At 34.6% G+C, this 72,089-nt stretch overlaps 4 protein-coding genes across 5 annotated transcripts; all 4 read left to right on the top strand.

Moving 5' to 3' along the window:
• The first annotated feature begins 19,127 nt into the window (after positions 1 to 19,127).
• On the top strand, positions 19,128 to 24,874 carry SPY (Tetratricopeptide repeat (TPR)-like superfamily protein). 2 transcript variants are annotated; one of them, XM_078967695.1, is made up of 17 exons: positions 19,128 to 19,400; positions 19,721 to 20,147; positions 20,228 to 20,389; positions 20,486 to 20,661; positions 20,758 to 20,833; positions 20,912 to 21,040; positions 21,139 to 21,258; positions 21,387 to 21,455; positions 21,539 to 21,715; positions 21,783 to 21,847; positions 21,924 to 22,122; positions 22,198 to 22,392; positions 22,526 to 22,620; positions 23,031 to 23,166; positions 23,258 to 23,475; positions 23,561 to 23,688; positions 24,172 to 24,874. In XM_078967695.1, the coding sequence occupies exons 2-17, from the start codon at positions 19,740 to 19,742 to the stop codon at positions 24,537 to 24,539; spliced, it is 2,721 nt and encodes a 906-aa protein (XP_078823821.1). In that variant the 5' UTR covers positions 19,128 to 19,400; positions 19,721 to 19,739; the 3' UTR covers positions 24,540 to 24,874. The 2 variants fall into 2 exon arrangements, with proteins under 2 accessions (XP_078823821.1, XP_078823820.1); XM_078967694.1 differs by having other exon boundaries at positions 19,668 to 20,147.
• Positions 24,875 to 30,375: 5,501 nt separating this feature from the next.
• G1 (transmembrane protein G1P-related 1) lies at positions 30,376 to 31,595 on the top strand. Its single transcript, XM_078971100.1, has one exon. It carries the CDS (start codon positions 30,513 to 30,515, stop codon positions 31,317 to 31,319), a length of 807 nt encoding a protein of 268 aa, XP_078827226.1. The 5' UTR covers positions 30,376 to 30,512; the 3' UTR covers positions 31,320 to 31,595.
• A 6,926-nt stretch (positions 31,596 to 38,521) lies between these two features.
• LOC145012337 (transcription termination factor MTERF15, mitochondrial-like) lies at positions 38,522 to 40,120 on the top strand. The gene has a single exon (XM_078971130.1). It carries the CDS (start codon positions 38,560 to 38,562, stop codon positions 39,685 to 39,687), a length of 1,128 nt encoding a protein of 375 aa, XP_078827256.1. The 5' UTR covers positions 38,522 to 38,559; the 3' UTR covers positions 39,688 to 40,120.
• A 26,189-nt stretch (positions 40,121 to 66,309) lies between these two features.
• Positions 66,310 to 67,757, top strand: LOC145007987 (transcription termination factor MTERF15, mitochondrial-like). The gene has a single exon (XM_078966600.1). The coding sequence runs from the start codon at positions 66,479 to 66,481 to the stop codon at positions 67,598 to 67,600; it is 1,122 nt and encodes a 373-aa protein (XP_078822726.1). The 5' UTR covers positions 66,310 to 66,478; the 3' UTR covers positions 67,601 to 67,757.
• The last annotated feature ends 4,332 nt before the right edge of the window (positions 67,758 to 72,089 follow it).

Below are 72,089 nucleotides of genomic sequence, written 5' to 3'. Positions count from 1 at the left end.
GTTTCCCTGATAGGAACCACCCAACCCATCCTAAAAATTGACTGGTGTTATTATTGCTCTCCTGTCGGCTCGTTATTAACAAAGAAGCAAAAGGGATCAATAGGAGCTCACCAGAGAAGTCGATTCCCCCATCCTCACGACCATATAACCCTCACAAGCCATTGTCGTTGGCTTCCTGCTTCCGATCTTCCTCTTTTCTTAGATCTATCTTTGAACCGCTCTTTCTTCCTGTGGATTATGACCATCGACAGCATGAGAGAAACCTTGGAGGCTCGCCGGGATTTGGCCTATTCTCCCCTGGTGCTCCGTTTGCCTCTTCCATATCCTGATCAATTATGGATGGATACATGGTCCCCTATGATCATGAAAAGATGAAAATGCCCTTTATTTAACAGACAAACTTAATGGAGTTAGTAATAAGGACCATCTGTCAAAAGTTTTGTAAGCACAAGGACCATCTATGAGGTTTTTAAACCATGGGGACTAGACTTCGGATTTTGGGAAACCATGGGGGGCCGTTTATGATGTTTTTTTCTTTAATTAATTTACTTTCATAATTTCAGAGCAACTCGACGAGCTGGATGCCCCAACTCACCAAGTAGAGGAGTTATTGGTCACGTGATTTTTAGAGTCTACTTGACGAGTTGGAGGACCTCAACTCGACAAGCAGGTGCTGAGTGAGAAAACCTTAATTTTCAGGGTTTGTGTCCTATTTAAAGGACCTTAAGCGTTCATATCCACCTCCCTTGTCACCTTAGAGCTCTATGAGAAACCTTAAACAAGCTTCATTCGTTGTGGGAGAGAGAGAGAGAGAGAGAAAAAAAAGAGGTTAAATTTGGTTATTCTTCTACAATATCACTCGATCTTTTTCACCTCCCAACTCCTACTTTTTTAACATATTTAGTGTTTTGGTCTAACATGACATGCCATGTTTACAATGCTTACGCCCTAATCCCTAAACAGTAAACCCGACACAAACACAACATGAAAATAAACAAGTTGATATGACATGACACAATAATTAATCAAGTTAGGCGATGGGTCAAGCTACCCAATATGTTTAAGTTTTAAATCGACACAAAATACGATATGACACGACACATGTCACCCCTAATGTATAAACAACAATTATTTTTATCCAAGAATACACATGATGTAACACTTGAATTTGGGAATGTTCCTTTTTATCCCCTTTGTGATTAATTATTTCATTTTGGTCCTAGGAGTAGTATGCGGGGTGTACCATTGGGTACACTTAGCGTACTAGCTGAGAAGCCAATACGCGGGGCGTACCACATGGTATGGTTAGAGTACTGAGAGGATTGATCAAGGATACAAGTGATGGGTTTTGGTCATAAGACATCTTATGTGCTCATACAAACCCTAATGCTTGGATCTACGTTTCTCTATTGTACATGCTTTGAATCCAAAACTATAAACCCTAATTCTAGCATATGGAAATCGATATTAACATATAATTAGGTTTAAGATATTACCTTGATTGTTATGTAGCAATAACAATCCTAATTCCTCCTTGAATTGACTTTGGAATGCTTAGAGTCACAAGTGTCACTCCTCTAATGGCTTACAAACACCAAGAGCAAATGGAGAAGGTATAAAGAGAGAGGAGAGAGGTTAGAATTCGTCCTTAGGACTCCTTGGGAAGGGATACCCGAATTCATGAGCCAAGGGGTGTTTATATAGGTGTAGAGATAGGGTTTCAGTCATTATCCTTATCTAGTTGCTTATCCACAAAGCAACCCATAAGATAATCCTTGAATCCTTATCATAGTTGAATTCTAAGGCCTTATCACCTCAAATTCTTTCACCATATATTTAAGATAATCCTTACCTTATTTTGTAACTATCACATAATTACAAATCACCCCCTCTAGTTTAATTAATTACACTTGATCACAAAATTAATTCCTAATTAATTATTAACCAATATTAATTAACCAAATATGATTTCTCCTTTAATGTATTATTCTTACAACATATTAATAAATCATAATATCCTCTCTCTCTTTATTTATTTCTCAAATCAAGTTGCTTTGGTGAAGGCAACCCAAAAGGACCATGCACCATCGGGTCAAGTACATACCAAAATAGTTATGGACTTAGACACTAATCCAACAACAAGGCCTCGTACGCTGAGCGTATAAGGATTACACTGGGCGTACGATGGTTTAATGAAACCCTAATTTTAGGGTGTTTCACCTTATATAAGGTCCTTAAGTCCCCAGGGTTGGTCTCTTTATCAACCTCCATTACCCTAAAACCCTAATCTTAAACCCTAATAGCCTACTTGAGTGTTCTTGAGCCTTGGTCTTGATTTTTAGTGGTTTATGCTCCTTGAAGTGAAAGAAGAAGAAGTGGGCAAACTCATTCTTTGAAATGAAGCTTAGAGATCTATATTTATCTCCATCTATTGGTAAATTTTGAGGTATAAAGTCCCATTGATCTTTGTATGCTTAGGTCTCTTCATGTTATGGTTATATGCTTATTGTCCCTTTTTGGTTGGTCTTGATGGGTTAATGCCGTTTTAGAAGCTAATCTTGTAGATATGGACACTTGGAGAGTCCCTTAAGCTTAAAGATGCAAACTTTGTGGTGTTTAAGGTGTCATGCATGCATCAAGTCATTTATCAAGTCCTTTTGAGCTTAAGAGCTTCATCAAGCCGTGCATGTACATAAAGTTGGCAACTTTATGTGATTAACCACCTTAAGGAAGTCAGATCTAAGTGTTGGAGTAAGGACCTAATCAATTAAGAGATAAATTATAAAGTTGGCTAAATTTGGTGAGTACGTGGGGCGTACAAGCATGTATGTTGTGCGTACAAGCCCTTTTAGTAGTACGCTAAGAGTACAAGCTGAGTACGCCCCGTGTACTCAGTAGGTTGGGCTTCAATGTGATGGGCTTTTCAATATTAAAGGGTTTTGAGCATTCTAACACTCCTAAGGTGTACATGCAACCCTAGAAACCTTGGATATATGTTTTACTAAGATACATGCAAATTTGGTTTTTCCAAGGTTCTTAACCTAACTAGCATGGCATGGGGAACATGAATCATGAAACCTAGCAGGAAACATACTTTTTCTTGTTTCTTGTATTCATTGAGAACTTTGTGAGCCTAGCACCCCAAATGTGACACCTCAAGTGTTTCACACAACACCACGACTCTTGGAATAACTTTGATAGAAGTGCATTATCACTCAAAATCGGCTAACCCTCTTGTTCTACACATAGTGCCGATTTTGGTAGCCCATGGGATCCTTTATAGTGGTGTCACTAGTAGGGTTACAACATGTAAACCCTAATTGACATGACTTTTCATATTCCATGATCCATGGGTTTATAACCTCCATGGACTATCCATGGAGCACTTTATGGGTTTTAGCCCAATAAAATAAACCATGGATCATTAGCCCACTGTATAAGAATGGATGATTTACAGAATCAACCTCATATATTTAATTAGTCTCCTTTTGATAGCCAAATTAATTATTGATCAATACTAATTAAATATTATTATTAATATATTATAACTTATAATATATTAATAAACCTTAAGTGTCATTCCTCTCATTTTTTCTATCCAAGTGTCATGATGCCATGCAACCCAAATGGACCATGCCAATCGAGTCAAATACATTCCAGAAATAGTTATGAACCTAGACACCTAATCCAACATGTATTAGGCTATGTTAGACTTGATGGGTTTTGGTCATAAGACATCCTATGTGCTCATACAAACCCTAATGCTTGGATCTAGGTTTCTCTATTGTACATGCTTTGAATCCAATACTATAAACCCTAATTCTAACATGCAAGTAATCATATTAACATGTAATTAGGTTTAAGATCATACCTTGATTGTTATGTAGCAATAACAATCCCAATTCCACCTTGGATTGACTTTGGAATGCTTAGAGTCACAAGTGTCACTCCTCTAATGGCTCACAAACACCATAAGCAAATGGAGAAGGTATAAAGAAAGAGGTAAGAGGTTAGAATTCGTATCTAGGACCTCTTGGGAAGGGATACCCGAATTCATGACCCTAGGGGTGTTTATATAGGTGTAGAGATAGGGTTTCAGTCATTATCCTTATCTAGTTTATTATCCATTAAGCAACCAATAAGATAATCCTCGAATCCTTATCATACTCGAATTCTAAGGCTTTCCAACCTTAAATTCGTCCACCATATAAATAGGATAATCCTTACCTTATTTTGTAACTATCACATAATTACAAATCAGCCCCTCTAGTTTAATTAATTACATTTGATCACAAAACTAATTCTTAATTAATTATTGACCAATATTAATTAAACAAATATGATTTCTCCTTTAATATATTATTCTTATAACATATTAATAAATCATATTATCCTTTCTCTCTTTATTCATTTCTCCAATCAAGTTGATTTGGTGAAGGCAACCCAAAAGGACCATACACCATCGGGTCAAGTACATACCAAAATAGTTATGGACTTAGACACTAATCCAACAGTCTCCCACTTGGATAAGTCTAACAACTATTCTGCGTATTACTTCAGATCTTGATCTGCAATCGTAGCTTTCCAAAGCCGCTGTCAACTCTGATCATATCAGATACGCGTGTCCTTAGATAAGGGATCATATATTCCTCCATTCTAGATATCGTATGAGATATGATTTCAAATCATTCTCTTTGTACTATATCTCGATTTACAATTTATGACGACAGACTAATTGAACAAATCAAATTAGCCCTAGTCCGGCCGAGCATTTACGTATGTCATCACTAAACCGTCGAGGGGCCCAAAGATATCGCTTTTATCCTACTTTGGATAAAAGGAACGGATAAACTTTGATACAATGCTCGCTTGCACTCACTCACCAAATTACACACAACAATATGTTTTATAACACCAAGTTACTAGTGCGTTTACATATTATCAATGTGCAACCGATTCGCAAGATACAACTCACACATCTCGGTTTCAAGAATATAAGATGTTATCGTCTCACCAATCACTCGTAATACAATTCATGGAGTGATCGAAGTGAGCGTGGGTTTAATCCAATGCTCAAATCATATTCATAAGCACTCATGAACGTTGCAACAAACATTTGCTTATGTCTAATACTCTTTTAGACAATCCACACACCAATTCACGACAGTCTTCATTCATATCTACTTCCAACATATGAACGACTGTGGCCCGTTTGAATAATTCGATTATTCTTAATAAACTCAATTATTCTGGAAGTCAAAACATGCAAGGTGAAACACAAGAATAATACCAATCCCATATGGCCTCAAACCTTTGAGTATAAATAAAACGCCTTTTATTTATCACCATATTGATTACTCATTATTTGTCGTTTCGGGTAATCAACTTCTTACTTGAATTCCAACACTTGTCCCATGCTCCTAGCATGCACACAATGTTTACCTATGGTTCTTACTTTTGTGAAATAGACAAATTGAACACATTTCCAATCATTCTCGTTTTACAACTCCAAATCCTTTTTCATAAGTGTAAGAATATCAAATTCTTGCTACTTATAGAATATGCTAGATTCTAACACTTTATGCAACGATCCTTTCGTAATGTCACTGCACCAAAGTCACAAAGACTATTGCCAATGATATTACAAAGTCCTCTATCGGAGATTGTTACAAGACAATTCCTTAGATACGATGTCTCTCATTCAAAGTACATTCCTTTGAACATCCTTTTGCATAAAGGTTTCTAAACTAGTCATAGGTTTTCAATATCTACTTCCCAATATGGACACGCTTCCATATTTTCCATATGACAACTCATTCTTAATAGAATCTTATCTATTCGTAATTAGGTCGATACGGTCCATCCAATATGGAAACATTTCCATAATTTCTAATACTATACTTCCAACTACTCACAAGCGACCAATCATCGTCGAACTTTGGATTGTCCTTTGATAGTTGTTTAATTATTTTAGTCAAAACCAATTCTAGTCCCTTTTCCCTCTAAATGCGTTGGACATTTGGAAAATTTTAGAATGGTCAAACATTAAAGCATTTGCAATCGATCCTATACCCGAAGCGTATGGGACACGACGCACAATGTTTTATTTTCTATGTTCTCAAAATTCGAATTGTGAAGAGGAATGTCGTAATCATAATCGAAACTTTAAGAACACACTATGTACCTTTGACTAAATTTATCAACATTTCACAACCTAATCCTTTAGATTTGAAATGAAGCATAATATTCTCTCCCTTAATTATAGCAAAACAACCTTTCAACTCTTACAACTTTGCAAAGTATGACTCTTGTTTTCTATAATTAATATTGCCAACTATGCAATACTTGCCTTAATAATCATACAATCATAACATTTATGCTCCCACTATCATGATGATTATTATAAAACATAACACTTATGCTCCCACTAGCTTCGACATGTATTCATAAACATCTTAACTTTCAGAAAAACAATACTTATTGAATTTCTTAAGTTCATGTTTCTAATACTTAGTGCTTTGATAATCTTTTACCAAGACTTCTTGAACTTATACACTTTTGCCTTAGATAGTTCATATGTGTGTCTTAACAATTAAGACTAATTGCCAAACCTCACAATTCAAATTATGGAAAGGGATGCCGTAACCATGATCGAATTCGAGAATGCAATTTTACAATCACTATCTTTTAAAATGTTTCTTAGCGAAAGCATTTTCTCACAATCATTTTCATGAAGGAGGAAATCTTATGACACTTAGATTTAAACGGTGTATGAGTTCCTATCCATGTGAATTTGTTAAAACCAAAGTTTACGACAAATTCAAACTCATATGGATCGAACTTTCTTAATCTTGATTTCTTGCCTTATGGTAGCACAGCTGCCCACCACGTCTTCCAAGTAGTTAAGCAGCTCACCTTTTTCCTATCAATGTACTTTCCATTGATCAAGGTCCTTGCCTTTTATGCATTCAAATGAGAACTCATAGGACTCATATGCATAATTAACTCGATTGGATTGGCACATAAACAAAATAATGTCTTCACGATAGGTTGTAAACCTCAACTCGTGTGCTAGTGATGATCGATAAGGCTTATTTGATTTGTTCTTGAAACTTTTCAAGACTATTAAGACTCCCACTGACTCCTTGACATATACGATTCTCTTATCAAAACATTTCTTGACAAACAAATATTCAAGAGTTAGTGTAGCTTATATCAAAACAAAACACTTCATAATTTTGGTCTTAGTTGGTCTTTGTCTTATCCAATACATCACAACTTTCCACAATTGATGAATGTTATAAACCTTCTTAATACTATTCACTCAATGTCACAATCTTGACTTTAAGACTTGTTTTGAAACGAATTATGATTGACTTCTTGATTTGACCATTTCTTCAATCTTTGATTCCTCTTCTTGGACATACAATTGTACCAAGACTCACTTAGAGGATCAATTAAGATATGGTTCTTAATCATTAAGACCTATCATAAAGCACAAAAGCTACTCTCCCTTCTTCTTAGAATGGAGAAACTCTTATCTTTCTGCCTACTTGATTCTTCTTATTCGTTTTGCTATTGATCTAAACCCTTTAATCAATTCAAATTACACTTAATATTGTAAGTGTAATCATATTTACTAAGCCTTTGGTAAACCATGACGAATATCTTTGTTACTCTTATGGTGAACTTGATCAACACACAACTTTGTGTACTCGATCTCCTAGTCCTTCACTTGACACTTTATCAATGAATTAGTCTAATTTCCAAATACGAAATTTCTCATTCATCGTGCATCCACGTTGCATGATTCCAAGTTTCTATCCAATTGAAACTTGGGCGATGAGAAACTCTCCCTATTTGGTAAATTCTTGACATTTCCATAAATAACATAACTAAGAATCATATCCATTCATTGTAGAAATATTCAAACATCAATTTTCATAACGATTTCATTGCAAGGAAATAAACAAATAAATAAGTAAGTCAAAATTTATTTTATTTATAAAAGCAGCGGAAAAACATTTGTCCTTGCAAAATCCATTGAAAACTATGTAAGAAATGAAAATTTTCTAACAACTCTATCATAACTATCTAAGCTCAAATTCAATCTTCAAGTCCATGAGATCGAGATCCATCTCTTGTGATTAGATTCATCGTGCTCTCTTATCAAGCTTCCTTTCTTTTCACCGATCCTTCAAAACATTCAAATGCAATCTTATCACATCATGTATTAAGAATCAATGAATAGGAACTTAATGGAGTTAGATAGTGGATTCTTACCTAAAGCGTAGTCATACTTTTGACTCTCCCATCTCTTAGATCTCTTAGGTAGATAGGGCAACTTCGTCTCTAATGCCCCTTCTTTTGGCAATAAAAGCAAATTGACTCCTTTGGAACAACACATGGAACTACTTCAGACATCGCCTTTCTCTTATGATCAAACTTTTCGATCATTGCATGTCTTTCATTGCCATTGTCTATATCCATAGAGGTCTTGAAGGCAGATTCACCAATTAACTTTGCTTTTCTATTGCGCCAAACCATTGTTGATTCAGCAGCAATAAGCATGTAGGTGAGATCTATAAGTGTCACGTCGTGGTTCATCATATAGTACTCTCTTACGAACTCACTATACGAGTTAGGAAGTGACTGAAGAACCCAATCAACAGCCATCGCTTCACCGACAACGGATCCCATCATTCTTAATCTATCAATGTGTGACTACATCCCTAAGACGTGTGCACACACCGACTTGCCCTCTTTATGTTCACTTGCCAAAAGGGCTTGAGTGATATTGAACCTTTCAATTTTACAATCTTGTGGGTTAGGGAGAATAATTGGAGGAGGAGGAGGAGGTGAAGCATGATTTCTTGTTCCTCGATCGAATCGTGGAATATCATCTTCATGTGGAATGCTTGTTCCACGGGACTTGAGAAGACCATAGTTGTCGAACTTTAAATCGGGAGAAAAACGAATTCAAGTTAGTTGATTGATTGAGTCCTTGGTAAATCACCCAAATGAAATTCCAAGGCTAGGACCCAACACAATATCCTACAACTCGGGAGAGGGATGCCGTAACCCAAATTGCAGAACATTTGAAGGTAAGTGAATGACGATTCACTAGTTTCCACCATGAAAAACGAAAAAGAAATTTAAGTTTTAAATCTATGAAAACTCCTAGATCCTTTGAGATTCATTGAACATTTCAATGACATGTTTAAATCTCGATATGCCCCTCTAGTTTGTGACTGGGATGCCGAGGATCACAAAGCGGGTGTGAATAACCATGCAAACTACATGGTGCCCTCACATGTTACAATCACCTATTCGATGTGCCGGTAAACCACACACGCTCCACCGAACTATGACAAACATTGAGTCACCCTTTGCTACCTTTGCTTAGAACCATTTAGTGTGCCGGTAAACCACACACGCTCCACTAACATCTTCGCAAGGGCACAAAGTGTAATTTCATGGAATTGCATTAATTCACTTTTGCCTAAGTAACTAAGATTGGGAATTAGAAAAACATTTAGTTACTTTGTATTTCATTATACTTATAATGGAAGATTTCGTCCTATCCTACCCGTTCGGCTAACGACCCTCCACTAGTCAAGAGTGCGGTGGGTAAGAGTGGATACCCATTCAATTGCCATTTTATAGGCAATTTCCTTAAACACCCCTTATAGACCAGCTTCGTGAATGAGGCCTACTAACGGTAAGACTGACTTTTACTCATACATATATATAATGTTAGACTTTTAATGTTATATATAGTATAGGGTGTATTTTATACTTTTAAAATACTATGTGGTTAACTTTAACAATTACACTTTTAATTCAATTAAAAAGTTAACCTAAACCTTTATGGATTTATTAAATCTCTTTTAATTATACTCCTTAATTAATTAATAAAACCATGAGGGTGTGATTTGAACTTTTCAAAACATTACTAGGGTTTTAGAATTTAACATTTCTAATTAAAACTTTAATCAACTTTTAAATTCCAAAACTTGAGGGCAAGTTTTGAAACCTTTTTCAAAACATTAGGGTTTTAACTATTTAAATTTCAAAACTTCAAAACTTTTGGGTTCAAATTTAAACTATAAAACCTAAAGGGGAAAATATGAAACCTTTCATAACAACAAGGATCAAATAACAAATAATTTTAAATTAACATTTAATCACATAATTATCCATATTTGATTTATTTAATGATTTCTTGCAAAACAATTTATCAATTTACTCAAAATAATTAATCAGTTATCTTATAAGGAAACAATTATCTTGTTAATTGATAATTATCTTTAATTAGATCAAGAATATAGTCGTATATATCATAAAATCGGATTTATATTGATCTAACATGATAAGGTAACTATCCAAATGCAAAAACAACAAGAAATCCCGAGATAAGCATTATCTGACGCTCGAACTCGCCGAGTACCACACTGTACTCGCCGAGTTGAGGTCTACTCGCCGAGTACACTGTGGTACTCGCCGAGTTCCTCAGCCATAAAGCCAAAAAAACGATTTTCCAGTTATACAATGCATCAATACAATTGAAACCAAGCTAGGCTCTGATACCACTGATGGGTTTTGGTCATAAGACATCCTATGTGCTCATACAAACCCTAATGTTTGGATCTAGGTTTCTCTATTGTACATGCTTTGAATCCAAGACTATAAACCCTAATTCTAACATGCAAGTAATCATATTAACATGTAATTAGGTTTAAGATCATACCTTGATTGTTTTGTAGCAATAACAATCCCAATTCCACCTTGGATTGACTTTGGAATGCTTAGAGTCACAAGTGTCACTCCTCTAATGGCTCACAAACACCATAAGCAAATGGAGAAGGTATAAAGAAAGAGGTAAGAGGTTAGAATTCGTATCTAGGACCTCTTGGGAAGGGATACCCGAATTCATGACCCTAGGGGTGTTTATATAGGTGTAGAGATAGGGTTTCAGTCATTATCCTTATCTAGTTGATTATCAATTAAGCAACCAATAAGATAATCCTTGAATCCTTATCATACTCGAATTCTAAGGCTTTCCAACCTTAAATTCGTCCACCATATAAATAAGATAATCCTTACCTTATTTTGTAACTATCACATAATTACAAATCAGCCCCTCTAGTTTAATTAATTACATTTGATCACAAAACTAATTCTTAATTAATTATTGACCAATATTAATTAAACAAATATGATTTTTCCTTTAATATAATATTCTTATAACATATTAATAAATCATATTATCCTTTCTCTCTTTATTCATTTCTCCAATCAAGTTGCTTTGGTGAAGGCAACCCAAAAGGACCATGCACCATTGGGTCAAGTACATACCAAAATAGTTATGGACTTAGACACTAATCCAACAACACTTTGGTTGCCTTGGGCCTTGTTGGGCCATCAAAATCCAAGTGTTTTGGATTAGGAATATTTTTGGACCTTGGATTAAGGCCCATGAAAGGGTTTGGGTATAATTTAGAAAATTAGTCCATATTTAGGCCTTGGGTGTTTATTTGGAATTTGGGCCTTTAGATTGTTGGTTTGGGCCTAGGCTTTGGTCCATGTTGTGTAAAGGGTAAAAAGGTCTTTTACCCTAGTTTGGACACTTAGTGTGGGTCAGATCTGATTATTGATGGATGATTATTTTGGTGATTGATGGCACGGGGACTTTAGCAGGCCATCAACCAAATATTCTTTCTGTGAGATTCGAAAGTACGACGTGAGTTTCCTCACTATGTTTAGCGGGTCGAAGGCATCAATGCCGCCCCATGGTTGTTAAGGTAGGGTGGTAGATGTATGAGTGATTCTTGCATGTGTATGCGCTTGTATGTAACACCCGGTTTTGACAAGTGTCCGACTGTGTCTTCGGAGGCCAAGAGTATAAGTGTACTCTGATGATTCGGTCTTTTATGGGTCTTGGGTTTTACTCGAAATGTTTTAAGTCTTAGGGTGTGGCTAGGAGCGTAGGGCTTATTGCCACCTTTTCGTGGATATAAAGTTTATCAGAAACAGACTTAGAATGAAGAAGTTATAGTACTTTGAGGGTATTAGCATTTTTGGTCCTTAATAGAGAAAAGTGACAAGGAAGGTGGCCAACACAATAGTATGCCCGATGTGACATCCCCATTTTCACAGACAGAAAAGACCGATTTTGTTTATACTTTATGAAAACCAGAGTACCTCTTTTAATAAAAATGTTGCAGAATTTGTTCCCAGTAAAACATGATCTCCAAGGTTTAGGCACCAAGTCTGCATGGTCGCCAAGGTTTAGAGTACACTGGGTGAACACATCGTTCCCAACACCTACAAGTTGCGACCCTGCCAGTTTTCCACTGAACTGTCTAGAATAGTCCGTGGTTGTCATCCATACTTTGCTGAATGACGGGGACATCATTTGGGAAAAAGGCTTCTCACATTGTCCACCTCTCACCCTCACCTCGTGGTTTATAACACCTCTCAACTCATCATCCAAATCATATTCCATCTATTACATCTACCCATGTTTTACCCCAACATTATCGTAGATATAAAATACATATACAGTCCAAATCATTTAAAACGTATATAAAATTGTTCATCCAGCATAGACAACAAGTATTCAGATAATATGTACACATAACATGTAATTTATATAAAATACTTCATATATATGTGTAAGATGCAAGTAACTATGCACTCACCTGATAAGGTGATGACTCGGTACTCGAACAACACTTCGTTACTGTTAAAACAATTTCCCTCGGACAAAACCTAGTATCATTACCACTAGAGTTTAGTATAACGTTAACCGCGACTAATTAATAGTCTATATATTATTACTATTATATAAGCATTAAGAAACAATCTTATATAACTCATAATAATAGCCCAAATAGTCATTATAAGTTCCTAATAACGTTACTATATTAAAACATAAGCTATACTAAAGATAGGGTAGACATAACTCACTTACATCGGGTTTTTCTCAAAACCGGGCTCCACTGGAGAAGCGTTCCTGAGCCGAAAGGATCTTCTTCTTGGAGCCGTCGGGCGCTCCGGGGCTTCCGCCTCATGCTAGGGAGGTTCCCTATGTTTTTTCGGGGGGTTTCGGGGCTAGAGAAAAGTTCTAGAGAGAGGGGGAAGTGAGGGGAGGTGTGAGGAATGAATGAAGGCCTCACCACTTATTTATAGGGGCTAGATGAAGGTTCACGTTGTGAATTTTTAGGGGGTGTTTGGCTTAGCTTTTCACAGCCAAAAGGCCTTTTTGAAAAAGAAAAAAAAAGCAAAAGATGTTTGGCAAACTAGTTTTAGAAGCTACTTTTGATGTTTTTACATAAGGAAAATGAACTTTTTGGAAAAGTCAAGAAATCCTACTTTTTGTAACTTTTCCAAAAAGAAATTTTGAGGTTTGAAAAGCTAAGCCAAACACCCCCTTAATATTCACGTCGTGAGCCAGGCTGGCTACAGCTAGGCGCAGCCTGGTGCTGACACGTGGCATCGCACACAGGGTGAAAATCAACCGATTTTCAAAAATTCATAAATTTCGTATACGAACTCCGTTTTCGACGTTATTTTTATCCACGCGTAGGTAAAAACAAGATCTACAACTTTTATTTAGACTTCATCGGCTAGTTCTCGACCGATCTCAAATTTAACAGTATGAGGAGTTTAGACTGCTAAATGACCGCGAAGAATTCGTAACTCCTTCATACGGAATCCGTTTTCGTCTATCTTGTTACCATTGAGTTCCTATTAATGAGATATTCAAATCTCATTTTGGTCGCGTAAGCCAAAAACCACTCGAACTAAAATTCGAGTTTCAGGCTGTGCACTACTAAGCCAAATCTTAGAAAAATCATAACTTCCTCATAAGAAGTCAGATTTGGGTGTTCTTTTTTTGTATGTTCTCGATTTAACATATACTACAACATTGGTTTAGATCAATAAGGCTAAAAAGTCTTCTATCTTAAATTCACTATTTACGCTTCCCGGTGTCGTGTTGGTTCCGTCACGAAACTTCGACGGGTCATAACTTCTTCGTTATAACTCGGATTTCGACGCTCTTTATATGTATGGAAACCTTGTGACATATTCTACAACTTGGTTAATATTATTTATTCTAAATAATCTTTTGTTAAAAAGTCTTTTTCAACCTCTATTATCTCTAAATTGACTAGCTCGGATCTACGGGCGTTACACCCGACATAAGCGGGGGTATGCCCAGTGTAGAGGGGATGAGGAGTTGCGAGTTTTGGAGAAGTATGCCCAGCGTACGAGACATACACCCAGTGTACGAGACGTACACCCAGAGTCCTTACACCCTAATCTTTAGGGTGTGCCACTATATAAAGAACATTATACCCTCAAGGGCCAGCTTCCTTCTCACCCTTAGACAGTTTTGACGAAACCCTAATCCTATTTGAGTGTTCTTGGAGCTTAGAAGGCTTTGTGAAAGCATTTTGGTGTTTTGGATCCACTCTTCAAGGAAGCAAAGGTCAAGGTAAGGTGTTGGTGCAAAAGAGAAACTTCAAATCTGGGATTGTTGCTTCCCCGCATATCTTTTCAAGGTATAAAGTCATGAGCTCGATGATTAATCTCTTAAATCTCTCTTGGGATGAGTTTATGGACTCTTTTGGTCCCAAGAATGTACCTTTATGACTCAACTCGTTTTTTAGGTCCAAGGTTGCCACCATTAGTGCCATATGAGTCCCATAAGCACTAAAGTTTCAATCTTTAGGGCTCATTTGAGACCATGTATGAGATCTAGCCACATCCATGGGAGTTTATTGCTATATTCCAAGTTTGGGTTCATTTGGTGGGTTGCAAGCCACCAAGTAACTGACTTTATGGATTAAGACGTTAAAAAGAACTTGGATATATAATTATAGCTTCTGGAATAGAGTATTAATCACTTAATGGGAAAGTGACTTAACAGGGGTATTACGTTGAGCGTACATGCAGGTACGCCCAACGTACTCACCATTTAGCCTGTATGCTTAGCGTAGATAAGAGTACGCCCATCATACTTATCAAATATGGGCTTGGAGTGTTTTGGGCCTAGGGTTGGGCTAAGCAGTGGACTTTGGGCCTTTGGGCCTTAGTGGACCATCAGAAGTAGATGTTTTGGGCCAGGAATATGTTTGGGCTTAATGTAAGGCCCATTAGAGGGGTTGGGCCCAATTTGGCAAATTGGGATATTTGTGGGCCACTAGTGGGCTTAGAATGCCTACCTAGTGTGGGCTTTTGTTTTGGGTTTAGGCCTAAGTTTGGATCATACTGGGACAGGAGTAGAGTGATCATTCTACTCCATGAATGGATTAATGATTATGGCATGGGAGCCAATTGCTAATTGGGTATATTGTTTGGTAGTGACAGCTCGGGAAGCTGGTGGGGCAGCAACTAAGGAATTCATGCGGGAAATTTCTGCAACGTGAGGTGAGTCTTCGCACCATATCAATGGGTCTAAGTCACCAAGGATAACCCATTTTATGATAGTTAGTATACTTGTTTTGTAGAGGTGTGTGGCATATTTATGCAGTGATACGTGGTAGAGATAACTTTTACAACTAATGGTAGAGATAGCCTTTGTGGCTAACGGTAGAGATAGCCTTTGGGGCTAACGATAGAGATAACCTTTGTGGCTAATGGTAGAGATAGCCTTCGTGGCCAATGGTAAAGATAACTTTGTAGCTGATTGATATGTGATATGTGGTAGAGGTAGCTTTTATAGGTAATTGATCTGTATTATGTGGTAGAGGTAGCTTTTAGAACTAATTGATATACGATATGTGGTAGAGATACCTTGCATAGCTAATATGATATATGATATGTGTTATGTGGGTTGCGTGTGGGGTATGCTCTGGGTGACTCACTAAGCTTTGTGTTTACGGTTTACAGTTTTGGTTTTAGGTATCATCGTTTTGGAAAATAAGAGCTCGGATTGATCGCAATGCACGCATCTATGATTTCCGCAATGAATGATTATGGGGATGAACTATGATAAATGTTTTACTTAACGATGATTTGGAATGTTAGAAATAAACGATATTAATGTTTTAGTTATGTTAAAAATAAAATTTTTATCATTGATTTTTGGGTCGTTACATTGTCTGATTTTTGGGCGGAGCCCGATGGTTATTCTGTATGCTAGTATTTGGCTATGCGTATATGATTTGTATATAGGTGGGGCCTGATGATTGTACGATATGCTATTATCTCTTGTGATTTCACATGTGTTTGTATGTTATATGATTATATATTTATATGTTTAGTGGGCGGGGCCCGTTATTCAGTGGACGGGGTCCATTATATGAGTTTTCAGGATATTAATAGTTGAGCCAAAATCCACAAGTCAAAGGTCAATAGTCAAAGTCAACTATTAATGTTGATTTCAGCTGACCGCCCACATCATGGCCTTCCTTGGCCACATTGTGCCCCACGTACTACCAAATAGTCGGGGAAATTTTTAGCTGCCACGTCATGGTGACCTATGTCCATGCCGTGGTAGCTGAGATTCCAAACAACTCAATGCATTAAGCTGTTATTGTTAATTGCAAGAGCTCCAAAGCTCATATCTGGCCTAAAATGTTAGTTAAATCAAACTTTATCCATTAGGGCCATCCAAAAGGTCCAAAACCTAATCCTCTAAGTCCCAAATGGCTTAATAATGCAAATACTTAACCAATAAACACTTATTCGATAAAGTCCCTAGTCCATCCTTTCCATAAGTGATTCTAACACCAAAACTAACCTAAAAGTTGGTGCTTTATAAACATGCATGTCAATATGAAAGTTCACAAACAACTAACGACTTAATTTGAAAAAACCAATGGCCATATTTTGGAGGCACTAATGAATTTCAAAAGTACAACTACCCTCATGGATTTTATATTACACAACCAAGGTACAATTTAATTTTAATTTGAAGTATTATTTAGCACGTAATAAGTGAACATTATGATTTTTTATTGATCATTCTGAATATGCAAAACATTACATATTGTTATGTGAAACATTAAATATTGTTAGAGTTTGCGAGTTGAGACCTTAATGTGATCCTACAGTCTATCTATTACATGGATGAGACATAGAGCAATATACAAGATAAATTACATGCTTGTCATGAATATAAAGAATGTATGATTTTCATATACTTTTTTTTTTTTTTTTTTTTTTTTGTATTCTCATATACATATGCTTACTACATAATTAAGCGAGTCATTAGCCATCTAGATGTTGCAGGCTTGCAGCCTAGACGGGAAGGTTGACCCATTGACTTCCAATATGTTTTAAATTGAGAGGATATCAGGAGCTTAGTCGTTGTACATATATTAATTGTTATATATAATAATTGTTACTTACATTGTCGCCGTATCTTTGTCATACTTCATTCACAATTAAATGATAAAACTCAGGAAGTTGAGGAAACAAAACAATGGATCTCGTTTTTCATATCTTTCTTGACGTGTTTGAAAAAATGGGGTGTCAAAGTGTGTTTTTGCCTTTTTGGTGTTTTGTGCATGGTTTGTGTTAGTAATTTGTAATTGGATTTTGGATGTTAAATGCTTGTTGTAGGCTATAAACAACAATAAAAACAACAACTTGAACGGATTAAATTTAACCACACGACTAAAACCACAACAACACGAAATCATATGGATGATAATTAACAAAATCGAAACTTAACTGTGAATTTCGTTGTACTATATGGACCATTCTTGTAAATTACTCAACATTTTATGAAATAAAAAAGGTTATTTGCGTTGATAAATATTGTCACGTATGGATTTGACATCTAGACACCAATTCTTCGTCTTGTATCATTTATTTATTGTGATGGTTAAGACTTAAGACCATGGTAAAGTCGTAATTTGTTTTCGTGGTGGATTTATACCCAGAGGAAACAGTCTTCCAAACTAACACATACTCTCCTACAATAAAATAAAAAAAACAGTTTTTTTGGCTCAACTCTTTTGTAGCACGGTAGCTCAAGGATTCCGACTTTGAGACACTTTTTCACCATATGTTCTTAGTTAGCCCACAATGCCTTATTATATCAAAATTCCATAAATAAATACCGCTTCCATATTTATAACATCAAAATGTCTAGATCAATATTTATGGTTGGAAAGGAGTCTTGTATTCTCCAAGTCAACCGCACATGGGGTATATTAATACAAAATAGTGAAATATTGAATCAATACAAACCGAAATTTGCCTCTTTAATGCTTTATACGTAGTTAAGTCAAAATGGCCATATATCTATAAAAAGCAAGTCATGTGCTTTGCACGTGAGCCATACCAATTCTTGTTGGATGGAAGAGAGCCAAAAGAAAGGTGCAGTAGAGGTGGCAATCGTGTCGTGTCGTATCGTGTCGTGTCGAAACACTAAATGGGTTGAAAATGCTTGATTCTAACCCAACCCATTAATTAACGTGTCGTATCGTGTCAATCCGTTTATTTCCGTATCGAGTTTCGGGTTAGGGCTATACCTTAAAATATGTCGTGTCTTGTGAGGTTAAAAAATTGAGTATGTTGAAAGAGTAAGAGTTTGGTAGGCATAACTAGAATAGATGAAGCCATAATAAGTTTAGATGACAAAATTAAAAGAGTGAGAATTGGGGAGGCGGATGGATGTGAGAGTGGTGAAAGAGACTGAGTAGTTTGAGAGAGATGAAAAAACTGAAATGAAATCTTGATCTAGACGACTAAATCATTTCAACATTACAAAACAATTCAATTCGAAGGTTTTCTTTTACTTATGCTTTTGGTTTTGTATTTTTCTAGTTTATTTAAATAATTCAAAAAACCTACATATAAATAAACGAGTCATTTTCGAGTTGAAATTCTCAACCATAACCTTACCCATTTAATTTCTGTGTCGTGTCGTATCAACCCGTTTATTTAAACGGGTTGAAATATCTTACCCAAACCTGTTTATTTCGTGTCAGGTTCGTATCGGATTTCGTATCGTGTCAATTTTTACCACCTCTAATGTGCAGCGACTGAAAATGTCTGTGTATCAAAAGTCGAGAAGCTATTTTGTAGTTTATTGAAACATATAGTAATAATATTATTAGTTTTTTTTTTTTGATTATTTATTATTCGGGCCAGGGTTGCAGTGGAACGCGGGCAAAATCATAGACGAACAGGTTAACAATTGACTATACACGATTATTGCTGTTTCCTCTTTCTGCTGCCTGCCACTGCTTGATTGCCCAACACCACCGCCGCGGTGGCGCTCCGTTGCTCGCCAACAATCATCCAACCACCGTGTCGGTGTCAGCGGTGGCAAGTAACTCTTCATCATCTTCGTTTTTCTGCCGTCACACACACAAAAGAAACCCTTCTTAAGCCCCTCACCTCTCTGTGTGTTCTCTCTTCCGGAAGCAATACAGGTAAGCATCGCAAACGCTCTTACACTTCAAACCTCCGGTTCGAATGCGTGTTTACATAATTTGTCTTGCGCATTTTTGTTGTGGAGTTGTTTTCGTAATTATTAGATTGTGCGTATGAAAACGTATTATGTTCTTTTAGGTTTTTTAATAATTTAATTTCCATTACTCGGGAAAAGTCTAAATCCATGATCCCTAATGTACGAGGCTGGGGTTTCGAGGTTTATATGTGATTGGTAGTTTGATGTATCTCCCATGTGCTTGTATTAGGGTTTTAAGGCGGATCAACTACGTTTATATGTTACAATTGGTTCATGAATCAGAGCTTGTAGCTGTTTAGAAATGGCATTGACAGAGGACGTTGGTGGAGGGAAAGAGAAGGGTCTAACCGAAGATAATGGTTTCTTGAAAGCAACAGAACCATCCTTCAGTGTCACCGATTCTACAACATCCACTAGTTCAATAGAAAAGAGATATGAAGGGAAGGACGCACTTGGTTATGCCAATGTTCTTCGTTCCAGAAACAAATTTGTGGAAGCTCTTGTTATATATGAAAGTATACTAGAGAAAGATAAAACCAATGTTGAGGCTCATATTGGGAAAGGAATCTGCTTGCAGATGCAAAATATGGGAAGACAGTCTTTTGAGAGCTTTTCAGAAGCTGTCAGGTTAGACCCACAAAATGCATGTGCACTCACCCATTGTGGTATCTTGTATAAAGATGAAGGTCGATTGGTGGAGGCTGCTGAGGTATGTTTGCACATTATGAATCATAATTGTATTCATCTTTTAATAATTATCTTTTTTAAGTTTGCTATTCACTCATGCAGTCATATCGTAAGGCTTTGGAGGCAGATTCATCATATAAACCAGCAGCAGAATATTTGTCAATAGTACTTACAGATATTGGAACAAGTTTAAAGCTTGCTGGCAACACACAAGATGGAATTCAGAAGTATTATGATGCTATCAAGATTGACCCTCACTATGCTGTAATTTCATTTCATGTTCTTTATACATCTTTACAGGTGTCTTTCCATCTAATGTATTCTCAAGGGTAATCTTTTTGGTTTTTTTTTTCATGGCAGCCTGCATATTACAATCTTGGAGTTGTGTATTCTGAAATGATGCAATATGATACAGCACTTAATTGCTATGAAAAGGCTGCTTTAGAGAGGCCAATGTATGCTGAAGCATATTGTAACATGGGGGTCATTTATAAAAACCGTGGAGATCTGGAGTCAGCTATTGCTTGTTACGAGAGGTTATAAATGTATTTTTTTATCATATTTCCCAATGGGGTAAGTAACCATTGTTCTATTTTGCTAATTGTTTATATGGTTTTCATATATTTTCTCAGGTGTCTGGCTGTGTCACCGAATTTTGAGATTGCTAAGAATAACATGGCAATTGCTTTAACAGATTTAGGCACAAAGGTAGTTACAATTTCATGGTTATTTTTAATCCTTCCATTCTTGTTATTTTCAGTTATTTTACTTATGTTATCTTTTTAGGTCAAATTGGAGGGAGACATTAACCAAGGTGTGGCATATTACAAAAGAGCTTTGTATTATAACTGGCATTATGCGGATGCCATGTACAATCTTGGTGTTGCTTATGGAGAAATGCTGAAGTTTGAAATGGTATCATTGAATTTTAAACCACTTTCTTTATCTTTTATTTAAAATATAAAAGAAATACATTCTACTAGAAATTGTATTAAGATCCCATTTTTGTGCAGGCAATTGTATTCTATGAACTTGCTTTCCACTTCAATCCCCATTGTGCTGAGGCATGCAATAATCTTGGAGTTATATATAAAGATAGAGACAATCTTGATAAAGCAGTGGAGTGTTATCAGGTAATTAAATTTTCTTTTTACACTTGTCAGATGTCTAAATAATATATGTTGGTTTAATTTAATAGATTATATATATATATATATATATATATATATATATATATATATACTTTTTTATTCTCTTGAAGTTGGCTCTATCAATCAAGCCCAATTTCTCCCAGTCTTTGAACAACCTTGGAGTAGTGTACACAGTTCAGGTAAATATAATCTCTCAGTATCTAACAACATTTGATGTTCTTCTCTTTTTAATCGTTTTTATACTTTAATAATATTAATTCAGGGTAAAATGGATGCTGCTGCTAGCATGATAGAAAAAGCAATTGTGGCAAATCCCACGTATGCTGAAGCCTACAATAACTTAGGGGTTCTTTACAGAGATGCTGGAAGTATATCTTTGGCCATTGAAGCATATGAACAGTGCCTTAAAATAGACCCAGATTCTCGTAATGCGGGCCAGGTATTGTTTTAAGCTTGTGAATGTTTAGTTGACTTTATGTTGACCATTTGTTGACTATTTGTTGCAGAATCGCTTACTTGCAATGAACTACATTAATGAAGGAACAGATGAAAAGCTATTTGAAGCTCACAGGTTCTTGTAACTCCAATTCTAAACTCATTTCATGTCAAGGGCATTTTTGTAATTTTTTTGGGTATAATGGTTGTAGGGACTGGGGGCGGCGTTTCATGAGATTATATTCTCAGTATACTACATGGGACAATCCAAAAGATCCAGAAAGACCACTTGTTATTGGATACGTGTCCCCTGATTATTTTACACACTCAGTATCTTATTTCATTGAAGCGCCTCTTATTTATCATGACTATGCTAATTATAAGGTGGTTGTCTACTCAGCAGTTGTTAAGGTACGTGTTCAATATGTTGTGTTTATCTATGAGAAGTATACCAGGATTTATAAAATTTTATATTTATATGTGCAGGCTGATGCAAAAACTATGAAATTCAGAGACAGGGTTTTGAAAAGAGGTGGTGCATGGAGGGATATTTATGGAATTGATGAAAAGAAAGTTGCAAGTTTGGTTCGTGAAGATAAAGTTGATATTTTGGTGGAGCTTACTGGTCATACTGCTAATAATAAACTAGGAATGATGGCTTGTAGGCCTGCACCTCTTCAGGTATGCTTATCTAATTGACAAAATCATGGAGATTAATATTATATATTCTTGATAACATATTGGGAAAGTCTATCTTATATTGTTAATGAAAAGTGGAGTGAAATGTGTATTGTGATGATTATTTATTGAATAGGTGACTTGGATTGGGTACCCAAATACCACTGGCTTGCCTACTATTGACTACCGAATCACTGATGCCTTAGCTGATCCCCCTGATACAAAGCAAAAGTATGTTTTTAGTTGGTGTTTGGTATGATGGAATTAGAGAAGGAATGGAATTTTATTTTTTTTCTAAAATAACTAAAAAGTATTAATTTTTGTTACTCTTTAGTGAGCTTTTACTATGTTTAGTTATTTATCTTTTAATTAAAAGTTGATTCGTTGTAATTAAAATAATTTAGAAAGTAGAATTGAAACTATACACTGTGTTTACTTAAACTATAGAATATTAAAAATTTATGTGAAAATTCATTCCATTCCTACTGGCCATCAAAACCGGATCACGGAATGTAATTACTTATTCCATTCCATCGAACCAAACAAACCATCTGTACTCTTTTATATTCTAATGATCTGACATACAAGTTTTATTAAAAATAATAAACTAAAGTATTTTATATTTGTATTATTATTGGCAGGCATGTTGAGGACCTGGTTCGGTTACCAGACTGTTTTCTTTGTTACACACCATCTCCCGAGGCGGGTCCCGCATCACCAGCACCTGCTCTTTCAAACGGTTTTGTTACATTTGGTAGTTTCAACAATTTAGCAAAGGTATAATATAAAAACAAAAGTTCTCATCCGTGTGTATGTCTTCTTATTTCAATAGTAACAAAGCATTGACTTTGATTGATTGATGTATCAGATAACTCCGAAAGTGCTTCAAGTTTGGGCGAAGATTTTATGTGCAGTTCCAAACTCTCGGCTTATTGTCAAGTGCAAACCTTTCTGCTGTGATAGTGTAAGACAGAGATTTCTAGCTACATTGGAGCAATTAGGTTTGGAGTCTTTACGTGTTGATCTTTTGCCTTTGATTCTGCTAAATCATGATCATATGCAAGCCTATTCTCTTATGGACATCAGGTCAATCTTTAATCTTCCTTCTTGTTCATATCTTCAAATGGTTGCAGAAAAAAGATATTTATATTTTTTGTATGTATGCATGTAGCTTGGATACTTTTCCATATGCTGGAACTACAACCACATGTGAATCTCTTTACATGGGAGTGCCATGTGTCACCATGGGTGGGTCAGTACACGCGCATAATGTTGGTGTCAGTCTTTTAACTGCAGTTGGTAAGTCCTCTTCAATCTTTACTTTTCCACTTCACATTTATTTATGATTATTGGAATGTAATGAACAAGGTAACGGACTTCATATATATCGTTAAATAAATTGTAGATAAATATATTTCTTGTCATCTGACTTATACTATATGCATTTCAAATAGTAAAAAAAAGGTGTACTTATCACTTGAATTAAAAAAAAATAAATAGATTTAAATACAATGAAAAAACTGAAAACAACAGGCATACTCAAGGATCATAAATGTGATTTACGCTATATATATATATATATATATATATATATATATATATATATATATATAATATACTATTCCTTTCCAGAATGAGAAAAAATACACCCGTCTCCAAGAGAAGAAATCACATTCAGTTAGGATTAGGCAAACAAAAAACAATGTTTTCATTCTGCTATAAATATAATTCCCTTTTGGATTATGGCATAGTAGTAAATTTGATTTTACTTTGTAATTCCAGGATTAAAACACCTTGTTGCAAAAAACGAAGAAGAATATATCCGGTCAGCACTGGAATTAGCTTCAGACATGACCGCACTCTCAAACCTGAGAATGGACCTCCGGAATCTCATGGCCAATTCCCCTCTCTGCAACGGATCCAAATTCATCACCGGATTGGAATCTGCTTACCGGGACATGTGGCGAGGCTACTGTAACGGAAACGTTCCATCTTTAAAACGAATAGAAGCAATCCAAAAACAGAAAGAGGACCCGTTTGGGTCCATCAAGGAAAACGGGTTCAACTTGGCTCCACCGCTTTTGCTGAGTGGTGAAGAAAACGGGAGTAAGTCAAAGCAGTCGTCTTCAAGTTCAGGTCAGTCAACATAGGTTTACTAAAGAGTTGAGTTTTTATACACTGAAGAAGAATACAGGATCTTCATCTTTATAATAGTAGAGAGTGTAAGAAAGCCTTTTGTATTATTATTGTTCTTATTATATGTTGAGAGGCAAGCGCTTTTCTGCTAAAAAAAGGCCTCTTGAGGATGTTGTTGATGGAAATGGAAGTGTAGAAGGAGAGGGAGATATGTAGAAAATTAGAACAGTGAAGAAGTTGGAACTGTGTCTGTGTCTGTGTTGTGTTGTGTTGTGTTCCCTAGTGTTTCTGGTCAAAATCATATGGATATAAAGTTTGTAAAAAAATTCATTCTCTTCTCTTGGTTTCACTTTCACCCTTTAGTTCGTAACTAGGCACAAAACAAATGGTTTTACACGTAGAGTGAGCATTTGGACCGATGCTGCTTTTTCTGGTTATTGGACGTGTACAACATTCATTGCGTATGGTACAAGTTGCATTGAACCGCTCCATAATTCATTACGAATGGTACAATTCCTACTTGGAGTTGGAACTGCCAATTGACGATCCATGAACCGAGAACCGGCCCAAATACATAAAACCAGTACCCACCGTCCATCCATCCAAATACTCACCTGACACCTCTAATAACATCCCTTGTTAACTAATTTTATTTCTCTTTTTCATTTTTCTAATTACTAATATATTTATGAGATCCTAATATATTTATACATTAGTTTGTTGTTATATATTTGTGCCTTAAAAAATGTAATTTTTTGAAAAGACTATATATATATATATATATATATATATATATATATATATAGACAAAACTTTTCAAAAGTTATAATATAAGTGATCAATAATTTGATACTATCCTATTTTAGATAAAACTATAAGATTGATCCATAAGGTATTCAGAAAACTTTGGATATGATCAAAAATGTTTTCAACTTGTATGGAAGGTTTAAAATCAGTTTTTTTTTGGGTTTTTATCCCTGATACATTTAAAAAGACGATTTTACCATTTTTATTTTTAATTTTTTATATTTTCTTTATTTATTTTGGTATTTAAATAATTAAAAATAAAAAATAAAATCTCACCTAACCCCCCCCCCCCCCCCCTCTCTCTCTCTCCACCAACCGTCTTCCTTACCTTTGTTCCTTTCTTGTTTTTTTCTCTTTGTAACATGATATCGCATTATTGTCAAAATGTTTCCATGGTTTTTTGGGATCAAGATGATCTGTTTGAGATGGGTGGTAACCGTTGCTTTATTCTATGAGGAAACATTATCCGAAAAATTCCCATTTTCTACAATCAAAAAGTCGAACACATCAAATATGTCTCTAACAGAGTCTATATCTCTGCTAAAGGACAAGATTAGCAAGCAAACATCAATTGAATTCATCCCTGATCTTCCTAAAAGAAAGAAATATGCTATTGATCAATTAGGTTTCAGGTTATTGAACAAAGTAGCCCTCTTATTTCCTTACAATTTATAGGGAAGCAAGATCAATACATTTAGCCATATATATGATAAATCAAGTACGAGATGTGAGTTCCTTTCATTCTATAACTATTCATCTGTCTCTGGCGGGTCATTCCTGGTGGCTGGAGATGCTACAATTCAGTTTGAAAAGATGTCTCCGGTGGAATCTGTTACAAGATTTACTGAGATTTTGAAAGGGATCTCTACTGCTCTTCGTCTTTCTGGGTTCACGATGAGAGAAGAAATGGAGGGTGGGTTTATGACGGTGGGCAACCGATCCTGAGGATGCCTAACTTGTTGGTGAGGTAGTGTGTCCACCGAGAAAGAAGTCAGAGATGATGGCAATAGGTGGATTATGGTGGGAGTTGAACCAGTGGAGAAAAGTGGGTTGAGGATTAGTGTACCTATCTCGAAGAGAGAGAGAGAGAGAGAGAGAGAGAGAGAGAGAGAGAGAGAGAGAGAGAGAGAAGAGAGAGAGAGAGGGGAGGAGAGGGAGAGGGAGGTTTTAGTTTTTATTTTGTGTTTTTAATTATTTAAATAACAAAAAAATAAAGAAAATAGAAAAAAGAAATGAAAAGGGTAAAATCGTCTTTCTAACTGTATCAGGGACCAAAAACCTAGAAAAACTTTGATTTTGGACCTTCCATTCAAGTTGAAATTTTTTTGGACCATATCCAAAGTTTTTTGAATACCACATGGATCAATTTTGCAGTTTTGCACCTATCTTATATGCATTTGAAGTTGTTTTTGTCGGAAGGGTAAAATGGTAATTTTTTCATTCAACATATCCGTTCAATAATTTTACCAAGTATCCACATGAATCATTCAAGCCGCTTAATGGTTCATCCATAATAAAATCTTAATGGTTAAACACTAAATCATTGAGTTTCTTCCAAACAATTTTTAACCTAGCGATATCACGTGTTACCATTCTTACTTGCGGTTGATGTACAAGTCCCGTATCAGACATAAGTGAAATTAGAAGTAGTTTATGAGTAAATTAGATTTGTCGTTTTAAGAAAAACTACTTATCTAAGCTTTTGGGTCGTTACTAAGACTATTTATTCATATTCCAGAATTATTCTTCGTATTCCAGAATACAAAAATCATTCTGAAGTTACTAGTAAGTTGCTTTTGTTAACCTAACTAGTTATCTAATCTTTTGGGTCGCTATTAAAACTAAATAATGACCTATCAGACACTTTGTATAAATTAATACGACATTCTAGAACTGATATTTACATTCCGAACATATTATTCATGTTTTAAACTTAGGGTGTTTAGTTAGACTATAAAAATTCAATAAGTAGATATAAATAAATTGTCTATATACTCTTGTCGTTCCTTACATCACCCTCTTCTACTTCATCTACTTCGAATCATTATCAATAAATATCTTTTAAACACATAAATTACTTGGTGCTTTAGGCCTTTTTTTAGTTTCCAAGTTCACTATCAATCACTCATTCAAGTATTTTTATTTTACAGTTAAGAACAATTATGTCAATTTATTCAATAACAAGAATATTAATAATTCAAATTTACTCAATATCGAGGATAACAATACTTCAAATTTATCAAAAACTGTATTCACTAGCATTAAGCATCTCCCTAATGCTTTTAATTTATTTCTTGGAGTATTTCACAAATCCAACTTAATTCCAACATGCATTTAACAATTTTAGATTCAATTTCAACAATGAATCTTCATAAAGTGTATGTAACTAAATCTCTTAAAATTAATTCTTGACTTAGGTTAAGAGAAATACCTTAAGAATCTAACTAAACCGGATAATAGAAAGGCTTTAATGGTATAACATTGTACAAATCTAATCACCACAAGCGGATACGGCTACCACCGCCACCTTAGGGGTAACCATAACTGACGCCTCTAGTAGTGCTTCCATCCTCCGTCACCAACAAAAACATCGAGTTAGAGTTGGAGTCGCGGTTGCGCTTTCTCTTATCTCGATCTCAATCTTAACTCTGTCACCCATCTCTAAAATCTTTATCTTTCTTTTTTCTTTTGTATGATCTGATCACACATGAAGAGATTAACTCTCAGTTTCTATAAAAAGAAATGAAAGGTAAAAAAAACGTCGTTCTTTGAGTTTTTTTTAGGAGAAGAAAAGGATAAACATTTTGGTCTTGGAACCTATCCCTCTAAATGTATGATGACGGGAAGGGATTCATTTCCCTCTAAATGTATGATGATGGGGAGGGAATACAAAAATCATTCTGAAATTACTAGTAGGTTGCTATTGTTAACCTAACTACTTATCTAATCTTTTAGGTCGCTATTAAAACTAAATAATGACCTATCTCAGACACTTTGTATAAATTAATAAGACATTCTAGAACTGATATTTGCATTCCTAACATATTAATCATGTTTTAGACTTAGGGTGTTCAGTTAAACTATAAAAATTCAATAAGTAGATGTAAATAAAGTGTCTACCTACTCTTGTCGGTCGTTACGTCACCCTCTTCTGCTTCATCTGCTTCGAATCATTATCAATAAATGTCTTTTAAACACATAAATTACTTGGTGTGTTAGACCTTTTTTTTAGTTTCCAAGTTCACTATCAATCGCTCATTCAAGTATTTTTATTTTACAGTTGTTAAGAATAGTAATTATGTCAATTTATTTAATAACAAGAATATTAATAATTCAAATTTGCTCAATATCCAGGATAACAATACTTCAAATTTATCAAAAACTTATCAAAAACTGTATTCACTAGCATTAAGCATGTCCCTAATGCTTTTAATTTATTTCTTGGAGTATTTCACAAATCCAACTTAATTCCAACATGCATTTAACAATTTTCGATTCAATTTCAACAATGAATCTTCATAAAGTGTATGTAACTAAATCCCTAAAAATTAATTCTTGACTTAGGTTTAGAGAAATACCTTAAGAATCTAACTAAACCGGATAAGAGAAAGGCTTTAATGGTATAACATTGTACAAATCTAATCACCATAAGCAAATACGTCTACCACCGCCACCTTAGGGGTGACCATAACTGATGCCTCTAGTAGTGCTTCCATCCTCCGTCACCAACAAATACATCGAGTTCGAGTTGGAGTTGCTGTTGCATCTTCTCTTATCTCGATCTCAATCTCAACTCTGTCACCCATCTCTAAAATCTTTATCTTTCTTTTTTCTTTTGTATGATCTAATCACACATGAAGAGATTAACTCTCAGTTTCTTTAAAAATAAATGAAAGGAAAAAAACGTCGTTCTTTGAGTTTTTTTGAGGAGAAGAAAAGAATAACCATTTTGGTCTTGGAACATATCCCTCTAAATGTATGATGATGGGAAGGGATTCATTTCCTTCCCTTCCCCCCTCCCCCCTACACACCCTTCATTTTTAAAATTTTAAACTCAAGAAAAAGAGGTAAGAGAGACCATAAAGAATGCCTTCTACTCTTTTAACCAACAAATACCTTTGGAATAACATTTATTGTATTTTTTTCTTTTTCTTTTAAAACCCAAAAATATTTTCTTTCCCCCGTTCCTTAAAATCCAAAAATAATACTATATATAAATAACATTTTCAATTTTTTTTTTCCTTTCGATTATACTTTTATATTGAGACCAAAAATAATGAATCCGAAAATTGATAACAATATCAAGGCCCCATATAAATGTTTTCAAGTTTTGCATATTCATTCGAATAATTGGTAAGCATAATTGACTTTGATCGATGAAATGAAGCAAAATGTATCGAAATCATGGCTGAAAAATGTTGATGGGCAATGTTTGTTGTTGACTGATACAAAGTCGGAGTTGATTAAAGATGTCTATTTTCTGCTAAAGTTAAATCACTTGAAGCCTCTTTGAGTGAGTCTAATCTTGATAAAGTGGCTCGTGAGAAAGATATCAACATTAAGACTAACTTATTATGGATATAGTCAAACAACTCGACACATAACATGAGCGTGGGGTGGGGGTAAATTTAGTGGCATTTTATGATTATAGTAAGATTTACGTCTATACGAAATGATAGATTATCATGCACTAACCCAAAGTGATTAAGAGAGATTGATAGTGAGACCATTTGAAAATAATAATACGAAATAATTAAAAAAATAAAATTACAATATATAAAAAATGACAAAACATAGGTAAATTGGTCTTTTTACAAACATTTAACAATATATTTCTGACCATATTATTAGAGAGATGGAGCAAGCCTACAAGAATAATGCACCTAGATGATAAATCGTGGAAGAAAAAAAACTTGGAATGAAATTGTCTGATCTACGAAACTATGGGGACCTTTTATGTAATTTAGTGTTTTTCTCTTTCCTTTTAGTCTTTATTTTATGATTTAATAAAAAAAAAAAATCAGCTTAAGGTGAAACTAATAAGAGTATACGACCATTCTATATGAAAAAACGCGGAAGAGGAAGTGTGGGATCTGTTATCGGCTGGGGGAGTAATTCTATCTCTCTCGATCTGATTCTAAAACCCTAGAAACTCCTACGCAATTTCAATAATTCAATCAATGGCTTCTCGGCTTAGCTGCAGATTCGTGTCTCGTCTTCTTCGCAATACCAACCCTAGTTTTCACCACTCAAATCCCCGTACAATCTCTACTACAATTCCCAATTCTCCATATCCACCTCTGATGTCATCTCTCTTCGAATCTAAACCTTCACCATCCGATCACCTCCGCCTGCTGTCCTCCGCCTCCCGTTTCTTTTCTACCGCCCGGCGCCACCCAACTCGCCCAACCAAAATTGACATCGGTGCCCGTGCTCGCCAAATGCAAAACCGGCGACTCTGGACTTACGCCATAACCTTCAGCTGCATCGCTGGATTCATCATCATCGTACTGAACCAATTCGAGGACCAATTAGTCTTCTACGTTACACCCACCGATGCTTTATCTAAATACGCAGAAAACCCTAACAAAAACAAGTTCCGTCTCGGTGGATTAGTCCTAGAAGGCAGCGTAGCTCATCCAGCGGCGTCCCATGAGATCGAGTTTGTTATTACCGATCTGATTACAGACATGTTGGTCCGATACGAGGGGCAAGTGCCTGATTTGTTTAGGGAAGGTCATTCGGTTGTTGTTGAAGGCTTTGTGAAGCCAATTACAGAGCAAATCAAGAAGGAAGCCACAGAAAAGAGTGTATCTGGAAAGGCGAGAAGCGTTGAGTGTTATTTTTCTGCTAGTGAGGTGTTGGCGAAGCACGATGAGAAGTATATGCCTGCTGAGGTAGCTAATGCTATTGAGAAGAACAAGAAGAAGCTTGCCGAAGAAGCTACAAATCATATTGAGGGACAAGAAGCAGTTCCAACCTCATAGATTGATTCATCATTGGGTATGTGTCACTAATTACCACATTTTTGCAAATTTATACAATTATACTGCAATTGAAGTATACTAATGAGGTTAAATTGTTAGTCACAACAAAGAGAGGGGTACATTTATCCAAAAAAAAGAGAGGGGTACATGAGGATTTTTGAATTAATTGTTGTAGATTTGATGATATTTACTGCTGTTGTTTTGGGAATGGTATGTCTGCCATTGGATTTTGATAAAGCTGTTGAATAAGAAACATTCATGAAAGTGTTTGATCTATATGCTAAGATTAGTTAATTTTCAAACAAAATGGCATTTGGGAAACTTAGCTAGCTGATGAATTATGATCCATGTTACACAGTTTGGACGTTGAACATATAAGAGTTCTGATAAGCTTTTGAATAAGAAAATAACGTTCTTGAACTTGTTTGATGGAAGACTGTTATGTTGGGGATGTTTGGTATGTTTGGCTTACAAATTGATGAATACTTAATTTTCAAAAATGGTGTTCTGAAGACATAGTCGGCTGATGAACATTGACTCATGATATGTTTTTTTTAGTGATAAGGTAAAGCTTGAAGATAAGCTTTGTAGTCTATAATATCTGGGTTCCTTGATATTTCCCTGAAAAGCTATTGCAAAGTTGTCGTTTTGAATAACTATGAAGATAAAAGATTATGTAAATGGTATAACAAAGAGTGGCAATCACTGGGTTCAATCAACCAATTAATAAACATTGAAGGAAAGTTCTTCAAGGAGGAATGCAAGGAGAGAATAGGGAATATAAGGACTAGATGGGTCTATTTTCTACAAAAATGGATCCTGCTCTTTACAAAAAGTAACATTTTTTCTTCAACTTTTCATTTCTTTACATGAGCAATCTTTATAGTTTCATTTTGTTGCTTGTTGGTACCTAAGTTATAAATCTAAATATTTTGCTGATAATTTTTAAAAATTTACTAATTTGTTCTTGGACCAAATATTAGAGGAGCAAATTTAGTCTTTAATATAGACAAAATTGCAAAGTTGGTCATTGTGGTATTCAAAAAACTTTGGATAACGTCCAAAAAGTTTCCAACTTGCATTAAAGGTCTAAAATCAAGGTTTTTCTGTGTTTTTGGTTCCTGATACACTTGAAAAGTCGATTTCACCCCTTTCATTTTTTTTCCTTTGTTTATTTTGGTATTTAAATTATTAAAAACAAGAAACAAAAAATAAAATCTCTCTCTCTCTCTCTCTCTCTCTCTCTACGCATCAGAGAAAAAACACCTACACCCTCACCCACATTTTTCTTCTTCCCCTGTTGTCATCTACTCCATCTCTTTAGCTCTCATAAACGTATCGTACTTGAAGCCCCATCTTTTCTTTATCTAATACTAACAACTAAGAGAATGAAGGTACATCATACACCGATCATATTCTTTTTATCCCTTTATCTTTGAATCGCTTGAGACTAGATGTGTGTGGATTTGTATGGATTCTTGAAGAACATGACCTGATCTCGAAATATGATTCACAAAAGGTGTGGTGGTGGTTGGTGTTGTTGATGAAGACGACCGTCACTAACTTTGATTTTGTCAATAACCCATTTCTCTTTCAAATCAAGACGAGGTTTCCTGCAACAAGGTTCATCAACTCAAACTTCATTTTTTGATCGGAGGAGATAGAGATTTGAAACAAGGATGAAGTAGCAAAACCATCAATACCATTATTATACACATCCCTGCTCTTACAATCGGACTACCACCTCTTTATGAAACCCTAACATCGAAAAAGTTCGATGCCGGAGAAGAAGTATAATCGATGCAAACCCTAGATCATCCCTTTCTCAGATCTACATTGTCGGTTTACACACACCGATGAAGACTACCCTGCAAACCGTAGCTCCGCAAATCTGTCTATCTACCTCGTCATATATGTCGAGAGATTTGAAGACAAAACGAAGTTTGAAAGCAATATATCGATTTCTGGAGTGTATGTGTCGGTTTGTGTTTTAAGGCAAAATATCAATTTCTTTCCCCTAATTTATGGCATTTGTAGCTTAGTTATGAGATGAACACAAGATTAGCTATGAAAAATCTAAGGTTTATGTGTTATTTTAAATCTTAATTAAATAGATTAACTATGGGAAAATAATTTGACGTTTTTGTGTGTTTGTGTTGAATTTAGTTCCAATCTTCATCGTTTAGCCTTGTTTGTTTTATTTTTTATTTTTTATTATTTAAATGCTAAAATAAATAAAGAAAATAAAAAAAAGAAATGAAAAGGGTAAAATCAACTTTTCAAGTGTATAAGGGACCAAAAACATAAAAAAAAACCTTGGTTTTGCACCTTACATGTAAGTTGTAAACTTTTTAGATCATATCCAAAGTTTTTTAAACAACATATGGACGAATCTTGCAGTTTTGTCTTTAATATATTAAGACATAACTGCCTTTTTCATTGATAGTTTGATATTTATTTAGTTTTTGCTTTTATTTTTAGTTTCAACTCAATATATAAGACGAACAAAATTCTAAGCATTATTATTTACTATGAAACATGACAAAATTCTATGCATTATTAATTGTCTTTAAAAGGTTAAAGGTCCATCATGTTTCATAGATACAAGGGGGTTTACTTGTATATACAAGTGATATAGATACAAGGGGGTTTATTTGTATAATAGAAGTTTGTGTCCTATCATACCCGTTCGGTTAACGACCCTCCACTAGTCAAGGGTGTGGTGGGTAAAAGTGGATACCTAATGACGGTCGTTTTACAGACTGCTTCCTTAAACACCCTTTATAAACCAATTTTGTGAATAAGACATACTAACGGTAAGACTGACGTTTTACTTATAGATATATAATATATTAGACTTTTAATTTTATATATACTATGAGTGTAATTTGAACTATTCAAACTATCAAAGTTCTAAATTTAAAATTTCAAAATTAAAGGTATTTAATTAAATTTCAAATTACAAAACCAAGATGTGCATTTTTGAAACTTTTCAAATTACTAGGGTTTAAGAATTTAATATTTCAAAATTAAAACATTTTAATCAAATTTTAAATTTCAAAACTTGAGGGCAAAATTTGAAATTTTTCAAAACTTCTAGATCAAAATTAAAATAATTTAAATTAATTATATAATTTTATCTTTATTAAAAATTTGACCTAACCCTTTTATTATGGCAAGATAATTCAAATTAAATTTTCCAAATAACTAATATATCATATAATCTTGTAATTATCTTAAAATTTGACAATTATCCTTCAATTAGATGAGGATATTTATTACCATATTAGAAAAAACGATTTTAGTTAATTAAACAACTTATGGTAATTATCCTAACCTAATTAAAGCCAAAAATCCGAGAAATCTGCCATTTGACCTGACACCACGTCGTAGTGACTTTTACCACCTCATGATGGCCCACCACCTCGTTGTGATCAGGCAGAAAGAAAAAACGAAAATTTTCCAACTTTGAACAATTCACATTAGCATCACATATAACAGAAAAACGACCTAGACTCTGATACTATTGATGGTTTTGATCACTACAATATTCCTATGGTGTACATGCAACCCTAATGCTTTGGATCTAAGTTTTTCTCAAGTTATACATGCAAATAATCATCTAAAGCATAAACCCTAATACCTAGGATACTAATTTCGAAAATCATATATGATTAGGGTTAGATACCTTACCTTACTTGTTATGTAGCAATAACAAGAACTCTTTGACCTTTGAAAGCTTAATGCCTCAAGTGTTGCACCTCTAATGGAGTCACAAACACTCAATGCAAAGAAAGACTTGGAGAGGGAAGGAAAACGGCTAGGGTTTCTCACAAAACTCATAGGGGCCGAAAATCCTTATGTTAGGAGGGTTTATATAGTTGAGGCTCTTAGGGTTTACTACTTGGAAACCTTAATTCCCTTACTTAGGCCCTAAGCAACATATGGACTCCTATTTGGCAAGCCTTGGATGAAATATTTATGGACTTTCATAGAGATTTCGTCCACCCTATACCAACGGTGTCCATAAGCCCAAGCTACAACTATTATTGATTTACATAATCAGTCCCTTCATTATTAATCAGTTCCTTTAATCCTAAAATTAATACTAGATTAACTTCTGATTAATTACTAATTAATAATATGATTTCCAAATAATATATTAATAAAATCATCCTGAGTACCAATTTATTATTCATATAACAAATCCTACTCTCTCTCTCTCTCTCTCTCTCTCTCTCTCTTTCATCACTTGTCATCCTATCAAGTTACATGAGTGAAGGCAACCCAAAAGGACCATGCTCATAATCAAATCAAGTACATACCAAAAATAGTTATGTGCTTAGACACCTAATCTAACACAACTAACATACATAACTAACTCGTACTTAACATAATACAACTACTAGGATATCATATCTAACGGGCCATCATTGGTTCCTTCGACCCCTTAGTATAGTGAGGATAACTCACCTGACACTGTTGAAGTCCTGCAGAAGAAACTCCACCTGCTGGTTGACAGATTCCCGAACTGCCAACATCAAAAAATACCCAATAAATAATTAGGTTCCAAGCCCAAGGTCCAACTCACATTCCAAAGGCCCAATAATCAAGTAATGGGCCAAAGCCCAACATATTGCCCAATTTTCCATTGGGCCCAGACCTCTGCATGGTCTTTCCTTAAGCCCCATACATTAATTTTAATCCAAACTATTCATATACCAATGACCCAATATCTCAGAATCATCAAGGCGTAGTTATGGCCCATCTATGGCCTAATTTTCAAAATTAGGCCCAAACCCCTTACATGGGCCTTACCTTACAATCGATTAAATTATTCTAGTCCATATGTTTGATTTTAGATGGCCCATTAATAGCCCAATCACCAAAGCATAATAGAAAGGTTCAACTCAAGGCCCAAGTGAAATTAGGGTTTTCACATAAAATGATAATTAGGGTTAGGTGTTTTTCACTTAACCCATTAAGGACTTAATCCATTAAGTCCATCACTCTACTAGATAAATCATATGGTGTGATCGGGTGTAATTCACAATTCCATTCCAATGACCCAAATGTAGGTCCCGATAAGTCCAAGGCCCATATATCCAAAATTAGGGTTTTCTAAACCCGAATTAGGTTTCCAACCCAATCATAGCCCAATAGGCCTAATAGCTAGGTCTTTTGATCAATTAGGGTTCATTAGGCCCATTAGGGTTTCATTAATCGGGCACCACCCACTACCACCTCGGGTAGGGGTGGTCAACAACGACTCACGTTGGTGGTCATGAGTTTCTTTTTATTATTTCATCACCAATTACAATTTTACAATGCAATACTCTAAAATTAATACATACATACTAATGATAAACACACACTCACACAACCACCCTTGTGGTGGCCGACGGTGGTACATGGCGGCAACTACCACCTCATGATGGTAGCGGCGACTTTCATGATTTTCCTGATAGATAAAACACGCACGACACACACTAACCATGGAAAATACAACCACACACATACCTAAACACATAGTAAAATACACACACACAACCAGCTTACATGGTGGCTGGTGGCGACGAAAGGGCAACAGATGACGGTTTGCGATGATAACTGTTATATCTTCACGGAGGAGGAGAAGAAAATACGACAGTAACAACGGCTCTACGGCGGCAATCTGGTGTTTAGCAGCAAGCGGGGCTAGCGGAAAGAAGAGAAGAAGAAGAAGAAGAAATGGTGGCAACAAACTTCAATCAAGGGCAACGACTCCTCTACGCCTCGTTTTTCCGGCAAGGAACGTCATGGTGTGCGGCGATAAATGCGTCTTCCAGCAGCAGCAACCACAACGACATGGTGGTTGTGACTTGTCCCTCTTCACGTCCGATGGAACAATGTCCTCCGCCGGTCTTCATCCTCAGCCACAACGGAAATGGAGACGACGACACTTGGCTCGGTGGCTTGCGACCTCGACATAGTGGTGACAGCGCCGAAAAATAGAAAAAGGGAAGGTGGCGGTTGGTGGGAGACATAAGGGTGGAGAGATGACAACTGTAGCTTCATTTAGGGTTAGGGTTTGAAGCAGAAGGGGTGACGAGTTATATACCTTGATCCCCCAAACTTACTTCCATAATGACAAGTTTAGCCCGTCCCTCCATAAATTGTTTCGAAATAAACCCCATATTTACCCTTTAAACCCCTCCTTCAGAAAATCCTTACAATTTAAGTTTGAAATTGACCTTTTTAACAAAATCCTTCAACTTAAGTCCCAATAATTACCATGCAGCCCCTCCCTCAAGAAAACCTTTTCAACTTAGGTCCAGAATTTACTCTTTAACCATTGCTTCCGTAAATCCTTTCATATTAGGTCCAAATGATACCAAACACCCCTTGTCTTCTAACAATCTTCACAAAATAAATCCCAAAACTTACACTTTTAACCCCCGGATAATCCAACTTATAACATTTGGCTCACCAAAACCAACACCTTACTAATTATTATGGCTTTTAGCGCTAGTATTCATTCTATTTTAAAAGGGATGTTACAACTTGCCATCTCCCACCAGTTACAAGGAAAACCAAATAGTCAATCATTTTTTTAGAGAAGTTTTAAACAAATTTTCTAAAGAAATAACAATGAAACTGATAATTTTTTACAAAATTTTATATATAATAAGGTTATTTCATAGTTAAACCCATCAATTTTGTAGTAAAAAATAAAATATTAAAAAAAAGCCTCAAATCGCAGATGAAAACAAGACGAAATCGCAGATGGACATGTGATTTTAGACTGAAAAACAAGGTATATATACAGAAAAAACCATATACAAATGTACAAGTGGTTAAAGCATATCTGAACTTTAATCACTTGTACATTCGCAAGTGGCTTGTTGAAATCGCAGATAATTTTATTCCATCTGCGATTTAATGGCCAGAATTGTAATTTTTGTTTTTATTAGCTATTTTCGTCAAAGTAATTAGGTAGTTTAGGGTATTTGGAATTTTCAATCTTTTGGTTAAGGGGATTTAAAAGTGAAGTTGAAAAACCCTTCTTCTAGCTAGAGATGTTCATTAACCAGGGGTTTTGTTTTATAACCTCGGATTCGTTGAACTCTGGAGCGGGGGTGTTAGGGTTCTCCAGGTGAAAATCGATTTTACAGATTTTATCACAAAATCCGAAACCTCAAATCGCATACCCTAAATCCACAGGTCAGTGATTTCATTATCTTTACGATTTCTATCCACAATGTTGAATCTCGCCCGCAGAAACTTAACATTTTCTTTGTTCAAAACAACATCGGTTCATAGACTGTTTCCTCGCTCATCCTCTTCGTCACCAGCAGCTTCAGATAACTCGTTCAGAGTTTCTTACCTCATACACTCATGCGGATTCCCTACAGACAAGGCAATTTCAGCTTCCAAATACTTAAAGTTCAAAACCCCAGATCGAGCAGACTCCGTGATAGCACTTCTCAAGAATCAGGGGTTTACAGAAACCCAGATTTCTCAATTACTCCGAAAGAACCCTACGGCTCTCACATGTCATCCCGAAAAAAATCTTTTGCCTAAATTCGAGTTCTTAGGTTCTATAGGACTTTCGGAATCTGATATTATTAAGTTATTAAACGGAATACCCAACTTACTAGGTAAAAACTTGAAGAATTACATAGAACCTACCTATAGTTCACTTAGAAACTTGCTTCAATGCAACGATACAACACTTCGTGCAATCAGAAAGTGTGCCTTGGTCTTGGATGCGGATTTCCAAGCAAATATGATTCCAAATATGCAAATGTTGCATGATGTTGGGGTGCCTGGATCCAAAATATTTCATCTATTGAATTACCAGCCTAGAAACTTTTTAGCTACTACAGAGCAGTTCAAAAAGGTGGTGGAGGAAATAGTGGAGATGGGTTTTGATCCTTTGAAAACAGCTTTTGTGTTAGGGATTCACACACTTATGTCAATGAGCAAGTCCACAAGGGAGAAGAAGATGGAGGTTTATGAGAAATGGGGTTGGTCTAAAGCCCAGATCTTGGTAGCCTTTAGGAGTAGTCCAGTGTGTTTGATGATGTCGGAGGAGAAAATCGATAAAGTGATGGAGTTTCTTGTTAGCAAGATGGGGTTTGAGACATCACTTATTGCAAAGAATTCTGTTCTTGTTTCATTGAGTATGGAGAAAAGGATTATCCCGAGATGTTTGGTTTACCAATATTGTTTGGACAATGGATTGATGAATGATAAAAATTACTGTGGTATTGGTTGGTGGTTGAAAGGTACTGAGAATGCATTCATCGAGAGATTGAAAAGATATGAGCCAGAAGCTTCAAATGCTCTCAAATTCTATCAGGAAAAGTTGGATCATGCCAATTAAAAACAAGCCTCCAACAAAGCAAGGCTATCCTCAAAAAAATCGATTTCACAATTTGTGGAGTTTTGTCTTCAATGTATGTATCAGTATCAGACATCATCTTCAATGAATTTGAAAGGGGTGAAGGTATGGACTTAATTTGTTGTTGTCAACTACACATGTTAAGGATTACTGTGTATGCATGAGGAAATTGTTTATTCAGACGCAAGCCAGCTTATTGCACTCTTTCCAGTTGATAGAGATATTGGGGGAAGCTTGATTTAGTATCACCAATAGCTGTGAAGTTGATGATTATGATTATGTATGGATTGCAAATGCTTAGTGAAAACTATAAAACTGAAAAACCAAAGTCTTGTTTGATTGATTGACGAGTTATAAATGCACATAACAAGATATGGCCTTATTATTGAACGTCAATAGCATGACGGGCTGTAAAGTAATCATGTTTTTCATTTTTATCATAGTCACTTTTTATTTTTGAGAAATCTCTAGAAAAATTCTAAAATTTTGTAAAAATTAACGATTAAGTTCCAATTTTCATTTTTTTTTTTGAATAGAAAAAACCCAAGAGACGAGGAGGAGACGTGGTAATCGCCTATGTGGCATGCAAAGTTGGAAGGATGTTGGCGTGGCAGTTGATGTGTCATTTAATGTCGGTCCAATACATTAGCTTTAAAAAAATCAGTTTTTGTGGGAGAAAAGAGGAGAGGACGACAGACGTTCAAACTCAGGACCTCACATTCATGAAACACGCGCCCCTTGCCAGTTACGCTAGAACTTCTAGCAATTTATCCTTAACACTTGGATATAATGTTAGTTAGCTCATTTCCTTACCCATATAAAAAGGGTTTAATTAAGAGCAAAGAGAGGCAGGGGGACTAAAGTCAAGACCTCCCTCTACCAAAACAAACCCTTAACCACCCGGGTTAAAGCCAGAAACTTTTGTTTGTTTTTCTTTTTTCATATATATATATATATATATATATATATATATATATATATATATATATATATATATATATATATATAAAGTGGTTCAAATGAGAACCATAAAGATTAACAACCTAAGAATCCTATTAGTTAATAAATATTTACATGATATTCTTGTTAAACGTGTGAAAATCTTTTTTTTTCTCTCTCTCTTTTCGATACAAAAAGAGCAAAATTGTAATTTTTGCAGTATAATATTTTCATTTTTATATGCTATCGTATTTGAACACAAAACTTATATAAATTATAAGTTTATACAGTTCATTCGTAATCTAATTCACAAAATTCACAATTTAATACAAACCATTTTATACTAATTCACAAACTTAAAGAAATCAAAATTTCAAACCCTACTACTACCATCACCACGCGCTGTTACTAACCACCTATACAAACATCGTAACCATTATTTTCTTTTAAATTAGATCTGTAAACAAAGTCATACATTAATAACATAAATACTGCATTCACAGTCTAATAAAACCATTTATTTCACTCATTTTGAATTTAATGCAAAATTATTATTAAAACTAATGTAGTCTTATATACTTATACAACACAACAAATAAATATATTAAAAAAAAATTAACAAAAAATTTTATACATAAATCATTCATATTTTAAATTGTGAATTTAATATATCAAGCCGTGAATAAAATTTACATTATTTCAAAAGCAAACAAAAAAAATTATAAAATAATAACAGCTTAATGTCAATTCATTTACAACTTTATACAATCAACTTATAATTTAATACACAAAATTTACAACTTAATATAGTTAATTCATAGTCTAGGAAGAAACTATACAGTTTAATGCAGTAAATTCACAGTTTAAAACACAAAAGTCATAGTTTAATACACAAAATTCAAAGTCACAAAAAGTATGCATTCATAACCATATTTTCAGCTTAACACTCTTTATATAGTCAATACAAAGTTTATACACAAAATTCATAGCTTAATACAAGTAACTTCATAGTTTCATACACATAATTCACAACTTAATCTAGTCAATTTACAGTTCAAACAGAAAATTCACAGCTTAATACAGTCAATTCGTAGTTTAAAAAGAAAATTCAAAGCTTAATGTAATCAATTCACAGTTTAAAACACAAAAATGACAGCTTAGTAGACTAAATTCACATTTTAATATACAAAAAGTAGTATTCACATCCATATTATCAACTTAAAACACTTATTACAATTAATACATAATTTAATATATAAAATTCACAAACTAATATAATAAATTTAAAGTTTAATTCAAATAAAATTATACATTCACAAGTTAATAGCAGTTAAAACTAAGATTAACAAAATTATATGACAAATGTGAGATTAAAATATCAAATTCACACATTAACAGAAAAAAAAAACAAAAAGAAAAAAAAAACCAAAATATAGTAGAGATCTACCACAAATACAAGTAGAAAAACATAATATCAACTTAGAACTTTTAATTGATAGTTAAATATAGAAAATTCACTATTTAATACCTAAAAAAATATGCATTCAAAAGCATATTTTTAACTAAAATATTTAATACAATCAATTCACAGTTTAATACAATTAATTCATAGTTAAATATACAAAAATCACAACTTAATATAGTAAATTTACAGTTTAAACAACAAATTCACAGCTTAATGCATTCAATTCGCAATTTTAAACACAAATATTATAGCTAAATACACAAACTTCATACTTCAATATACAAAAAATATGCATTCATGACTTAATTAACAGCTTAATAACTTACCAAATTTCATTGAGGCATTTCATCAAACACCTTGTGTGCATCTTTTTTTTTTTTTTTTTTTTTTTTTTTTTTTTTTTCTCCAGAACTTCCTTTCATAAACACCATCAATGTAAACACCATACACACACACCAGATCTAACCTGAAAATTGACAAAAACATCAGATCAGATGTCGATTTAGTGGTATTTTGACCAAAAATAAGAGAGACAAAGACGAAAATGAGTTATACATGGGAAAAAGGTGACACATAACAGATCTGGTACAAATTTGACAAACATTTTCGCCAGTGATGGAACATTTCAGAGAAAATAATAAGTTCAAGAGTTTTGGAACAAAACATTTTTATAATAACACCAAATTCTCAAATCTACATGAGATCTGAATTTATCTAGAGGTGGTCGGACATCTGGAGGCGACGCTCGGTGGTGATGGCAGATCTAAAGTCGGGGGTTGTAGATATGAAGGCGAATGCACCAGATCTGAAGGCAGCAGCTCCAAATCTGAAGATTGTTGTATTCCGGCAACGATGACGGTGTCGGCGGTGGTACCAGCATTGGTGGTGGTGGTCGGCAGCGGTAGAAGGTAAGAGAGAGAGAGAGAGAGAGAGAGAGAGAGAAACCAAATCCAAGTCTAGATCTAATTTTGAATATAACGAGTATTATGTAAAAAGTGGGTTAAATTTAATTAGTTGGTTCTTAGGTTCTTAATCTTTTTTGGTTCTCATTTGAACCTTTACCTATATATATATATATATATATATATATATATATATATATATATATATATATATATATATATATATATATATATATATATATATATAATGCACTGATCTGGACCATCGGATGGAATAAAATCAAATATCATGATCTGAGGGTCTATGATAGTACAATAGGGTAACATGTACCATATAATCACATAAATTTTAGCATAAAGACATTTTAGTCAACTGAGACAAATTTAAAAAATGAAAAATCAAGATTTATGGGATAATAAATGATTTTGATTTAAAAAATCTGATTTTTTTTTTCAAATTAAATCAATTTCAAACGTAATTTGTAAACATAAACCGATTTTATTATATCAAAATATTATTTTGTTAGAATGATATTCTGTAATTCTGTCAGAATGGTATACAACTATGAACATAATATTATAAACACATATTATCAATACCGATAATTTTTAATGAATACAAATTTTATATAAGCCGAAGTTTAATAGTTTAGAATAAGTAATTACATTCAGGGGGTGTTTGGCTTAGCTTTTCATAGCCCAAATGTTCTTTTTGGAAAAGAAAAAAAGCAAAAGATGTTTGGCAAAACTAGTTTTAAAAGCTACTTTTGGAGTTTTTATACAAAGAAAATGAACTTTTTGGAAAAGTCAGAAAATCCTGACTTTTTGTAACTTTTCCAAAAAGGACTTTTGGGCTATGAAAAGCTAAGCCAAACACCCCCTCATTCTTAAACAATACAACTACGAACATAAACTGCATTCATTCTTGAAATCTCTTGCAAAAAAAAAAAAATATCAGCATTTTTGAAAGAATCCTCATTCTCTTTCTTGTTTCGTTTCTAGATGTTTTGTGTATGTTTGACCTCTAAGCCACTTCAAACTATGCTAGCATTCTATGAGATTGACATTCTGTCATAATTGTATTGCATGGGAATGATTTTATACAAGGAACCTTTCCCATTAGGTATTCAAGCCATTCTTCAAGCCATTTCTATCACAAATTCAATGCCAAATATTTTGTAGTGATACACTTGTAACAACTGGACATTAAACATATCACTAATTAACTACAATTTATTAGAATGCAACAATAATATTCTTACAGAATAAACTATTCTTGCAGAATGGTTTTGAATATTCTTAAAGAATTTGTATTATCAAAGAATATATCCAACGAACCAAAGAAACCATTGTTGGTGCATACTTTACATAAGGTTGTATTGGACTAGAAATGTTGTGCATTCTCCAAAAAAAGAAACCAAAATAGTAGATTTAAGAAAAATCTTATATAGAAAAAAGAATTAAGAAAAGGTTGAATGATGGATGTACACTTTTGTGCTTCCCTGTGACCTAGATCTCACTTCTGTTGGATTTTCCAACATTGAAATCCACAAAAGTGACTCCTCCTTCATCCTTAAAGGCCACATGACCAGAAGCTAATCCAATAACACATAACCTTTATTCAGAAAACAAGAAAGGGAAACTGTTAATGTTATAAAGCATAAACAACTTTCAGTTGGTTGTAGTTTCTGAATCAATAATTCAAATCTGATTATCTACATGTTTCTATTTGCTTTTCGTTCGCAGAAGGTAAAATTTTAAAAGTAGGTCGTTTGCTTTTCAAAGCTATCAGCTTTTAGGGATAAAATGGACGAGTGCTGTAACATTTTCCTATAAGGAGCTCAAGCAAACCAAATGCAAGGCACCTAGGGCTTTCAGTATTCTGAAAGTCAAACTGCAAATTTATGTGTATATTACGAAAATGAGAAACATAGCTACTAGAAAAATACAGTACAATTAACTAGGATGTAAATTCTGACGTAGTGATGGTAAAACGATACCATATGGTTGACGCTTTCGCGTGGCTTGATTTCTGGTTTTCATCCCCTTTTCTCGAATAGGCAGATGGTGAATCAGACAGAAACTCGTGGGATTCTTACTTTGTATCATGTGTTGATGGCCGATTGGAGAAGGATGAGCACCAATGGCGGCTGAAGACATTGGTGGCCGATTTGAGTTCGGGGAAAGTGAATACTCGAAGATATAAGACAGACACAAGGTCAAATATATATGATTTTATTTTCTTAATTGCAGGATTTTCAATTAAATGATCCCTTAATTAAAAAGTACAAAAGGTCCAAAATACCCTTAAATGAATTATTTAATTATTTATTATTTCTTGAATGCTCATTGGTGTATTTAGGAACACAATAGTTGCTAGAAACATTTGAACCTCTATATATTATTTATTATTTCTTAAATGCTCACTCTACCATCACTACCACTAACTACCACACACCGCCATCAACCATTTATGTCACTATTGCAATTATCATTGCTTCGAAATCGTATTTGTATATAAAATCATGATTTTACAACTTAAATATTATATTCATAGTTTAAAAATGCAATTAAGTTACTAATTCAGAGCTTAATGCAAAATAATTATAAAAACCAATGCGTTCTTACATATTTTTTACTATACAAAAAATAAATATATTCACAAGAAAACTAATACGAACATTCATGCTTAAATCATCAACATTTTAACACAAAATTCATTAAAAATTTGTAGCTAAATACAGTCGATTCATAGCTAAATATAGTAAATTCATAGTTTAGTACATAAAATTTTAAGTTTAATATAAAAAATCATTGTTTAATAGATAAAAATTATACAATTACAACAATTTTCTCTACTTAAAACTTACATTTATACTTTCAAATCTATAGCCTAATGCTTTTTTCAAAGTTTATTTACATAAATATTCATAATTTAAATTTTACTTACTCTATTCAAAATTAGATAAATTTTGATCTATGTATAACGTTTCTTTCATCTCATATTTCATAAACAAACATATTTATAGAAAATTCAAAATTAACACAATTAGTTCACAACTTAATACAATCAATTTATAATTTAATACAATCAGTTCAAAAGTTATTCACAGTTTAATACAGTCAATTTACACCTTAATACACTCAATTCATAACTCAGTACACAAAGTTCATAATATAATATAATAAATTCATAGTTTAATACACAAAATTTATACATTTATAACCATATTCTCAATTGAAAACTTACATTAAGCACTAAATATTGAAAGTTCATTGTCCATCAATTCCAGAAGAGTTTCTTGCACCAATACCATCATAAAAATTTATGCTTTACATACATGCATGACCAATGCATGTCTTGAACTCATATTACATCAAAATCAGGGTTTTATGACAAAGATTTCACACATAACACAAAACTCATTCTTACTTCAAATCCAAGGCACCAAACACCCCAAATGTCCTAGAGATTCATAAAGTTGCAAACTTTATGAGATCTCACCACTCCAACCCACCAAGACTTGAAGAATAAGGGACAAATATAGAGATATAACAACTTAGCAATATAAAGATTGAGTCTTGGACACTCACTAAGGTCCAAAAGATAAGCTAGAAGATGAAGATGATGACTGTAAGGTGAATCACCACACCAAAAGGCTTCCTTATCCTTCAATGATCACAAAAGTACCAAAAATGAGCTTGTAATATGCAAAGGAGGCTAGGGTTAGGGTTTCTGAGCTTGGGAGGGTGATGGAGGCTGAATAATCACGAAACCCTAGCTATATTGTCCTTTAAATAGGGCCCAAAGCCCAAAGATTAGGGTTTTCTCCAAAAACAGCTGCCTTTTATGGTACCCGTAGCCACGCCTTGGCAAATCAATAAAATCCCACGATAATAAAAAGTATTGTCACACTATGGTGAAGCTCCACCATGCTGTGGCTACACAAAATGAAGATTCGAAATCAGAGATCAACTCGTACGCGAAGCTGGTGTTACATTTTTTGTTTAGAAGGATTCTAAAAAACAAATTGCTATAAAAGCCCAATTGTTGTGCGTGTTCTGCTCCACACAACAAAAAGTGGCCTGAAGAGGTTTTTAAAAAACAAACAATCTCTAAGTGGGCTCCACCTACCCTTGCATCAATCGTCACTTACCCACTCAACCCTAAGTTGAAACACGTCTGATTTTATCTCGTATCCTTACCATCAAAGACAATCACCTCCTGTTGGGTTTTTATTCAAAAATCCGGTTTCACAACTGTGGCATCCCCATTTTCACGACCAGAAAAGACCGATTTTGTTTATGCTTTTTAAAAACCAGAGTATCTCTTTTAATAAAAACGTTACGAAATTTGTTCCCAAAAAAAATGATAATTACATTATCAAAGCATTTCTGAAGAAATGTATTTTTATTCATTTTAAAACATTTGGGATGTCATCGTCAATACATAAACATAAGCATAAACAGAACTTACATTCATTATAACTAGTGATTTATATCTCCTTAATCTCTCAGTGTAATGTAACTTCATATCGACACCTGTGATTCAAATAAACTGAGTGGGTCAGGTTGGGAAACCTGGTGAGTACATAGGGTTTTCAACCCACAGTAATATAATTATTATGTCTAATCATCAAACTTTTAACCCAATTAACCATCCCCATTCTCTTCTTTAATCTTAAGGATCTACCCTAAGAGTCAGTTATTCTTCATTCATTCATTCCTAAGGATTGTCCTAAGGAATAGGCACGGAGTATTATGTCTAATCATCAAACTTTTAACCCAATTAACCATCCCCATTCTCTTCTTTAATATTAAGGATCTACCCTAAGAGTCAGTTATTCTTCATTCATTCATTCCTAAGAATTGTCCTAAGGAATAGGCACGGAGTCCATCGTTGTCAATGACACAACTGTCAAGCACAACTGCTAGTTCTATCACTTAGGCACAACTGCCAGAATTGTGACATTCTCTATGAGGCGCAACTACCAATATTGTCCTTCGAGCACAGCGGCTAGGTGTAACGCCCGTAGATCCGGGCTAGTCAATTTAGAGGCAGTAGGGGTCGAAAATGACTTTTCGACAAAAGGTTATTTAGAATAAATAATCTTAACCAAGTTGTAGAATATGTCACAAGGTTTCCGTACATATAAAGAACACCGAAATCCGAGTTATAACGAAGAAATTATGGCCCGCCGAAGTTTTACGTCAAAACCGGCACAACACCGGGAGACGTAAATAGTGAATTTACGATAGAAGACTTTTTAGCCTTATAAATCTAAACAAAAGTCGTAGAATATGTTAAACTAAGAACATCGATAAAAATAACGCCCAAATCTGACTTCGTATGAAGAAGTTATGATTTTTCTAAGATTCGGCTTAGCAGTGCACGACCCGAAACTCAAATTTTAGTTCGAGCGGTTTTTGGCTTATGTGACCTAAATTAAAGTTGAAGATCTCATTAATAGGAACTCAACAGTAAAAAGACAAACGAAAACGGAGTCCGTATGAAGGAGTTATGAATTCTTCGCGGTCATTTAACAGTCTAAACGCCTCCTACTGTTAAATTTGAGATCGGTCGAGTATTAGCCGACAGAGTCTAAACAAAAGTTGTAGATCTTGATTTTACTTACGCGTGGATATAAAGAACGTCGAATACGGAGCTCGTATGCGAAAGTTATGATTTTTCTAAGTTTGAAGGCTGATACGCGATAGGGGGTGACGTGGCACCACCAGAATTGGACACGTGGCACCACCAGAAGGCCACCACATGAACCAACTCGGCGAGTCATGACTCAGACTCGGCGATTCCATCAGGTTTTTCCACTATAAATAGAGGTGCCGGGTTCCATTCATTCTCACACCTTCCAAACCTTCTTTCTCTCTCTAAGCCTCCCTAACCCCCTAAAGCCTAGGGTAACTCCCTAGCACGAGGCGGAAGCCCCGGAGCGCCCGACGGCTCCGAGAAAAGAGCCTTTCGGCTCGGGAACACTGCTCCAGCGAAGCCCGGTTTTCGAGAAAAACCCGCTGTAAGTGAGCTGTACATATCCTATCTTTAGTTTAGCTTATGTTTTAATATAGGAATGTTATTAGGTCCTTAAAATAATTATTTTGGCTATTATTATGAGTTATATTGAGTATTATTAATGCTTATATAATAATAATAATAGTCAGATAATTAATTTGTCGCGGTTATCATTAGACTAAACCCTAGTGGTATCGATACTAGGTTTTATCGAAGGAATATCATTTTAAGGGTATCGAAGCGCTGTCCGAGTGCTGAGTCACCACCTAATCAGGTGAGTGCATAGTCCCTTTTATCTTACACATCGATATGAAGTATTTTAATATAAATTACGCGCTATGTGTGCATATTGTCTGAATACTTGCTGTCTATGCTGAGTGAAAGATTTTATACATGTTTTAAATGATTTAAACTATATATGTATTTTATATCTACGAAAATGTTGGGGTAAAACATGGGTAGATATAATAGATGAAATATGAGTTGGATGATGAGTTGAGAGGTGATATAGACTATAAGGTGTGGGTGAGAGGTGTACGATGTGAGAAGCCTTTTTCCTAAACGATGTCCCCATCATTCAGCAGAGTATGGATGACAACCACAGACTATCCTAGATAGTCCAGTGGAACACTAGCAGGCTCGCAACCTGTAGGTGTTGTGAACGATGTGTTCACCCGGTGTACTCTAAACCTTGGTGATCATGCAGACTTGATACCTAGACCCTGGCGATCATGCAGACTTGGTGCCAAAACCTTGACGACTATGCAGACTTAGTGCCTATTGTATAAATTCTGGCGACTATGCAGACTTAGTGCCTAAACCCCGGTGACGATGGACTTCGTGCCGATTCCTTAGGATGATCCTTAGGAATGTATGAACGAGGAATAGTTGATTCTTATGGTAGATCCTTAAGAATAAAGCAGATAATGGGGATGGGTAATTGGGTTGATTGTTTGATTGTTTGAAAATAATAATTACATTATTGTGGGTTGAAAACCCTATGTACTCACCAGGTTTCCCAACCTGACCCACTCAGTTTATTTATCACAGGTGTTGATACGAAGGCACTTTACACTGAGAGATTTAAAGAGATGTAGATCACTAGTGTAAATAAATGTAAGTTCTGTTTATGCTTATGTTTCTGTATTAACAATGACATCCCAAACGTTTTGAAATGAATGAAATACGTTTCTCCGAAAATGTTTTAATAACGTATTTATCATGTTTATCTGGGAACAAATTCCACAACATTTTTATTAAAAGAAATACTCTGATTTTTATAAAGCATAAACAAAATCGGTCTTTTCTGGCCGTGAAAATGGGGATCACACTAGGCTTATCTCGTTTATTAACATTATCGTTTGCGAGAGTCCACTCACAATACATGTCAATAAGTTTTTAGAGTACATCGGTGAAAACATCGTTCACAGCACCTACAGGTTGCGAGCCTGCTAGTGTTCCACTGGACTGTCTAGAATAGTCTGCGGTTGTCATCCATACTCTGCTAGATGACAGGGTCATCGCTTGGGTCATCGCTTAGGTCATCGTTTGGCTCATCACTTAGGTCATCACTTCTCATCATATTTTACTACTTATATATCATCGCTCATCATTCATCTCATCTCTCATCGCTCATCATTTATCTCATCTTTAATCTACCCATGTTCCACCCAACACGTTTTGTAGATTTAAAATACGTATACATTTTAAATCATTTAAAACATATATAAAATCGTTCATCCAGCATAAACAAGTATTCAAGAAATATGCACACATAACACGTAGTTTATATATAATACTTCATATCTATGTTTAAAATGAAAGGGACTATGCACTCACATATAAGGTGGTGACTCGGTACTCGGACAACTATTCGTTATCTCAAAACAGTTTTCCCTTGACAAAATCTAGTATCAATACCACTAGGGTTTAGTCTAACGTTAACCACGACTAATTAATGGTCTAGCTATTATTACTATTATATAAGCGTTAAACAACACTCTTATATAACTCATAATAATAGCCAAAATAATTATTTTAAGGTCCTAATAATGTTACTGTATTAAAACATAAGCTATACTAAGGATATGATAGGCGTAGCTCACTTACAACGAGTTTTTCTCAAAACTGGGCTCCGTCAAAGCAGAGTTTCTGAGCCGAAGGCTCTTCTTTTAGGAGCCGTCAAATGCTCTGGGGATTCTGCCTCGTGCTAGGGAGTTACCCTAGGCTTTGGGGGGGGGGGGGGGGGGGCTTAGAGAGATGTTCTAGAGAGAGAAAGAATTGGGTAAAGGTATGTGGAATGAGCTTTGCCCGAAACCTCTATTTATAGGCTACCTAAGGCGTCACCATGTCGTGGTGTTGCGTAGGCTCCAAGGTTTCGCCTGGTGTTGACACGTGGCATTGCACATAGGGTGGAAATCAACCGATTTTCAAAAATTCATAACTTTTGCATACGAGCTCCGTTTTCGACGTTCTTTATATCCACTCGTAGGTATAAATAAGATCTACAAATTTCATTTAGACTCTGTCGGCTAGTTCTCGACCGATCTGAAATTTAATAGTTGGAGGAGATAGACTGTTAAATGACCGCGAAGAATTCGTAACTCCTTCATACGGACTCCGTTTTTGTCTGTCTTTTTATTGTTAAGTTCCTATTAATGAGATCTTTAACTCTCATTTAGGTCGCGTAGGCCAAAAACCACTCGAACTAAAATTCGAGTTTCGGGTCGTGCACTGATGTGCCAAAATCTTAGAAAATTCATAACTTCATCATACGAAGTCAGATTTGGGCGTTTTTTTTTGTATGTTCTCATTTTAACGTATACTACCAATTTTGTTTAGATTTCTAAGGCTAAAAAGTCTTCCATCATAAATTCACTACTTACATCTCCTGGTGCCGTGCCGGTTTTGCCGAAAAACTTCGACGAGTCATAACTTCTTCGTTATACCTCAGATTTCAGCGTTCTTTATATGTACGGAACCCTTGTAACATATACTACCACTTGGAAAAGATTAATCCTTATAAATAATCTTCCATCAAAAACTCATTTTTGATTTTTATTGACTCTAAATTGACTAGCCCTGCGGGCGTTACAACAACCGATAAAATTGACAACAGAAGCTTTAAAAATGTTGAATAAAACTAAAACTATTTTACCCACCAATGATCATTTTGCAAGAGTTAGAAATATTAAAAAAACCATAGAAGGAAATGTTGGGTTTTAGCCATAAGAACTTTCCTATGTGCGCATGCAAAACCCTATTGCTTGGATCTAGGCTTTCTAATAAACATGCTTTTGAATCCAAGACTTCTAATGGCTAATTAGGTTAAACAACAACATTAAAACAGATCTAGAATCATACCTTTGAGTTCCTTGTTGATCTTGTTGTCTTGGAGCTTCTAGAGTCACAATTGTCACTCCTCTAATGGCTTACAAACACCAATAGCAAGCAAGATGATTTAGGAGAGAGGAGAGGGGATGGAATTCGACCAGAGGTTCCTTGCTTTAGGTTCTGAAAGGTTGTACTCGAATTCCACATCCCAAGGGCCTATTTATACCTTTAGACTCTTTAAGGGTTTCACCCTAAACCCTAATTGGATAATCTTCTCTTAAGGCTATCCAAATCCATTCCATAGATATCCCTATGGACAATTTTGAGCTATCCTAAAGCTCTTAGAATCCGTCCAAGGTCCATCCTAATGGATTTACAGTCTAAAGTCTAACTATCAAACAATTGACAGTTTATACCCTCTTATTTAATTAATCTCTTTAAGTCACCAAATTAATACCAATTAATTTATGACTTATATTAATCAAATAGCTAAATACTATTCCTTATAATATTTACTCTCTCTCTTAATAAATCATCCTTCAAGTTGCTATGGTGAAGGCAACCCAAAAGGACCATGCACCACCGAATATAGTTATAGCCTTAGACACTATTCCAACAGTCTCCCACTTGGATAAGTCTAGTAACTATACAAGTATAATACGGTTTGCAATCGTAGCTCTCAAAGACGCTGTCAACTCTGATCTAATCAATCTTGTCCTTTAGATAAGGGATCGTACAGTCCTCTGTTAGATATCATGCTGACAATCCTATGGAATGGTTAGTCTAGCATTTATATTTCTCGATCTTTGATTTATTTGACATAGAACTTAATCGAACACATCAATTCAGTTCTGACCGGGCCCGGCACATAAGTCAAATCAAATCATCGAGTGGCCAAGATATCTCTTCTACCCTCTTAGGATAAAATTTACAGATAAACTTCGACTTATATGCATTTACTTATTCATTAACCAACTATACACAACAATGCGTTTTATAACATCAAGTTACTGATGCGTTTTCGCATTATCAATGCGCAATCAATTAACAAATAATAAACCATATATCTAGGTTTTAAGACCATATGATATTATCGTCTTGCGATCACCTTTTATATCGTATTCCATAAGGTGATTCCAGCAAGCGCGGGTTTATTCCAATGCTCAAAACCAGTTCATAAGCACTCATGAACGTTGCAGCAACCCTTGCTATGTCTAACACCATTTAGACATTCTACACACCAATTCATGACAATCTTCATTCATATCTACTCCCAACATATGAACGATTGTGGACCATTTGAATAATTCGATTATTCCTAATAAACTCAATTATTCTGGAAGTCAAAACATGCAAAGTGAAACAATAGTTAAACAACTAACATGTGATAGTAACTTTACTCATAAATAAAACTCCTTTATTTAATCATCAAATGTCAATTACATTTATCTATTATAAGTTTCTAATACTATCTAATCTATGCTAATATCATCCTTCAGCCCAATACTCCTAGCATGCAGTAAGTGCTTAACCCTACTCAGTCCCTTCGTAAGCGGATCTGCTGGGTTATCTTCTGATGATATCCTCTTCACTACGAGTTTTCCTTCTTCTACACGATGTCTAATGAAGTGATATTTTCTGTCGATATGTCGAGATCTACCATGATCCCTCGGTTCCTTGGTCAAGGCAACCGCACCTTCGTTATCACAGAAAATCTCCATTCGCACGTTGAATCAGCTACGGTTTCCTGCTTGGAACTTTTCCATGTCACTGCTCCTCCATTTAGGGTAAAGACCCAGCCCGACTGCGAACGATAGTTGTCCCTATCGGTTTGAAAGCTGGCGTCACTATACCCTCGCACCTTCAAGTCATCACTCCCTCCAAGGACTAAGAACCATTCTTTCGTCCTCCGAAGGTACTTAAGGATGTTCTTCACCGCAATCCAATGTGCTTTGCCAGGGTTCCCTTGATATCTGCTAACCATGCTCAAAGCGAAGGCTACATCAGGGCGAGTACAAGTCATAGCGTACATGATTGAGCCAACTGCGGAAGCGTATGGTACTCGGCTCATTTCTGCTATCTCAGCTTCGGTACTCGGACTTTGAGTCTTACTCAACTTGGCATTTCCTTGTATCGGTAGTTCTCCCTTCTTTGAGTTTTCCATACTAAAACGTTTTAGTACCTTCTCCAAGTAAGTATTCTGACTAAGTCCAATTAGTCTCTTACTTCTTTCTCTTACTATCCTTATTCCCAAAATGTAAGAAGCCTCTCCGAGGTCCTTCATAGCGAAGCACTTCCCGAGCCAGGACTTAACCTCCTGCAGAGTCGGGATGTCGTTTCCTATGAGTAATATGTCATCGACATATAGAACGAGGAAGCTTACTATACTCCCACTGGCTTTGACATATACACAAGATTCGTCTTCGCATCGTACAAATCCAAACTCTTTGACTTTCTCATCGAAGCAAAGATTCCATCTGCGAGACGCTTGCTTAAGTCCATAAATGGACTTCTCAAGCTTACACACTCTATTCGGATGCTTCGGATCCACAAACCCCTCTGGCTGAGCCATGTAAACATCCTCAGCCAACTTTCCATTAAGGAAAGCGGTCTTGACATCCATTTGCCAAATCTCATAATCATGAAATGCGGCAATCGCTAGCATCACTCTAATAGATTTAATCTTCGCAACTGGTGAGAAGGTCTCATCATAGTCAACTCCGGGAGTTTGAGTAAAGCCCTTCGCAACCAATCGCGCTTTATACGTTTGTACGTTCCCATCCACGTCGGTCTTCTTCTTGAAGATCCACTTGCACCCTACGGTCTTACGTTCGGGCACGTAATCAACCAAATTCCAAACTTGGTTATCGTACATGGATTGGATCTCGCTATCCATCGCCTCTTTCCATTTCGCAGACTCCGGGCCTGCCATGGCTTCCTTATAGCTATTAGGTTCATCAAGATTTACTAGTGTACAATCACTAATATACGTGTCCCCTTCGGTAGTAATATGAAAACCATAAAACTGGGGTTGAACTCTAACTCTATCGGAACGTCTAAGAGGTAAGGATTCGTCAATCGGTTCAACCGGAGTTTCCTCCTCGGGTTGAATGCCAGCGGTAGAGGTTCCTTCATCTATCGACTCTTGAATCTCTTCAAGTTCGATTTGCCTCCCACTGTCTCCTTGGCTTATGAGTTCTCGCTCTCGGAAAACTCCTATCCTCGCAACAAAGATAACATTATCTTTCGGTCTATAGAAGAGATATCCAAAGGAAGTTTGCGGGTAGCCGATGAAAATACATCGCTCACTTCGAGGTTCAAGCTTGTCGTGAGTATCTCGTCTTACGAAAGCCTCGCAACCCCAAACCTTGATATGTGCCAACGAGGGAGCTTTCCCCGTCCACATCTCGTGAGGTGTTTTGGCAACCTTCTTAGTAGGGACTCGGTTAAGGATATGGGCGGCAGTCTCTAAGGCATACCCCCAAAAGAAGATAGGTAGTGAAGCACGACTCATCATAGAGCGAACCATATCCAATAAGGTTCGATTACGCCTTTCTGCCACACCATTTAACTGCGGTGTCCTAGGAGGCGTTAATTGCGAAACTATTCCACACTCCTTGAGATAATCGTGGAATTCAAGACTTAGGTACTCTCCTCCTCGATCGGATCGAAGCATCTTGATTTTCCTGCCCAATTGATTCTCCACTTCATTCTTGAACTCTTTGAACTTTTCAAAGGTTTCTGACTTTTGCTTGATTAAATAGATATACCCATATCTACTATAATCATCGGTAAAGGTCACATAGAAGCGGTTCCCATCCTTCGTGGTTGATCTAAAAGGTCCACATACATCGGTATGTATTAGGTCTAATAGTCCCTCACCCCTTTCACAAGTGCTCGTGAAGGGTGACTTAGTCATCTTTCCAAGCAAACAAGACTCGCATGTGTCATCTTCCCTAAGGTCGAATGACTCCAACACTCCATCCTTTTGGAGTTGGGCTATGCGTTTCTTGTTGACATGTCCAAGACGACAATGCCACAAGGATGCTTTATCCATACTAGTGGAAGAATCAATATTCAAAACATCATTTCCTAAGTTATCAACAATCATAACAGTTTCATATATTCCATTACATGGTATAGCTTCAAAGTAAAAGACACCATTTAGATAAGCCAAAATAGAACCATTCTCATTATTAAAAGAAAATCTAAAACCTTGTCTATATAAACCATGAAATGAAATGATGTTTCTAGCCATTTCTGGCGAATAGCAACAATTGTTCAAATCTAAAACTAAACTATTCTTAAGCACCAAAGAATACACTCCAATCTTGGTCACAGGCGACGATCTTCTGTTCCCCATGATTAGATTGATCCTTCCTTGCTCCACATCCCTACTTCTTCTTAGTCCCTGCACATTAGAACAAATGTGATAACCACAACCGGTGTCAAGAACCCAAGAAATAGCATGATTAGAATCGTTAGATTTTATTGCATATATACCTGCGAAAGATGGCTTGATCTTTCCTTCCTTGATGGCTTGCAGGTAATCCGGGCAGCTTCTCTTCCAATGTCCTATCTTATGGTAGTGGTGGCACTCTGCCTCCTTCGGGTTAGAGCAGGGCTTAGAGGGATCAACTTTGGTCCCACTAGAAGAGGAACCATCTCGGGCTTTCACCTTTCGATAGTTATTTGAAGAAGCTTTCCTCTTCTTTCCCTTCCCTTGACCAATAGCCAAGACAGGAGCAGCGGATGGATTGGGAGTTGGTGCAACAGACTTGTCCTTGAAATTGCTCTCAGCAACCCTCAAGAGACCTTGGAGTTTACTTAGAGTGACCTCCTCTTTGTTCATGTGGTAGGTCATCCTAAATTGATTATACATCGGAGGCAAAGAGTGAAGCACCATGTCGATCGCCAAGTCTTCGCCGAAGTCAACATTTAACTTGCGAAGGCGGTCGACATACCTTTGCATCTTTTGCAAGTGCACGGTAAGAGATTCTCCATGACCCATCTTAGCGGAAATCATGTTAGTGAAAATCTCGTAACGCTCTTGTCTCGCGTTTTGGTGGTACCTCTCCAACAAGTCTTGATGCATCTCGTATGGATACATGTCCTCGTAGGACTTTTGGAACTCGGAGTTCATGGTGGCGATCATGATGCAATGTACTTTCGTCGCATCTCGTTCATGGGTTTCAAAGGCGGTGATTTCGGCGGGAGTAGCAATTTCGGGGTTGATTTTCTCGAGCTTCTCGTCGAGGACATACTCTTTATCCTCATAGCGAGCAATGGTGCGAATGTATCTTATCCATTCGCCAAAGTTCGTTCCATCGAAGGTGACCTTTTGGCAAAGGCTCATCAACGTGAAAGAACTAGCAGCAGCGTTGTTTGCGTTTGACATCTATAGAAAGGACAAAGATAGATTAGAACAAGAATCCCTAATTATCACCCAATAAGAAAAATTAGGGCTAGGATCCAACAATAACATTTACATACTAGAAAAGGGATGCCGTAATCCAACATGCAAATAAATTGAAGGTAAGTGAATGACGATTCACTAATTCTCCATCACAAAACTTAAACTTTTAGTCCTAAGTGTTTTTGAGAATTCCTAGGTTCGGATGAGATTCATTGAACTATTCAATGGCATGTTTAAATCTCGATATGCCCCTCTTGTTTGTGACTGGGATGCCGAGGATCACAAAGCGGGTGTGAATTACCATGCAAATTCACATGGTGCCTTCATTGTTACGATCACCTATTCGATGTGCCGGTAAACCACACACGCTCCATCGAACTATGATAAACAATGAATCACCCTTTGCCACCTTCGCTTAGAACCAATTAGTGTGCCGGTAAATCGCACACGCTCCACTAACATCTTAGCAAGGTGCAAAGTGTAATTTCATGGGATTGCATCAATTCACTTTTCCTAAAGTAACTAAGATTGGGAAATTTTAAAAAAAAAGTTTAGTTACTTCGTATTTCTTATTATACTTTTAATGAGAGGATGAGGTTGCCCTATCCTACCCGTTCGGCTAACGACCCTCCACCAATTCAAGCAAGCGGTGGGTGTGAGTGTACACCCATTAAGCGCCATTTTATAGGCCGCAACCTTATACCCACCTTATAGATCGGCTTCGTGAATGAGGCCTACTAGCGGTAAGACTAGCATTTAGTTATACATATATATTATTCTAACAATATCATATAAGTATAGGGTTGCATTTTAAACTTTTCAAAATCTAGGGTTTGAAATTTAAGTTGTCTAAATTAAAACTTTTAATTACAATTATAAATTTCAAAACTTAAGGGTAGGTTTTAAACATTTAAAAACATAGAGGATCAAATAACAAATAATTCCAATTAACAATTAATATTCTAATTATCTTTATTTGATTTATCTTGATTTCTTTGAAGATAATTACCAAAATAAATAATTATTATCATATAAGGAAACTAAATATTTTATTAGATGATAAATATCTTTAATTAGATCAAGATAACAGTCATATTTATCAAAAAATCGGATTTACATTGATCTAATATGATTAAGGTAAGTTTCCATAAGATAATTATGAAAAAATCCCGAATCTGGCCATTCCTGACGCTTGGACTCGCCGAGTGCACAAGGGGACTCGACGAGTCAGGCCTACTCGACGAGTCCACCATGGAACTCGACGAGTCAGTGACTCAAAACCCAAAAATTCGAATTTTGCAGGTTTGTTTCAGTTATTCAAGCAATAATTTAAAGAAAACCAATCAAGGCTCTGATACCACTGTTGGGTTTTAGCCATAAGAACTTTCCTATGTGCGCATGCAAAACCCTATTGCTTGGATCTAGGCTTTCTAATAAACATGCTTTTGAATCCAAGACTTCTAATGGCTAATTAGGTTAAACAACAACATTAAAACAGATCTAGAATCATACCTTTGAGTTCCTTGTTGATCTTGTTGTCTTGGAGCTTCTAGAGTCACAATTGTCACTCCTCTAATGGCTTACAAACACCAATAGCAAGCAAGATGATTTAGGAGAGAGGAGAGGGGATGGAATTCGACCAGAGGTTCCTTGCTTTAGGTTCTGAAAGGTTGTACTCGAATTCCACATCCCAAGGGCCTATTTATACCTTTAGACTCCTTAAGGGTTTCACCCTAAACCCTAATTGGATAATCTTCTCTTAAGGCTATCCAAATCCATTCCATAGATATCCCTATGGACGATTTTGAGCTATCCTAAAGCTCTTAGAATCCGTCCAAGGTCCATCATAATGGATTTACAGTCTAAAGTCTAACTATCAAACAATTGACAGTTTATACCCTCTTATTTAATTAATCTCTTTAAGTCACCAAATTAATACCAATTAATTTATGACTTATATTAATCAAATAGCTAAATACTATTCCTTATAATATTTACTCTCTCTCTTAATAAATCATCCTTCAAGTTGCTATGGTGAAGGCAACCCAAAAGGACCATGCACCACCGAATATAGTTATAGCCTTAGACACTATTCCAACAGGAAAAGCATAACAACCTTTGAAGACTTTGATCCTCATGGGAGGTTGGAAGTTGATGAAGTGTGGCATGAAACTCTAAAGAAAGAGTTCTCTACAAGTATCCACCAAGAAAGAGTAGAACCATCAAAACATGCTCGTATTCACTTGTAATTTTTTGTTCATAATCCTTTGAAATATATACCAAATATATGTTTAAAGGTGAAGCAACAAAGGGACCTTTCTAGCATCAAAATACAAGAGAATGGAGGAGAAGAAGAGGGCTTAAATCTCACAATTTGGCATCCCTATATGAGCACCATGCTCACGGTTTTGATAGCCAAGAAGAAGAAGAATGAAGGCTTTCAAGCATACTATCTAACCTTCCATGGACTTCCTTATATAGAGGCCAAAAAGCAAAGGGAGGAGACACAAAAGTGAAAGGATGGGACAACACTCTTCCAATGCATGGGATACTTTAAACAAAGTACAAAGTGTGCCATGATTTTGTCTCCTCTTCAATTTTCGAGATTAGCTAAGCATGTAACTTTATATTAAACAATGAAAAAGAAATCTAGCCTATATCTTAAGTCAAATCGGCCATAAGGTCAAAGAGACAAAATGTGATGGCTAATTTCTTTATTCATGACTAGTTGAGTGTTTATATAAATATACCAACTTTATATAAAAGCCTATCATTTATATAAAGTGTTCTAATATTTATATAACATATAACTAGTCATATATGTATGAATATCTCTTTTATATAAAACTAACTTTTATATAAATAAACTCTAACTAGTTTATTAATATATAAATATAACTTATAAATAATCATACTTTATGATATATATTTCATAAGTTGTCATTTCTCTAATAAATATTATTTCTACAAGTAATAAATTCTCAATTAGTAAAAAATATTATTTCTATGAAATAATAATTTTCCAATTAAATACAAGTGTTGATATATTTATTAATAATCAAATTATACTAATAAATAATCAATTGATGTTAACTTGCTATATGGTGTGACCCTATAGGATCATATATTATTAGCAATATCATTCTACAATGACTCTTGGACATACTAGATCTTTTAATCTCCCACTTGCACAAAACTCATCATAGATTGATATAGACAATGATGAACGTCTAGCAACATTTCACTGCCCCAAATAACATATGACGAAGAATGCCATTCATCAACATCCAATTTCCAAAAAATATAAGCTTCAATTGATGTATTAAGGTAAGTTTATCAATTATCCCTTTGTTACAGACATCTTGTTGAAACATGAGCCTTGGATCGCAATCAATCTCATTTGTAATTCAACTTTGGGTAACGCGCGTTAGATGTTTAACCCTCAATGAATAAGAGGAACAAATCTCATCTTGACTACATAAGCCTCTTGTATAGTTCACACCATACCCGAATATGACTTTTATAACTGCCCGATCAAGGAACAACATTTGGTCATATGAAAGCACAGTACTCCCTATACTTAAGTCCCATTATGTATCTTAGGTGTTAAGGACATAAAGATAGTACCTTTTAATCAATTATCACTCATAACTGATATCTATGAAATGATCTTGATGCGGGTCTGTTCGATACTAGTTCTCTGACAAGTACCTATGAAACTTGGTTACAACTTTTTGCCTACTTTCATCTGCTGAGAATCAACCAATCATTTTCATATTAGTCTTACTTCATAATTGCTCCCACAATCATGACCGACTATGAACCTTTAGAATAACAAGATTATTCATGGATTAAACATGTTAATATAGAACACGACAAGTATTAATGTAAGAATCATATCCCAATATATCAAAACATTATTTAATAGTTGTTGTTACAATGTTCCAATATCCAAATACTAAATTTAAATCAAAGTCCCATTACTAGAACAATAAAAGTCTTATGGCTTAAGTGTGACCACTCATACTTAGCCTAAAAGGAAAGACTTTATTAATGGGTTCGACTAAATTTAATTTGTGTGAATTTCGCGAATACGATATCTCCATATTTGACTTTTACTCTAGGTATAGTTAAATATCTTGGAGAATATGATTAGTGTTCTTTCGTCACATAGAGTCCCTTAGCATGATTAAGTCAACTCTTGAAATCACAAAGATTTCTATGTGATCCTTGAATGGCAGAAATCAACATAGTTTTTCAATGAACTCATTCATCCAATCATATTTGACTTCAACTTCAAAAGTTGTGTATTATTATTTTGTAGGAGATTGTGTCATTATGTTTTGCTTGGACCTCATTCCAACAAAACTTACTCTTCATTCCAAAATGAAGTGATAATCCAATTATAATTCATAATTATCTATATTTATTTAGAAATCAAAATCCTATGTAGCTCTTTACATTAAGATTTTATTCTAAACTAATGATCTCATATACATTCTCTTAGCTCTTCTTAAGTACTCTTAGAATGTTCTCACAGTCATCTAGTGACTTAACCATGTATTCAATTTTGTATCTCATGATATGACATAAATGATGGATTTATTTGTCAAGCAAATAGAATCTAAATCATTTTATCTAGCTCAGACCTATGTGCTAGATCCATTTGAGACAAAATAAAAAATGGAGTCATGTGACAATATCAAGAATCTTCCAAAGGATTCTTGTATCTTGATCTCTTTCAAGATATTGTCATTTCATGCAAAAGAATTTTATAACCTTTAACATTCATCTTTATCTATCTCTTATAGATTTTACATTCCAAGAATGTATCTTGTCATTCCTAAGTCTTTCATTTTAGAAATACTTTCCGAGTCAAGGTGAAAACCATCTTGCATAGTCGGAATGTCATTTAAAATGATTAAGTATGTCTCTTTCATACAAGATTAGGAATATCACTATCCTCCCACTAGATATTAGTAAACACACACGTTCGTTTTCATCTTGATATAAAAGCATACATTGTATCTTTATATTAAAATGACTATTCCAACCTTGAGATGTTTGTTTTATATCCACATGTGGATCTTAATCCTTACATGTTTGGTTACGATAAAATGGATTAAGAAAACCTCCAGGATAAGCTATATAGATATATTCTAGTAGATGTCTATTAAGAAAAGCGGTCTTTCTTGAAATTTATTTGCTATATCTCATATTAAGAATATGAAGTTATAGTAAATAATATCCTTTCATAGCTACTTGTGTAAAGGTTTTATCATAGTCAATGTCATGAGTACGATAAGGACCATAGTCAATGACATGAGTATGAGAAAATCCTTATATAACAAGTATTACTGAATGTGTATATACATCCATGTATATTCTTTCTAGAAGAATCTCTTACTCCTTCTAGCCTTGCTATAGAGAGGAAGATTAATCAAGCTCATACTTGATTATTAAACATGGATTACATCTCAATGTTCATGACTCTAAGTCATTGTTAGATTTAAGATCTGATACAATCTTTTAGTAGTTGATGGTTTAACTAGAAGCCATCAAGAACTCATCAATGAGAGATTCCAAAATTCTCAAGTCATAGATGATTTCTACCATTATTACGAACAATTTGTGTTTATGAATAACTATTATTCATATTTAATAATTTCTGGTGCCAACAGTTGTTACATCATGCTATGGTTCTTGAACTACTTCAACTTCCATGTGCCTCCCACTTGCTTTGTCATTAGAAGTTTGCTTTTTGCTAACTCAACTTTCAGAGGAATAAATGAACTTATTCTTGGTGGGTTTGTATATAATAATCTAAATGCCCTTTTAGAATATTCTACAATAATGTAATTAGTTGGATTTGTATATAATAATCTAAATGAACTTATTCTTGGTGGGTTTGTATGTAATTAGTTAGATTTGTATATAATAATCTAAATGCCCTTCAAACCTGACAATTGAATAGGATGACTATTAGAGAGAGAAGAATAATTTGTTAATTTATTACTTGGTTAATAAATTAATTATAAATCAAAATAAATGATTTATTAATGTATTATGGAAATACCATATTAATTAGAAAACATATTGTTTAATTAATATTTAATCATAAATTAATTTGGAATTAATTTTAGGGTTAAATGAATTAATTAAAAGTGCAGGGACTAAAGGTGACAATATTCAATAGTTGAGCATTGGGAAATTCTAGAACCACCCTAAAAAAAGGGAGGGGGGGGGGGGGGGGGGAGGGTGGGGGGAACGAAATCTAGAGTGACTCTAGGGTTTCCTTGAGCTCTAAAGGCGTCTTGGATGCCTTAGGGAGGAAGTTAGGATTAGGGGGTTATCTTGGAGATACATGCATTTTCCAATACATTTCTAACACCTTTATAAACCCTCATTATGGTTGAATTTCGAAAAATCCTTCCTTCTAAGGGCCTAAAAAAGTCCATGGACTCCTTATCCTTTAGTCTTGGACGAAAAACCCTAGAGCCTTCTAGGATTTTCGGCCCTTGTCTAATAAGGTGATCCACTGGCCCAAACCTCAACTATCAAATAATTACAAAACAGCCCCTACACTTTTAATCAGTTCCTTTAATCCCAAAATTAATTTGAAATTAAGTTCTGATTAAATACTAATTAATAATATGATTCCAAATTAATATATTATTTATATAATATATTAACAAATCATATTCATACCCTAAATTATTATTCTTAACAATAAATCAGTCTCTCTCCTCGATAATCATCATGTCTAATCACCAGTGTGAAGGCAACCCAAAAGGACCATGCTACAACCAGGTCAAGTACATACCAAATATAATTATGGACTTAGACTTTAATCCAACAGTTTGTAGGTGTCAACATAGGGTAGTGAACCGAGGTACTCCGATTTCCTTTGATGGAATTGGATTCGAGGTGTCACCCAACATGGTGATTACTCAAATCAGAAAAGAAAAAATCAAAATCAGAGAGATTGAAAGTACTTATCTTTCAAGAATCAAAGTAGAAAAACGGGATCAATTGTTGATCAATCAATTTCAAACTAATTAAGGTCAATCAATAAATACTGTTCAAATCAACTCAATCGTGAACACTATTCTATCGACCAAATATTGTTTGATCGGCAATGGAAATCCACATAAGAACAAAAAACGATGAATTTGATTACAGGAGTTCCGGTGTAATTAATTCAAATCGAAGAAAACGATGATGCCAATTGAGAAGACCTTTTGTCACCAATACATGAACTACATTGAAGACTTTTTGTCGATAGAAGCTACAATAATCTTGACTGACACTTTTCTATCGCAAGTGAATCAATTGTTAAATTGCAGGTGAGAACAACACAAAAATATCAAATGTTGACAAAAACCTTTTGTCGAGCACCTCAAATCAGGAGGTCTTCGATTTTTCCTGATGGTATCTTGCTTCCGTCGCAAGATTTTGATGGGATCTGATACCAATTCAAATCATAAAACACAAAATAAAGTGGAATAACTCTCCAAACTTTATTGAAAAAATATCACTCAAAACTCAATTTGATTAAATCTGATACATAACTCGTATTCTATTAATGTATTTATAGGCCTAGACTAATAAACTTGTAGAATAAGACTAGGAAATAACTTTCCTTGTATAGGACCAAACCAACTTGCTTGAGCTCTACTCAATTGGTATTCCTCGTGTCCTCATCGACTTAGGAATTCCAACACAAACCTCTCTCACAACTATCTCACTGGACCAATCTCGAGGAAAATCACAACTCTCAAGTTCCTAACGATTTTAAATCTATATTGAAATGTCTTAAACGGGTCTTTTCCGGAGTCTCTCGAAAACCTCTCTGGTACGCTTAATATGCGTCGCAATCAATTATCGGTGGGATTTTAGTGTTGTATGGGTTGTTTCAGGTAATGGTTAGTCTATGACGTTCACCGGGAATCCATTTCTGTGTGGGTTTTATCCAAACCAAATACCCCTACAAACTCGGGCTCTTCGATCGGTTTACCAGACAAAACCAATAACGTTTGGTTAGTTATCAGGACAATGTTTTTATTCATGTGGGATGACCGAAAAAAATTAGAGGTTTGTGATCCTTAATACCTTAACTGATTGCAACATTTAAGATGGTTGGAAGGGAAAAAGATAAACACAAAGATGTTAAGGATATTCATAACAAAAAGGCGTAAAATCAATTTGTTTCCTGTGATTTTATAGGTATGGGCAATTTGGTCCTTTTTTTTTTTCTTTTTCAGTTTTAACTACTTTTATATAGAAAAAATGATTATGAAATATTAAAAAAAAGCAGATTTAGATGTGTATTATATTTTAAATCGATTAAAAAGGGTAATGTTGATATTTTTATTTTACATTAGATAAATATAATATTTTAAAATATAATAAGGACTACAAAATTCACTCTTACATTTTTACTCAGTTTGAAAATTTTAACACGTGAAATCAATATGCCTAAAAAATCAAAATCTTCATAAGTCATTTCATCAATTTCATTAACACGTGAAATCCTTTTTTTTTGGCGAGCAAAGTTAATGTTAATAAATTAGGGTTCTTCAACTGGAAACCGATTAGAGAGAAGAACAATCTCCACAAGCTTTAATCGCATACAAGTAACCTAAATCCACAGGTCAGTGATTCCTCCATCATTACGATCTCTACTCGCAATGTTCAATCTCATCAGCAGAAACTTGTCCTTTTCTGCGTTCAAAGCAACGTCGGTTCATATCCTGTTTCCTCGCTCATTATCTTCGTCAACAGCTGCATCAGATAACTCATTCACAGTTTCTTACCTGATTGACTCATGCGGATTCCCTCCCGACAAGGCGATTTCAGCTTCCAAATTCTTGAAGTTCAAAACCCCAGATAGAGCAGACTCTGTGATAGCATTTTTCAAGAATCAAGGGTTCACAGAAACCCAAATCTCTAATTTGGTTCGAAAGTACCCTACAGCTCTCCACTATCATCCCGAAAAAAACCTTTTGCCCAAATTTGAGTTCTTAGGCTCTATAGGTCTTTCGCATTCTGATATTTTTAAGTTATTTACTGGAAGACCCAACTTACTAGGCAGAAGCTTGAAGAATCATATAGAACCTACCTATAATATACTTAGAGATTTGCTTCAATCCAACAATAGAACAGCTATTGCAATCAGGAGATGTGCCTGGGTCTTGGATTTGAATTTCCATGCAAATATGTTTGCAAATATGCAAATACTTCTTGATGTTGGTGTACCTGGATCAAAGATGTTGTATCTGTTAACTCACCAGCCTCGAGATTTTTTAGTTCCTACAGACCAGTTCAAAAAGGCTGTGGAGGAAGTAGTGGAGATGAGTTTTGATCCTTTGAAAATAACTTTTGTGTTAGCAGTTCATGCACTTAGGTCAATGAGCAAGTCCACTTGGGAAAAGAAGATGGAGACTTATGAGAAATGGGGTTGGTCTAAAGCCCAGATCTTGCTAGCTTTTAGGATTAATCCATGGTGTATGATGATATCAGAGGAGAAAATTGATAAAGTGATGGAGTTTCTTGTTAATAAGATGGGGTTTGAGACATCCATTGTCTCAAAGAACTTTGCAATCTTTTCATTGAGTATGGAGAAAAGGATTATTCCAAGAAGTATGGTTTACCAATATTGTTTGGACAATGGATTGTTGAAAGATAAAAAAATTTGTGGTTTCAGTTGGTGGTTGCAGTGTTCGGATAATATATTCATCAAGAGATTGGAAAGATATGAGAAAGAAGCTCCAGGTGTTTTGAAGTTATATCAGGAAAAGTTAGTTGGATGATGCTAATTGAAGATATGGTAATATATGTTCCAACATAACATACAGAAGCTTCAGTAGTTGGACATTTTGTAGTTAGATTAGGGTATGTGATTGCATGGTGATTCGGGTGTATGAAGATGTGCATGATTCAGATAATGAATAGACTGTATTCTTTTGATTCTCTTCTTCTTTTGAATGGATAAGTTTGGTGATAAGTCACTACAGGAAAACAAACCTAACTCAGCCATTGAGTCATTGAATAGCTTATAGTATTTTTTTTCTGTTATGTTTTTAATTATATATAAGAGTTCCAAGTACCTTCAATACAGTTGAATCGTTAGACGAATGTTGTCATCTCTATCTTCCATCACCCAATCCCTCTTGTATATGTTCTCAGCCCCTTGCATTTCATCATCTGTATCATAGTTGAGTGTCGTAAAAAATGACAAAAAGTAGATTGTTAGTTTAAGTGTTCTAAAAATGACAAATTAAGTAAGTTACAAGAAAATATTATCTAAAGTTTGAAGAGATACAGCATTAAGGTTAGTGTTGGACAGTATAAATGCAAAGAAATATGCTTTGAATGAGACTGAAAGGACTATAAATTCATAAGGAGTTATGGTTATGAGATTTTAAGGTCTAATCCAAAATTTGAGATTAAAGGGGTCGTACATGGTTTTGAAGTATAAACCATTAGATCCAATTACAAAACCACAAAACTAATATATAGTTTAACAACATTTTAACTACATACAAAAACATATGGGATAAATTCCACAAAATACATTATATATGCGCGCGCGCACAAAAAAAAAAAATAAAAAAAAAAATAAAATCAAAATCAAATTTGACATTATGTTGTTTTTTCGTTACAATTTAGTTACTAAGTTTCTAGTTTTTGCAATGTGAACACTTAACTTGTCAACCGAGCGATGACGTGACATGTGGACATAATATTATTTGGTTATGTGATGCTGGTTGGTATAACATGAAGACATGCCAAAATTAAATAAAAGGTGAAAGTTCTCACTATTTTCAATTTCAATACTAAGTTTTCACTCTATTTTCAATTTTGATATTTTTTTTGTTAAAAATCGAATATCATTTTTCAATATTGTCCACTGTTGACCATTTTACATTTAAAATCATATTCATAGTTTACTTTCTACATTTTTCAGCTCACTTTTGACCTTTTTACATTTAAAATCATATTCATAGTTTCTTTTCTATATTTTTCAATCTCAATACACGTTTTCTATATTTAAACCGAAGTTATATGTAAAAATGTCTATTATTATATAATAACTGTATTTTTCATGAAATACAAATTTTCGAATTACAGAGTTTGCATGAAACCCAAAATAAGTTTTTTTGGATTATCCTAAAACTAGTTTCATGTTACTCCATAGTCGAAATTACCGATTATGAAAAATGTTTTCGTACACGATCCTTGAAATATCCAAGATATTATTGAGAATCCATAACCCTTTTGTAACATAAAGTATAAATAAAATAGAATAAAATAAAGTGACCAATTTCACAAGATACAAAATGTGACATTACATATTATAATAATAATAATAATAATAATAATAATAATATTACAAAGTCACATGATATATGTTACATGAAATACGAATTATTAGGTTAAATATTACAAATTTTCATTGAAATTGAACAACTTTCAACTACATATCATTAATAAATAGATTAACACACTAACAACTAAAACAAAAGATAACATATGAAAACGTAAGTTGTACTAATAAAAAACATAACTTCTAGCTTATTTAAGTACCAATGAATTAATAAAGATTATTAAGTTCAATATCAACCATTATTTGTCAAAGCTTCAATTACAAGATATATTGCAGCTAATACATATTTTTATGTATATATACATATTTTTTATTATATTCATACTGCTCTTTCATGTATTTATTAACATTTAAACATTTTTTACATTAAAATTATATATATATATATATATATATATATATATATATATATATATATATTAAAATTACTATTTAATGAAAAATACAATTATAAGATAAATAATATGTATAACATTACAATTTAAATGTTAAAAAAGACTTGTGTTTATAAAAAATAAATATGGTTTTTAAATGTAAAATAGGTAACAAATAAAATATGTATACGATTTCTAATGGAAAAAGATCAACATGGAACGAAAATGAAAAAAAAATGATGTTTGGTTGGGAACAAGAAAATGGAATATCAAATTTAAAAATTTATGTCTTTTATGTCATTTTTTTTCTATTTTAACATGCTATCCTGTCACATTAGCACCATTAGTGTTCTAAAAGACGCGTCATGGTGCGTGCCAAAGCATGACTTCGCCATTACGAAAATCCTCATAACGTTATTGTTAGGCGTGATGCGTAGCAAGGTGTGATATGGCGTGCCATGACGCGTTATGGCGTGTTATAGCGTGTGTTTTTTCGTTTGAGACACGTTTTTTGCTATTTGTTATGTCTTTTCCAATCGAGGATCCAAGTATTGTGTTTTTTGTTAACTTTTTTTTATTAGTTATTGATATCACACTTCTAAAAATTAGTTATATTTAATATAAATGTATATTTATGTGGCAATATAGTTATAAATTAATACAAAATTGTCACCTTACATCACGTCTTGAAAAACATTATGGTTCGCTATGGCTCATTAAGCTTGAGGCCTGGATTTGCCGTCACGTCACGCCTCACGCCATTTAGAACCTTGAGTACCACACAACCGAATAATGTCATGTCAACATTCTACGTCACAACTGAAACATTAACGTGCCATGTCAGCGAGTAAATGGGTTGATCAGTTAAAAGATCAACATTGCAAAATTAGAAAACTTAGTGATTAAATTGTATCAAAAAATAATGCAATATCAAAATTGAATTTTTGTAAAAACATATTGACTTGTGTGCAATTTACTAATAAACACAAATACCATTCAACATTTATGAGTAAGCAATTGTTCTAATTAATTTGATCAAATTCTTTTGGAAAATCTACAGAAAAATCTCAAAATTTTGGGAAAAATTTTTAAAAAAGTTCTAAAAAAATTTTGAACAGAAAATTTCTATTATTTTGAGAAAATCACATAACAATCATTTGCTGTTCAAATATAAAAAATTAACTTTTTCATTTGTTTGGGCAAAACGTTAAATAATTGGGACTTTCCTATTAAAAAAAAACTTTAGAACTTTATTAAAATTTTTCCTAAAAATTTAGGGGTTTTTTTTGTACGATTTTCCAAATTCTTAAAAAATCATGATCATTGTTCAATGATTTACATGTATAACTTGAAATATTCATTTTAAATGAGTATGCATGTTGTGCTTCTTGCTTCATTCTTTATCCACTCATTTGTGAAATTTACATTTTTTTCTGTAGATTCTTTAGTTGTTACTAAAATTAGATTAGAATGAGAAATTAGGCTATGAATCATTCAAATTGTCGACATTAAAACCTACTTACCAAAGAGTTAGACCTTCTATCAAGATTATCCTTGATCGTCAATGTCCAAATTCGAGAGGGATAATCATAATCACAAGGGTTTGCATCATCAAATGTAATATTTGACTTGGAGATGTGTGATTTTAGTTAGAGGTATTTGAATTTAAGAAAGTAGACATCATGATAATGGATAATTCGCTATTTTGCTTCTTTAAAAAAGTAAAGAGTTTTTTACCAAAAAGTTGGTGACTTGAAAATCGCCAAATTAGCAACAACCTCTTAATCCTCGTGTCAATGATGTTTTTAAAAGTGCAGTATTATATGCAGGGTAAATATAAAAAAACCACTAAGTTTATATTAAAATTCTAATTTGACACTATGTTTTTTAATTTTTTATAATTTTGACCATTTCACCGGTGAATCGGGTTACCTGCTGACGTGACATGATAACATGTCAATTTTTGAAAACGTGTCATGCTGACATGACATTTTTACGTGTCAAAATTGATTTTTTTCCCATAAAAGACATTAGTTTTCACTTTTTTTTTTTAATTTTGAAACTAAGTTTATTTTTTTTTTCAATTTTGATACTTTAATTTTTTGTTCCAAATCGAATATCATTTTTTTTCAATTTTGTTCAATGTTTACCATTTTCTGTTTGAAATCGTATATAAATATCTTTTTATTATATATTTTAAACTGTATAAATACATTTTTTTTGTTTAAAAACCACATTTTTATATAAATACATGTTTTTTTTCCTTTTTTTTTACTACATTCAAAGCATAATGTTATGCAAAAATATGCATTAGTTATATCATGAGAACCAAATTAACCAGAAACTTTGAATAAGATGTAGAAATTTTACGAATTGCAAACCTGATATGTATGCCTTGATCGACTACATACCTCCAAACTCATACGATTTTTATATAACTAATACATATTTATATATCAAATTATGGTTTGAATATAAAAATGCCTTAGATTTATACAAAAATAAGGTTTTTAAATGAAAAGAAATATATCTATACGG

This window comes from Lactuca saligna, chromosome 8 (genome assembly GCF_052625555.1).
Source record: "Lactuca saligna cultivar CGN05327 chromosome 8, ASM5262555v1, whole genome shotgun sequence".
Taxonomy (NCBI): Eukaryota; Viridiplantae; Streptophyta; class Magnoliopsida; order Asterales; family Asteraceae; genus Lactuca; species Lactuca saligna.
The sequence above is the reverse complement of the archived record's forward strand: the minus strand, read 5'-3'. Positions and strand labels throughout refer to the sequence as shown.

Bases quoted from the DNA above. Each gene is read 5' to 3' on its own strand.
- SPY (XM_078967695.1), top strand. From the start codon at position 19,740: ATGGCATTGACAGAGGACGTTGGTGGAGGGAAAGAGAAGGGTCTAACC. The intron at 21,041-21,138 runs GTATCATTGAAT...ATTTTTGTGCAG, and splicing joins AAATGCTGAAGTTTGAAATG to GCAATTGTATTCTATGAACT. The intron at 22,621-23,030 runs GTATGTTTTTAG...TATTATTGGCAG, and splicing joins CCCCCTGATACAAAGCAAAA to GCATGTTGAGGACCTGGTTC.
- G1 (XM_078971100.1), top strand. From the start codon at position 30,513: ATGGCTTCTCGGCTTAGCTGCAGATTCGTGTCTCGTCTTCTTCGCAAT.
- LOC145012337 (XM_078971130.1), top strand. From the start codon at position 38,560: ATGTTGAATCTCGCCCGCAGAAACTTAACATTTTCTTTGTTCAAAACA.
- LOC145007987 (XM_078966600.1), top strand. From the start codon at position 66,479: ATGTTCAATCTCATCAGCAGAAACTTGTCCTTTTCTGCGTTCAAAGCA.